The sequence below is a fragment of the Ambystoma mexicanum genome, chromosome 9, assembly GCF_040938575.1.
Source record: "Ambystoma mexicanum isolate Mex_15411 chromosome 9, UKY_AmexF1_1, whole genome shotgun sequence".
NCBI classification, from domain to species: Eukaryota; Metazoa; Chordata; class Amphibia; order Caudata; family Ambystomatidae; genus Ambystoma; species Ambystoma mexicanum.
This window is the reverse complement of record NC_090931.1, coordinates 431,038,742-431,110,830: the sequence shown is the minus strand read 5'-3', so window position 1 is coordinate 431,110,830 and position 72,089 is coordinate 431,038,742.

Here is a 72,089-nt window from a genome sequence, read left to right as displayed (position 1 = left end):
AGCTACTGCTGACCATTTGGCTTTCTGGCATTCTCTGAATACCTTCCTCTTTTAGGTATTCTTTCTGCCTATTCACTTCCTCATTTCTACTGCTTAGCGCCTAGATGCCCTTGGGCGTATGTGCACTGTACAAATACATATAACATAACAACGATGAATATGACACCCGTTGAAATGAATATGACACACATTGAAGTGAATGCATTGGAATGAATATGATACCCATTGAAATGAATATGACACACACTGAAGTGAACATGCATTGAAATTAATATAACAAGGATTGGAATGAATATGAGACCCATGGAAATGAATATGACACACATTGCAGTGAATGAAACATGAGTTGGAATGCATATGACACACATTGAAATGGATATGACACACATTGAAGTGAATTAAAAATGCATTGGAATGCATATAACATGCATTGGAGTGAATAAGACATGAATTGAAATGAAAAGGACATGCATTTGAATGAATATGACGGTGGTCGGTCAAAAGACCGAAAAAAAAATCTCGAAATACAATAATCTCGAATCCAAAATCCCGAAAAAAAAAAAGTCGAATTTTTTATTTATTTAATTATATGCTTTTTTGGGGTCAGGTAAGTAAAAAAAATGGGTTAAAATAAAAAAAAAATAGAAAAAAGGGGGGTTGGGGGGGGAACCCCCCCATTTCGAACAAAAAACGTCATTAAAAAAAAATTCGACTTTTTTTTTTTCGAGATTTTGGATTCGAGATTATTGTATTCGGGATTTTTGTTTTCGGTTTTATTACTATAAACCGAATATGACACCCATTGAAATCAATGAGACACGTTGAAGTGAATATGACACCCCTTGGAATGAATATGACACACATTGAATTGAATGTAGCATATATTGGAATAAACATAACATGCATTGAAATTAATATAACATGCATTGGAATGAATAAGGCATGCACTGAAATGACTATGACATGCATTGGAATAAATATGACACACATTGAAGTGAATAGGTCACACGTTGAAGTGAATAGGACATGCAATAGAATGATTATGAAAACCATTGAAATTAATATGACACATTGAAGTGAATGTAATATGTATTGAAAAGAATAGGACATGCATTGAAATAAATATGACACACGTTGAAGTGAATAGGACACACGTTGAATTGAATAGGACATGCAATAGAATGATTATGAAACCCATTGAAATGAATATGACATACACTGAAGTGAATGTACCATGCATTGAAATTAATATAACATGCATTAGAATGAATAAGACATTACCTCCACATCCCTCTTTTTCGTCGCATTGCTCATCCTTGAATACGTTCCGTGTTCACTGGAACTTTTTATTTTCAAGCTGACTTCCCAACCAACCAGGCCACAGCAGTTCTTTTGTTCCTGGCGGAACTGGTGAATCCTCTCCATGCTGGGTAGAAGGGGCAATGGCTAGCGGCCCTCACTCGGCGACTCCTCTGCGGGCCTTGGGGTTGACCAGGTGTCAGGATGCCAGCCAGGCCCCCTTTGGCGCCCTGGGTTATGGCAGATGGAGTCCTGTAGCCAAGTGCAAGCAGGGTGTCCCCGTCGGCCTCCGGAAGTTGGCCATTCTGATGGCTTAGGCCTGGGGATTCCGAGCATCAGTAATTTGGTGTGAGCTGGTGTGGAGCCTGCGGGTCTCCCGCGTTGGCCACCAAGCTTCCTTACACCTGTCCGGAGTTCAGGTGTACTCTTACTTGGATGATTGGTTGATCAAGGCCGGATCTTGGCTCCAGGTTGGCCCATCTTCGACTTGTCTGTCGGGCCCTGTGCAGGTGGGGTTTCTTGCTCAACCTTCTGAAATCTCACTTGCCCCCAGTGCGTTCTGCACCAGGGCGGAACTGGTTCGGCGCCCACTGGGCAGGGCCTCCTGGGCTTCAGTGTCTGCTGCAGACTGTTTTTGACAGGGATTGGGCTCCGGCAAGGAAATTGTTATGTCTCCAGGGGCACATAGCTTCCTGTGTTTTTTTGTGGTCCCTTGGGGGTGGCTGCATTTGAGACTGTTGGTGCGTCGTCTTCTGTTCCATTGGCAACCGGCATCTCTTCAGTTCAACTGTCTGATCCTAGTAGCGCCTCCCCTCCGGAAAGTCCCTCCGGTGGTGGTTGGTCCAATCCCATCTCCGGAGGAGTGTGGCCTTATCCCCGGGCTTGCTGATAATTCTTAACACCAACGCCAGCAGCAGGGGCTGTGGGGCGACTCTCCTGGACTTCTCTCATCAGGCAAGGTGGTCTCTTGAGGACCAGGAGAGGTCCTTCAATTGGAAGGAGTTGGCGGCCGTTCTAAGGGCTTTGGTGGTCTTCAGGTCATCAATCCAGGGGAAGGATTTTCTGGATCGGACAGACAACAACAGATCCTCCAGGGAGTGGGACTCTGTACCCCCTGATGGTTGATGTAAACCAGAGCTGAGGTGTTGTCTGTCCGATCCAGAAAATCCTTCCCCTTGATTGACATGCAGTAGTACATGAAATAACAATCACATTTTTTCATTCTAACCCACACATATGCATTTTGATTTGTGTTGTGCATATCTTTACGTGCCAAATAGGCACATGTCTATTTTTAAATGTGTGTCTATTTAAAAAGAAAAATTAAACTTTGATAAGGGTAGCTTTTGACTCTTCTCTCTCCTTCGCTATTCCCAACTGGAGTTCTCCTTCCTTCTCCTGTTTCTTTCTTTCGGTACAACGTTGTTACATCAGCAGGTATTTTTTAGCTGAGTTTTTTGCCGAAATATTTGGATGAAAAAACTCACTGTAAAATATGGCGGTGGGAGGTAAGGGTATGTAGGGGGTAGCAGATGAGGGGAAATTAGACTAGATAATAGCAAACGGGGGGGTTTGTGGGAACCCCTCGGATAAAAAAACAAAACAAATCGATGAGTTTTTTCAGCCAAAAATGTTCGGCAAAAAACTCTGTGAAAAAATACCTGGCTATGTAAGAACATGGAATATTTCTTTATTCCTGTTCTCTGCTTTCTTCTTTCCACTTCTCTCTTCCAACCTCCTCTGTCCTCTCTAAATTAGCACCATTACCCTGCCTCTTGTGTTCTACTTTTTCCTCTCTCCACCTCTCTCCTCTAACCTACTCTCTCCCTCCTTATTCAGCAACTTTTCCATTCCTTTGATGTTCCCCTCTTTCTCCTCTCCACCTATTTCCCCCAATCACCTCTATCACTGCTCATGCCTCTTACTGTTTCTCGCTCTTTTCACTGCTCTTTCTTCTTCTCTCAGTCCTCCTGCAAGCTCCCACACAACTGTCATTGTTGGGTCCCTTATGTTTACCAGGGGTCGCAGTGAATTACTCTCATTGCGCCATTGTGTGTGTGTGCACTTGTAGGGTACTATTGCCTGGGTTTTGTGATTGGCCAATCTGCATTCGTCATAACTGATTCATGTTGAATGGCCACTGATCGGTCCGCGTCATGGCACTAGTTCCCTCAGGGGCTCTGGTGTCTCCTCCATGCCCCTTAGAACACTGGTTGCTCGTGGCCTCAGTAGAGATGTTTTCAGTTTTGAGGCAAGGAGTGATTTGTGGCATACTTCCAGGGCATTTGTTAGTTAGATTGTAGTGGTAGAGATTTGTGCACTCTGGTTGCGGTTTCACAATAGACGTGCCCGTGAACCCATGAACAAATCGAGCCTTTACAAGTCTTTCTGAGGGGCATTATCGACTACAAATTCAGAGGGCAGGAAGACAGAAAAGGCTGTGGGGGCCAGGGATGTAATTTTGGGGTCAGAGGGCATGAAGACAGAAAAGGCTGTGGGGGTCAGGGATGTAATTTTGGTGTCACAAAGGGTCGCATCTGTGACCCCTGTGGTCTCCCTTGCTACCCCTGAGGTCTCCCTTGCTACCCCTAACATTTTTTATATACATATATTTTTTTAACAGAAACTCTTGGGATGCGGCCAGCGCCATGCGGCTCTTTGTTTCGGGAGTGGCTGGCTTTCTTGAACAGACCTCTTAAAAAAAATAGGGGGTTCCACAAGTGTAACACTTCGAGCAGAGACCCTAAATAAGAAACAATAGGAATAACAAATAATGTTGATACAATAATTGCTAGACTCATTAAAGGTTTATTTCAGACACACTTCAGGGGGTGAGTCACTGATTGAGTCTGTTCTTAAACACCTCAAATTCACAATGCAGACACAAACTTCCAAAAAACATTCAGAGTAGAATAAGCATCCATTTCGGAATATGTATTGTGCGTTCGCAAGTTGCAGTTATAGTATGTTTTTTTCGGCCATTGTCTCTGTTAAGATCATCACAAGACGTTCCATCTGAGTATCCTCGGTCACTTGACAAAATCCTTGTGCCTAAAAGCTTGTGTCCATTGTAAAAATGTTTGACCATAGCACATAAAGTGGCCATTGATTTCTTTGTGCCACAATTAATGCTTTGCTGTAATGTGTCTATCTGTTCTATCTCCCTGGCATGCTGTTGAGGATGTTTGTTTGCATGTATGATGTAACAAGTTCCCAGAGAACGGCATGCCGTGTGAGTACACTGCTTTACCTGCGCTACTCTGAATTTTTTAATACACATTTATGAACCCTCCCAATGGTATGTATTTTGCCTACCTCTGAAGCCTGAAAAGTAGATCCATGCAGGCTTGACATGTGGCCAACTTTGCACCAGACCTGCTGATGAACCGGCCTGCTGTTAAATCTCAGTTAATAGTTTAATGGTATCCACTACAGAGTGTAATTTGCTTTCTTACTTTGAGAAGATACAGACATGTAATTGCTCATTTTAGTATAGCAGGTAAGATAGCTCTAGCCGGTAAGATAGCTCAGTGGGTTGAGTGCTCACTGCTGCAATGTGTGTGTGATCTGCAGGTTCGAATCCAGGCAAGGTCAACTCATCCTTCTGAGGTTGATAAAGGAGTACCAACACAGGTTGGGTGATATTGTATGTTCTATATAAAGCACCTAAGCGTAAGTGCAATATCATAACACATCATTATCATTTGGCCGTGGACGTCTGCTTACATTCACAGTAATTTTGTAATATGGGCCTATACACAATGATATTAACGATGCATATGTGTACTCGGGAGGATAGCTTAGGGGCAACATGCTCTCCTTGGTAGCAAGACGACACAGAGCAACACAGGTTCGATCCCCGGGTCTGCGCTTAAAAACCTATGGGTATTAAGCACGTTATAAATAACCAATCATATCATATGGTGATCCATTCTTGTATGAAATGTATATCACATTATGGTGATTTCGTAACCATATTTTTCGTAGTGTACTTAGGAACAGTGCTATGTGATGCCACTTCCTGTTTTATCAAGGGGTGAAAGGTCTCGTTCCATCCCTTCACGTGATGTCACTTCGGGGTGTGACCAAATTACATCATTTTCTGTGATGTCATCAGAGGTCAAGGGTTGTGTGATGTCACTTCCGCTATCCCTGGCATTTTTGTGAAATGACATCCCTGGTGGGCAGTCTAAAATATGCCACATCAGTGTGAATCTCATATAGTATGTGGTCCCTCTAAGTCCCAGAATCCTATGTCTTCTTCCTGGATGTAACCATATAACTCAATCACCCCTTCTGTTAATTTATCATCATTGAACCGCAGGAGAATGAGAAACTGCTGTCCCATATGCCTTTGCATCCATCACACATGGATGAAAATGCATTTATTTTTACATTTTTGATTAACAGCAGTAGGGGCATTTCAGAAATACTTCATGTGGTAATTCTGAAATATTGAATTTTTGGCATTCCTTTACTATCCCTAAAGCAGTACACATATAACCCTCATGGACCCTTTAGATTGCCGCAGGAGGTAACGGTAATTAAACACATGTGGTATTCTGATGGGGAATTCCACAAACATTACAATGAAGGCTCTTGTGTTTATAAGAGGCATTTAGTGGTGTATGGAGTTGTTGGAGGCCATCTGCACTCTACTGACCACATTCAACCATACTTCCTAAGTATTTATTATTGACAGTGGAATCTGCTATTACTTTGGATATTTTTCCCCAGTAGAGCAGATTTTCATTTGGCTATATATAAAAAAGAATCCTATTATAAAGATGTGTAATATAATCAAAAACACAAAAAAAGCTACAATAAGGTAACAGATGGCACAAATTGAAAAAATCGGAAAATATGTACATTCAATACAGGAACATTGTGATTCATTTTAAAAACTCTGGTCATAGAAAACATTTGAGATATATTACATTTTCAGTACCTACTAGAAGAGCAATTTCTCACGCCTTCCTCTTCATCTCCATAGTCCAGGCTTAGCTGGGATTCAATGAGCTAGAGTTTAAATGTTTATGAAGGTAATGCAATGTCCAAATAGTTTGAATTCAATTATTATACAGCTTTCTGAATAAGTAATATCATTGAGCACGATATATATTTTTCTCATAGGCCCTGAAGAACCAGACGCTTATGATGTAAATGATCAATTTGAGCGGGAAACGCGTGTTGGGCTAGTGATTTCGTTAATGGTAAAAGATAGTCGATACATTAGTAATGGCAACGTTCTTTGTCTATTTCCATAGAATATAGGTATATTCAAGGTAAACCAAGATGGTGCTGTGTTTGCACATGAACGCTGTAAGCACATGGAAATTGTGCTGCAGATCTTGTCTTTAGAGAAGTGAGTCATTGTTCCACAAATACATTCTTGATATTTCCGAGAATGTTAAAAATGAATGTCTTTTTTAATATCACGTTATTATGACAAAATACAAGCGTTAGCACAGTTGAAGATGTGCTATAAAATGGCCGATACATCAGTAATTGAAAAATCCTTTGTCTATTTCTATAGAATACACATATATTTAAGGTAAACTAAGATATTGCTGTGCACACATACAAACACCAAAAGCATGCAGAAACTGCGCTGTGCTTCCCTCCTTGCTTTGCCGTTTAATTCCTGATACTTCAAAGTTTGTGGAAGCACTCGCCTACACTAAATGTGACTACTAACTTTTGAGAACTTGATCGTCCTCATACATTCCTTTGGACTCAGTTAATCTACTTAAAACACATGGAAGGTAAACAATACAATAAGAGCTAATAAGAGAAGTCAGGAACAACGAATTTAAACAAGAAAACAACTAAGGAATATCTGACAATTTTTGAGGCAATTAAATCCTATTTTGTGCTTATATAATTATTTGACATCATGTGTAAAAGAGTACATTTATTATTAATTTACTGAAATTAATTGTAGTGGTGCAGTTTCCAATACTTTGCCATCTATACAAATGGACCATTAAGGAAAATACTGCAAGGATGTCAAGATTACAGCCAACAGTTTTATGAAGGTACTACCATTTCCAAATATTTTTGATTCAATTATTATAAACCTTTTGGTATATTGTGCATATAGTTTATTAACACTTTTACACATTTATAAAGTATAAAATGTAAACATGAACATTCTTCATACAAAAAATACAATTCATACAAAGAACCCATGAAGTTCATCGAACTATCTACAGGTCCCTTTTTTCTGATGATTCATAGAAGATGAATCATAAACCTTTTCACCTAATATCCGATGAATCAATATTAAAATCCCAGCCAGTGCTATCGGAACTGAAGTGAATTCCCCTGCATCAATTTTTCCCAAAACCTCTCGCCTGTGATTATATTGGGATCCTCTGAGTAATTTGTGAATGCTGTCAATCTTCAAGTCAGAGTACGCACCCAGGTGGTAAACCAATGGTGGAGGGGTTCACTGCAAGAACCAACATCGCACCATCTATATCCTCTTCCAAGGGGTGATAGGCCTCTTAACGGACCCCACCGCTCCAGTGATCCCAGCAAGTCCAATCGAAAATGCAAAGAAATGTTGCGAAAAGTGAAATTCGGAAACCTGACTAAATATATTGGTAGGCTCGATAGCCACATATGCAATTTTCCAAAATTGTGATATAGCTTGTATTTTGTAATTTTATACTGGTCCATTGCCCATTACATGATTTGAATTTTTTTATAAGTTTTACATTGGTTGGCCATTAGGCTGTTCTTGTCAGTGTCTGCCTCACAAATAGATTCAAGGCCTGATCACCTTTAGAAAAAAATATCTCCTGTAGATCTTCAAACAATGAGTCTGCTGGTGGGACTACGATTTTAAAGTAAATTCTGAGTTTGCCAAAATTCACATACGTTTTCCATCCCTAACTCATGTCGTAACATGGCAAATGGCAAAGCTGCAGGGAGGCCTACCAGCTTTTTCCAATACATGCTTTCCAATCTTTCCACCTGCTCCCAGTCAGTCTCCTGCAGTTCGATACCGTACAACAATGATGGAATCACTTTACCTTCATAGAACCGTAAAATGGCTAATACCGAATACCGCCAGAATGTAAACCGAATATTCCTGGATTGAGCATAAAGTAGAGCCAGCTTAGTTTTCAGATGCAAGGTGGTCGCGCCACAACTTGGTTTATATAACATTGCACGCTATTCATTATATTAATTGTTGTGCCATCAATATGCAGTGTCGCCATGGTATTTTCTGCTGGAGCGCTGCGGCCACTCTCTGGTAAGACCTCTGCCTTGCCCAGCTCCATTTGTTATTCAGAGTAGCGGGGGCAGCGGGCGGCAGCCTAGTGGTTTGGAGCCACTGTGTGTGACAGTGTGTGATGGCGCAGGAAGGCGGTTAGGCAAGGGTCTTCCTGGTTTGACATCAGCTGTGGCCGCGGAGTGCTGTGGCTGAGCCAGAGTGGCGGAGCTGGTCGGCCTTTACCATTGAATGTGAGGATGCGTTCCATTTGTGTTGTGCCAGCTGTTCTCCTGCTTGGTCCTGAGAGCTTTTCTCTGGAGGTGACAGACCTGTGGGTGTGCAGGGAAGCACCAAGTTATTTTTGTCATCTAAACATCTACAACACAGGGACAGCCACAGTTCGTTTGTGTGGTGGCATAAAGAGGACACTGATTTTTCATTATTTTTAGACCATACCTTTCTCCCTTACTGTGTTCTTGTTGTTTAGGGGCTGGGTTGTTTGTGACTTCGTCCTGCAATTTAATATTTTTGCCAGACCTTCATTGTTTTCAGTTTTTCTGGATTATCATTATGTTTCTCTACGTGGTTTTCTTCTCCTCTACTTTCTTTTCGGATTTCTTTCTTTGTGTGTTACAATATGTCAGCATTTAAACCTATGTACCATCTCATAAATTATTGTAAAGCGCTCCGGTGCGAAGCGCTATAGAAGCAAAATAAACAAACAAACAAATATGCCATTTAAGCAGCTGTTTTTTTCCTACTTGCCGATGTTATGGTAATGGCTGATTTATCAGCATTGGGTTTTAAGTTGTTTTCCAGAAAGTAGGAACTAGGTTGCGTGAGAGTTCTTTGGAGGCCAATGGGAGCTCTATCCAGGGCAATGATGTAATCAGCAAATAATAAAGCTGGTATTGGCAATTTGCCAATTTTTGACCAATAAAAGCAACACTGCCTAGCGTGACTGATCAAATCGGACAGGTAAAGGTTAAATAAACATGGGGCTAACACAGATCCCTGCCTGAAGCCCACTGTCCCCATGGAATCCAGCCTAATTTGAACACTAGTCCATCCATGCAGCACATTAAAGAAAAAGCAACATCATTGAGCACAATATATATTTTCCTCAGAGACCCTGAAGAAGAAAGTGCTGTGGATGTATTCCCTTTGAGCGCGAAACATTAGATGGCCTTGTAATTTTGTTAATGTTCTAAATAACACAATAAGGGCACATATATTTGAATAAATGAATTCTAAGTGGTATAGGAATAGTATATGGATTATATTTCGAAGTTTTGCACACACATATATCGTTCATCAGATGTGTAACTTGGTATCTATTGTGATCCCAATGATTTGGAAATCCATATAAACAAATGTCACTATTTAGAATGTGTACATGACAATTAAGAAAGTGTAATTCTCAAAAAGTGTGTGTGTGTTAATTAAGAAAAACACTTTTAGATTTTTGGATACGTTCCTTTTAATTAAACTTAAATATCAGCATATTGGTGCCACTCAGGAATACGTTATCGCCCCTTATAAAGTGTAACAAAATGTAAAACAGCAGAAAACTACGTAAGGTAAAGCATGACACACAACAATAAACAGGAAAATATATACTTTGTAAATAGGAAAATGCAGATGAACTATAGGTTCTCTGGACAAATAAAACATTTGAAATCTATCATGTTTTCATTACCTACTAGACAAGCAATACCTCACACCTTCTGCTTCATCGCCTAAGGTCATACTGGGATGGGATTTCAATGAGTTAGACAAGCTTCCATCTTCCTTCTGTACATGCAAGTGTGGTCAAGAGCTCCAGTGACACCCCTTTTCTTCTTGTAAAATGGTACTAAAATGGCCAGCAGCAAAACCAAGCTTTCCTCTTCTATCTCTACAAGCCATGCCGTAGCTTGTGAGGTTAATAGCTCCAGCTAGAACTTCTTCTTTTAGAAAGACTGTTCTAGAATGTCCATGAGTTTCAAACAAGCCTTTCCTTTCCATCTCTATAAGCGAAGGTGCAGCATGTAAACTCCACGTTAGCCACACCTTGCTCTTCATGCTAGCCTCTGTACATTGCTAAAAGGCCATGCTGGAGCAAAGGAGGCTAGTAGCTCCAGACAATCCATCCATGTAATGGGCTAGAATGATGAGAAGCTCAATCAACTGTACACGAAGGTCCTTTGTGGGCAATGGTAGGCCATGTCATCTCAAGTGCTGTTGCGAGTCACTGAATTCAATCTGCCTACCTCAAGAGCTGTGACTCACTAATGTTATGTAGCAATGCATATCCAGCCCTGATTCGGTAAGGCGAATGCTTACTCATGGTCTTCATTCTAGAAACAAAAGAAATTCTGTTCACTACTTTAAAGAAAGTAACTTACAGAGTGATAGCAAGTTGAATGGAAGGTAAAAGGTAGGAGTTGGATCAGGAAAATCTCTAGGATTCGTCTCACTGATAGCTTGATAGAGCAGGGTCTTCAGGGGGCTTAGAATAGAAGCCAAATGCCAAATTGAGTCCACAAGCAATACCAAAAAGCAGGCCAAAGTGAAGAGCCAGGGGGTCCAGAATTTGAGGAGTTCATGGAGGAATCAGGGACAAGGTTAGTGGAAGCGTAAATGAGGCAGCGCACAGATGAAAAGCAATCGAAGTGCCACCAGCACAAAAAATGCTGCATGCCTGAGTTAAGCTGATGACCTTACTTCAGAAGCAGAAAGCAGTGTTCTGTTCTGCCTGAATTACCCTCGACCAAAACAGCATAATATACAACTCTGTGCATGTGTGTGTGCCAGTGAGGGGGGTCTTTCAACATACATCCAGACAACTGCACTTTGTGCTGTGCAACGGCCTAGAAAAAATACTCCATATATATCCACCATGAATTCCACACCTTAACCTGCTGTTTCCCACCTAGCAAGCCACTGGACATGGGCCAAACATTCCTTTCCATTTGGGTAACAACTAAACCTTGTGGACCTCCATTACACCAAATCCTCCACTGCATTTTGGATATTAGCAGAGAAAAAAATCTCCACTCAGGTGGCCTTGCCCGTTAGTAACACAAACAAGGGGTTGTGGTGAACATTTCTGGTCAAATGATAGTAGTCCGTGGTAAGAAGAGAAGTCGGGCCAGGATGAAAGTAGTCGGAGGGCTTAAAAAAACCTGCGCCAATCCCTGACAGGCATGTACATATTTTGGGAAGTGTATAATGGGTCGTTGGACGGGCTCACACATTAGTGTATGAAACAATTTGATAATGCCACAGCTAAATGTTCAAGACTTCAATAATTAAGTATGCAGATGTTACAGCCCTTTCACGCCCTGTCAAAATGTTGCAAGTGCTTTATTGGTTGAATTAATGAGACTTTACCAAACGACACAAACATATATGCTATGACACATTTTGACCTTCTGTAATGAAAGAGAGATCCCACTAAACAGAAGAATATATTGCTGTGCATGGAATATTTGACTGAATAGCAGCAAGTAAAAAGTAAAGTTAGGTCCACTATGTTGGGTTCTGTAAACGTTCCTACTCCAGTTCCTTAAAACAGGACAATGGGGGAGCCTATTTGTGTGGCTACCAGTGTTTTCGGAAAGTGATCTAATAGTTTATTAATTTATGCTACATTTGTTTAAAGATCCTCAATGACCGAATGAAGTGAATGCAGTGCGGAAACCAGGCCAGTCATTTGCCCGGATGAAAATGTGTAAGTCCTGCACAGAGGAAAGTGGAGCTCTGCAAAGAGATGCACCTAATGGATTTTAATTAGGTGTTTTTTGTATGTGGGCCTCATTCCCACAACAGCGAAGATATCACAGAGGCTTGTAAAGGACAACAGTCCTCCAGCTCTGCGTTTCAAATGATGTGTACATTAAGAACTCATGTACTTTTATGGGGAAAGGGTTGCAATGCACGTACATATTTGAAGTGCAGACAGCAGCCTCTGAAAGATACCGATTTATGGTCCATGTACGGTGGAAGTCGTCTTCAGCGTAATTTATCAGTCCTTTATGACCGCATAAGAAGTTGGAAGTCTTTCGAAAATTCTTAACTTATTAACCAATTTCAGCATCCTTTGACTTGCTACACGTTACTGTGATTCACAATAGCAGTTGCAAAGCATAATGTCCGTCTGGCTTTGTGTAGGAAAGGTCCTTTCAAACATCTCTGTTTTTTTTTTCATTTCATGCTCTCTTTTATGAATTATAAGAACATAAACAGAAATAAAAGAAACACGAGATAAATACAAGAAACTTTGATAAAAGCAGCATCTTAACGTGTTCATAAAGTGTATTACCATGTTTGGAACTATTCAGCTTCAACCAAATACTTGAAAGCTTTTCAGCATAAGCCCAATACCAAATATGCTATTTAATATACTCCTATCTTAAAATATATATATTGTAATTAAATAAACACATAATGCAATTTCTTACGATATCTGGATAACCAACAGTTACAAACGTAAAATGGAGCAAACAGTAACGGATAATCATGTGAGGCAAGTCATTTACTAGTGAATGGTAAGATCATTAAAAACCAATATGAATACTTATAAATATCAAAACATTTTCAATTGAGTGCATACAATGGTAAAAGGTTTTGCTGGCATAATTAGAAATAATGATGCAGTAATGTGAATTAAAAGACATTAGCATCCTAGTATAATGCATAGATATACAGTCATAACATTACGGATTAACAGTAGGGAGACACTACATACATAAGAAACAGAAATGGACACAAAAGGGGTAGTTTTGACAAATAGAATGCTATGATTCATGGGGGTCTAGGATCATTCCGACCAGTGTCGAAAATCGTCTTGCCCAGATTAGCTGGATTGGAGTTTAGAAATATAAGAAACAGAGCCTATTTCTGCAGTCGGTTCTGAGATTCATAAATGTTTTGAACAGCACAATGTTTAGCCCTCTGAATAGAAAAAATGCGGTTCCACCATTCATCAATATGTAAAAGATTCACAGCAATTAATATGTTAAGCAAAGTGGAAGATTTGGTGAGTCTAATATGTTTGGTCAGCTTGCCCCTCAGGGCATACCACCTCCATGCTCTTAGCCACTTAACTTTTTTTAAATGTTTGAACTTGGAAGTCTTGCATGAATAGTATGGAATGTAATTTATTGTACTAGTGAAACGAGTCAAAAAGGTTTTAAGAATGTTATATTGATTATATATGGAATACTCAGATTAATCAATTGTATTTTGAAATGTTAGGAATTACTTTAAGATTTGTACGATTTGTATTGTTTTTTTTATTTTTGATATAATGAATTGTTTCCAACACAGGTAGGCTAAATAGGACCATTTTAGATATGCTTTGCAGATGTATTGGCTATTGGTTCTGTTTAATTGTCCAATTATGAGTTTAATTAATTTGGTTAAAATGTGTGATTTTACTCTTAACTTTTTCTTCTTTTTGTTGTAACTAATTATTTTTTTTAAATAATTGTAACACTTTTATATTCTTATTTTGCCTATTGTTTTATTATGAATTGTGTTGATGTTAAAGGTTGAATTTCAATCAAATAACATGAATACAATAAATAATATCAGTATCACCCAATACATTAAATGAACTATTACCAAGGGACAGCACAGCAAAAAAAGTTAAATATGTGTTGTACCACAGCCCAAACATGAAACATGGGACCAAGACACATGCACCTGTTGACGCTAAAAAAATCATATGTTTAGAATTGGGTCCTAACATTAACTCATTAAGAGCATGTATCTATCGTTCAACCCATGTAATGGGGAAGAGAAACCATGGTCATTATACATTTGTATTATTAATAATAACATCTGAAAATCAAATTTCTGTGGGAAAAATAATAAAAATCTGCAGAAATTATCATGAAGTACTCGACTGTTTTTCAATTACAAGACAAAAATAAGCAGAGCTGCTAAATTCAACTGCACTCATTGGGAATGATTCACAAAGAAGATGCAAGGAGTAACTCTAAGTTACTGCTGGAAAAACACTGAGGTACATTTGGAGAAACACTGAGTCACTGTTGGAGAAACACTGAGTTACGGTTGTAGATAGACTTCAGTTAACAAAGAAGTTACTGGCAGTAACTCTGCCAGCATCAATCTGTCTTTTGATATCCCACTTGCATCCCAATCCCAATGGGCCTTTAGCCCTCTGACACATATTACTATTCAGCCCAAATGTGTGTCCTAATGCTGTGATAGCAGGGTTGTTGTTCAGCTCACACAAATCACACCTCAGGTTTCCTTATTGTGTTCTGATTCGAGCAACTGCTTTCATCACATGCTGATCTCTCCCTATCACTTTGTGTGTTCTGATGCAGCATCCCTGCCTCAAACGCATCCCATCTCAACTATCATGCGTGTGTCCTCCTCATGCCGCAAGCTCATTACCTCCATCTTCCTCTTCCATGTCCCAGTTCTTAGAAAATGAGGAACCCAATAATTCATAGGAATTGATTACAAGCTTTTGCTTTAACCACTGCCTGTATGAGACTTATCGCCCTCAAAGATGGTGGTGTATGCTGGGTCTACTCACCACAGGCTTCGCCTGTTTTCTCTTCATGTCTCAATGCAGGATATTGGTTTCTATGGACCCTTGCTGGGATTGGGTCTGAAGTAGCGACCAGCCCTTTATGTTTTCCTATTCTCCTTCAATATCCATGCTAGCCACCCGATGTATGTTGTGAGGGTAACAGGCGGGCAAAGAGGAGGCTTTGCAGTGGTTAGTATGTCTCACACGTAGATTTCTCTTCTCGACACAAGTGGTGATAGTGCTGAACATAGGATACGATGCTGTTGACTGAACCTTGTTTTACACTGAGGACAGGAGTGTCCCCCTGGTTCTGTTTGATAAGTTGTTGCAGGACAATAAGAGAAAAAACAAGACTATATTAGGATTCATAAAGCCAAATGTACGCATACTGCCCTTAAGCATTAAGGCTACAAACTACCTTTATCCCCAAACAGAGTGTATGAGACTGGGCGTCACAGCAGGATGGCTGAGGGTGATGCATACTGGCTCTTTCTACTTACATGTATGCGATTATTTTGAGTTTGGCGGTAGTGGTAAAACATGTGTATTCCAGAATACTGCATGGTTTGCTCCTCTGCCAAACTACGAGTTTCATTACCAAAACTCTACATTTACCCCTGCTCATGAGCGGAGGTGATACCGCAGCACAAAAGCATTACTTTGTGTAATATGATTACTCCTGTGCAGCTGCATGGAAGCAGACTTAATGAGACTTGCGTTTGGCCAAAGCCAAAACTTAGGCTGTCCAAATGATAAAAAGGCTTGTGGTTTGCAAATATTTCCTTTTAGAGTGAGCATTGTGACAAACAGAATTATCAGCAAGCCCAATGTGCATTTTGTGATCAGAAGGTATCATGCTCGGATCACCATTGCATACAAATTTGTGAAATATACAAATCTGTTGTCATTATTATGTTTCATGAACAGTATCCCAACTGGTGGGATACTCCTGTCCCCTGCACTCTATCCAAGACTAAAATCCGAAAACAGTTATTATAGTATTCAAATGGTGACAGGATGTTCAATCCATTTCAGGTTTAAAGATTTAGTGGAAGGATCTTCAGTCTTTGTAGTCTTAATTCAAGTGATTTATTAATAAAAACAATCAGAACCAGCTCAACGCATTTCTGGACTTAAGTGTCCATTCTTCACGAGCAAAGTAAATCAAATCTGTAAAGATAGTCAATAAAAAGAACCATAAGCAGTATACTCTTATTTGGTAAATTATCTCAAAACTAATTAGCGATAAGTAAAGGTGGTTTACCTTATGATTTCTATGAAATTCCTATGACGCTAATTTTCTGTCATGAGATAATATTGTTAAAAAAATAGTGTTCTAGATGTCCGCAATGTTAAAATCTAATACTTCCTGCCCTATTATTTCCAGAAATTAGTGATACTGTAGCTAATGAATCCACTGTTTCTCACAAAAATGCTGGTTGGTTTCTACAATTGATACAGAACATTGTTAACATGTTTTTATATTATAAAATAATTGAGTAAAAGAATGGAGATGAGGCGTGCACTCTGGTTCCCAGTCAGATTTACCTGCTAAAGCAACAGTTAGTCTTCTCCTCCAAACGTTTTCTTGACTCTATCAATCATCAGGGAGGCTGTTTTCCTTTTCAGGTGTGTTTTTATATTATGCCTTTTACATCTAAGCATAAACAGACCCAACGTGTATCAATCGACTTTGAGTTGGGATAGTTTAAACTAACCTGGTTGATTCACCACAGAATTGAAGAGGCCATCCCGATGTACATGTAAAGGAAATGTCCATCTATTGTTGCTCAATAAGAGATTAAAGATATTTACAATCTAGTATGCCTTTGCAACAGAACACACTGTGATGAAATGAATATGAGGACATAGGATGTAGGTCAGTTTACCATTGCCTTCTATTTTCCATCAGAGTACATCCTAGTCCATGAGTGAAATTGCAACTAATGAACTTGAGTTAATTCATGGCAATGCCTATTGTATTTGACAACTGATACATCATTTTCTGCATATGTTTTCATATTTTAAAAAAAAACAATTTATTAGTTTTCCAAAAAAAACCATAGAAACATCAGTAAAAGCAACAATGTCTCACATTAATCAGATAGAACCGGATTTACAGAATATCATAAGCATCATAAATAGGTCATACCATCAAAATGACCAACTCCGTGAAACACTACAAATATACTAACAGGAATACACAAAAGACAACACAAAAGACAACACAAAGGACAACACAAACGGATAGAGAGAGAAAAAGAAAAGAAAAAAAAAAGAAAGGAGGAACCCCACCCACCTTACCATGAATACCATTGCTATCAAAGCAACCCAACTCTCGCATCAATCATAAAGGGCCACAAACGGACCCCATAGCTTCATGTAGTCCTCTTCCCTATCCTTGTTGCGAAATGAAACTTTATCATATTGTGCCAGAATATGCAACTCTGTCAACCAATCCACAACATTAGGCTTTTTTCTTGTTTTCGAAATCCTGAGTATTAGCTTAATCGCTATCATTATGGCCCTATCAATCCTGCAAGAATGTCTCCTAGCACGTCCACACCTATCTTTATGGGAAAGTGAAATTATATTTGCTGCAGATCTTCGCAAAACAATACCGAAAATCAAATCAATCCTATAAATTACTTACTTCCAAAACGCCTGCACACTCGGGCAATCCCACAGTAAATGCCATAAAGTACCTCTATCAACATCACAACACCAGCACAAATCATTTAACCGGAGCCCCAATTTAAACATCTTAACTGGTGTCCAATACAATTTCCCAACAACTTTGTGCCGAATTAAACGGAAACCCATATCAGCTCCCAAATTTAAATTAACCTTCAGAATATCCCTCCAATCCACTTCAGAAATAACTTCCTGAACATCATCCGACCAAGTTTTTCTCAATCTAGACCATGCAAACTGGAGTTTCTCATCAATAAGCATGAATTGCATGTAAGTATGTATGTTTTCATATTTTGCCCTTCAATTTATGTCTAAACTGATCCAACTTGTGTTATTCGATTTTAATCCATATTTAGATAGTTAATGCAATTACTTTACTTTTAACATACATTGGTGAATTAGACTGGTATGGTGGTTTGCCTTATGCTTCAGTGATTTTACACAATCAAATACATTGAGGAGCATTGCACTAGTGATACACCTTGATACCACTAGAACGCCTTATATTCAATATCATTTACAATCATGACAACACCTAAAATGGAGTCCTCCTTTAGGCATGTGATTACATCCTTACGATGCCACGTATGTCACATCCTTATAAATATGGCAGCCATTTTGAACGCCATGGTGGTGTCCTGACTCATCTAGACAGGTAGAGATTTTTGGAGCTTTATTGCTTACCTCATCCAAACCAACTATGGCTTCACATTGAAAGTGTTCTTAGATCTTTTGGGGTAGTAGGTGTCCCACGGGTAGAGAGAAGTTTGAATTGCGTGCACCATATTGGGCACTTGGGTGACAACGATGTTGATGCAATGGTGAAAATCGGCACAAATATAGTGTAGTTAATGTGAATGGGATAAATGCTACTTTTAGTGTTATTTGTTTAAGATGATACATTTTTTGATTTGCACACGCATAGCAATATAATGACAACTTTGTCATAGATACAATGAAAATGCGTGGAGTGCAACTCAGCCTTATTGAGAACCAAGGAGTTAAACATGCATATGCAAGATAGAAAGTTGTGAATGGAGATTGTGATGAGGGGACACAGTAGTCTATAACACACACACATGCATGAACATACATACACAGGAAGCTTTTTGGGATAGTTGGCTGATATGGGGTATATTGTGTATAGATGATTCTGTGTGCTGTGTGTTCCCTTGTTGTGGGGAGTTTGTGTGAATCAATGAAGCTTAGATATGCAAGCTAAAACTCTGAAGGACCAGGAAACTGGTTTTGCAAGATTGAAGGCTGAGGGAGCAGCAGCTGCGGCTCAGTTTCGGGCAGGCCTGCTTTATGGCCTGGTCCTGTTGTGGAGGAGCGATGTAATCTCTGGAAGTACATGGGAGCCTGTTATTCAATGACGGGGCCAGATAATTAACCTGATGCAGGGGTTCCTTGTGGGGAAGGTGTACCAATAGATCATGGGTTTTCAATTACATTGTCAGGGTGTGGGTGGAGTCCATGGGTGCATGGGTGCTGGAATGGTAAGTCTCATAGTTTAGAATGAAACGTGGACACCAACAAGTTTGGGCGGATAAAATCAGCAACAATAGATCAAAAGGAAGTTTGTTTCCCTCCTCTTCACGTTAATGGAATTTCCATAGAATGCCTGGGTGCGTCACAAGTATGGGTAAAGGTTTCTAACCAGATGGAACCTGTGATAATTGAAAACAGTTTGTAGTTGTTTAACTGTGTACCTAAGACATGGGGCTGTGACCAAATATGGAACCACCCCGGAGAGGGGAATATAGTGAATGTGAAACATGCAATTATAAGTTTAAAGGGGATTTAAAGTGCTTAAATGAACATATCCAATGAGAATTGTGGGAACTGAAGGGGATATGATTACATTTTATAAGTTTGACCAATCATTTGGGGGGGCTGACTTTGTACCAAAACCTGTGGGAGTGTTTTAATTTTGTAGAGTGTATAAATGGGTGCTCTTTGTGTGGTTTGAGGAGGCTCCGGTTAGTATGATTCTTTGATGTCATCTAACCCCTTCCGACCATCTGTACAATAAACTTGCTTTACGGACAATCGCGCACTTGCTCTTTAAGTGGTGGACCTACTTTGGGTTATGGTGATCAGAGGCCCACTCTTACATTTGGCATTCTGGGTCGGCCCCAGGCTCCCGAAATGTTGGGGGACTACAGTCCACCCAGCTCGGCTGCAACGCTTCTCTGCGGGGACCAGTGTTTCATGCACAACAAAAAATAGGTCTACAGGCGCCATATTGGTTCACAGTCTATCCCCCTGAGGTGTGGTACTGTGGACCAGCTGCGCAGGACGGTTTAAAGGAGCACCACTTCAGAGTGCTTCGGGTTCATTTTCATGTGTGTGCATCTTTGCCAGTTAAAGCAAGAGGTTAACAGGGGAGAAGAAACAGGTTTTCTTTTGCTCTTGGATAGGGTAAGATATCTGTGTCTGTGGAGTTAGATGAGGTAAAATAGTTTGGAACAGTGAGTGTTCTTGAGGGAGTGGGTGGATTTTTCTATGTCATAAGTTCTTTTTTACCTAGTTTGTTATTTTAGAGGTGTGGACTCCCGCATCTGCACATCCATTGTAAGGATAGCTTTGATACCCTCCAGTTTGCTTTCCTGATTGGCTGGAACTATCATTTTAGGATGATGTGGTATCTTATGGTAAGTCCACCCGTAGATACATTTCTGGAGTATAGCCATGTTAACCCTCTAATTTGTACTGGTTGTGCAGACGTAGCCCGCTCCTCGCTTTTTCTTGGTTAGTTGAAGTAGTGAAGGGTATCTTCCTGTAGTCAGGAAAAGACAGCACTGTAGTCAGGAGTGTTGTACTAGTAAAGAGGAGAGATACAGCAGTGTTGTAGTGGAAAACATTGTGCTCCTTTTATGCTTGAGTGAAGGAAAAAACTTCAGAGGCAAAAAGAAGATTTTTGTCTGGCATGTGCTTTGATAATATGCTGTCTTTTGTGCATTCCTGAGGAGTATATAATTACTGATACAGCTGTGCTGAAAGCTAGTAAAGAGACTGAGTGCAGGAAATTCTTCTTTTTATGGAAAAGGGAAAGGAAAATGGATTGTTTGGGTAGTGCTTTTTTGTACTACAGGCTTGGTTCTTGGGGTTTATCGTGATTTTTGAAAATGTGTTTGAGTTAGATTGCTTTTGAGTATGAAGACTCCTTTGAATCATTTATGGCAGGTGCTCCCCGGATATAAGGTACAGGTTTTTAAATATCATCAAGAATGGTTGAGAGAAATGAAAGGCAAAATGCTTAATTCTTGGCCTAATTAAGGGGTATGTTACAAAACTTGTATACTTTCCCAGTAAGCAAGTATAACGGTTCGAAATTGGAGTTATGGAGGTTGTATGAAAAGTGTGGGAGGGCTAAAGAATGATGATCATTGAGGAGGGGTTGAGAAAGGAGGGTGTAGGAATTTCTTCTGCACCAGCCCCATATGGGTGCTATCTTTTATCGCCAGCAAAAGGATATACCAACCCTGAGTTTGAGCCTCCATATTCTCCGGTAAACACTCTGGTGGTTGCAAGATGAACACGGGTGACACCTCCGTCGGTTCCAATTTTCAAAAGATGGGATGATGAAGAGAGCAGAAGGATAACACCTTCTTTAGTAAAAGTTATTGATGAGTCCCGAATCGAAGGTGGAATGAGAAAAGTTTATTCGACAGTTAGACCAGTACCAAAATTGAAGCTGGAGGAACAAGAGTGATGGAGAACTGTAAGAGGAAGTAGCGATGGAGAGCTAAGAAGGGAGGAGGGGCCTCCCATCACCAGAGTAGAAGATAGACTGCAGATGGCAGTGGAGAGGCAAGAGCAACGGAATTGGGAAGAAGAAGTAAGGGTAGCAGAGAATGAAGTAGCAGGGCTACGACAGAGTAGGAGTGAAGAAAAGGAATAAGAGAACAGGCAAGTGAAAGAGGTTGAGGAAGGGAAATGGAGGCATTGCCAGATCCTTGTTAGGCTAGAAAATCAGTTATAAAGGGAGTCAATGTGGATCTGGAGGAAGTACGTGCCGTCACAAGTATGGAATCAGAACGAGGAGAAAGAGAGGCAGCATGCTATGGCAGTGCCGAATACGCTTCCATTCCCATATAAAGATTAGGGGATACGGTAACAGATACAGAGGAGGAAGAGGATGAATGGGAAACAGATGATAAACCGGGAGGACAAAAGGACAAGATGTACTGGTTACATCTTCCGCTTCAGTAGTAACCAGGGAAAGCACACCATGGGGGCTTCAGACGCACCATGGAGCTCACATGACTGTAGGGAGAGGCCAAGGACAGATGGGGAAGGCCCCAGGAGTGGTAGGGGCAACTCAATTCCCACTACTCCAGAACGTTCAGGGGAAGGTGTTTAAAGTCCCATGGTCACACATGGACCGGTATAAACTAATGAAGATGCTTCCTTCACTCACTGCAGATGCTCACTGCAGACGGAGGGTAGTGGATTGATGCTTTGGAAAAATAATCTGCCGGTATCATGTTAGCGATTGGGGACATGAAAAGCCTTTTCACAGCCATGATGGGGGAATTGGCAGATTAGCTCTAGAGAAAAGTGGGATATCCAGGGATTCAATTGAACACCAACATCCATCATGGAGCAGCCTTCAATAAGTTTAGGGCACAGGTATGGGGGGAATTGAGAATGATGTATCCTGATATGCCCGACACACACTCCATTGTGGCGAAAACAATGAAACTAGATGAGGATCCTGACACTCACATCCAATTTATTCAAGAAATGTGGAGAGAAGAGAAAGAAGATGTTCGAGACAGGAATGTGGCTATCTTCTACCACATGTTAAAGAAGGTACTGCCTAATGAAGTCCAGCATGATCTGGACAAAGTAGTAGGAAAAGAGGCCGAGAGTTGGCCAGAGATTCAAGCACACATTCCTCATTTTTGTGAAAGGCGGCAGGAGAACGAAAGCATGGCGCAAGCACAGAAGGCAAAGCTGGTTCCAAAAAAAGTTGGCAAAGATCTGCTTAGAAGGAGCAATGAAAACCAGCTCCACAGAGGGACAGCAGGGACAATCAGGACAGCAGGGACAAATAGAAACCGAAATGGGACAAGGATAGATGGGTGGGTATGCACCTGGACCGAGACCGATGCAAGGATTTCCACGGAGTAGGGGGGAGGGGATTTTCACAAGGTGGTGGGTCATTTGGCAGGTCAGGAGGGATGGGGCCCTGGTTTCATGAGCTGATGGGAGGAGACTATGGAGGAATGTATGGAGTGCAGTGTTGGGGTGTATGGGAGAATGGCACATGGGGCATGGGACTGTAGAAGCCAGCCACAATATTTCAATGGAAGTCCCCCACAAATGAATCCCCCAATTTTTCATATGCCCCAAGCTCTGTGCCATTGCAGCAAGTCCAGGTTGATCAGAACCCAGGAACTTGAATGGCACAGACCTATGCACCCCCACTGACTTTGTCAGCCTAGGCACCGGTACAGGCTTGGAAAAAAAACTTCTGCCCCACGGGACAATCACCCACTACACCTAAGCAAGTGTGTTCAGAAGAAACCCTTTTTCGCCTCCTGGTGCTCATATGTACCAGGAATAAGACAGCCCACAGAGATCTCTGCTGTGTCCAGTTCTGCCAATTACTACCGATCCAGAAGAGGAACCTCGGATATGAGTAAAGGTAGGTGAACAGACGTTTTCATTCATGGTCGATACAGGGGCCACGAAATCATGTATCAAAGAAGGTGAGTTTCCCCTGTCAGGTAAAACGATGGACACACAGGGGCAGTCATGTTGGTTCTCTACACCGAGGATATGTGGATCAATGTAGGTAAGCACATTTTATCTGCTCCCTTTGTTTATTGTAAGAATACCCCAGCAAATCTTTTGGAAAGAGACCTCCTGATCAAGCTTAATATGTAAATTACTTTATTCGAAAGATGGCAGAGTATTCTCGACTTCAGGATTGTATGCATTGAGAAGCAGTGCTTTTCCCCATATTTTACAGTGACAGTGCAACGAGGGGAGTCTCGGTGCATCCAGCATTTTTTATATATGGGGTGATGATAGTTTTGAGTTGGGTCCCATGAACAAAAGATCGAACATGGTGTCTATCTGTTGAATTTTTATTTTGGTCTGCTAAATCACAGTTACCATTCTGTTAGAAGCAGTGGTTGTCAAGAAGGACAGGATGGTTCTCTCAGGCACCGTTGAGACCTCATCATTAAGAGACATGTCCGATGAGCAATTGTTTGAAGATGCAGAAATCACAGGAGAGATGGTCTTTGAAATTGGGGTGCCTTGCCAGGTAATGGTAGATCAAAGGGAGACATCATAGCTAGGAAAACATTGCCATATCGTAAGGAGGATTTGGAGAAAGTGCCAGACCACTTGTGGACCTGCAATCCTCATGACATGGGGTTGTTGAAAAGTGTAGGAGCAGTACAGATTACATTAAAACCAGGAGCAATATTGCCACAAGTTGGACTTACCCCATGTCTAGGCAGGAAGATGAAGATATTTTTTAAACCATTATGGCATTATTAAAGAAAGGCATTATACAAACATCTATATCCCCATGCAATACGGCCATCTACTGTGTGAAGAAAGCAAAGGGGTCCAGTTGGAGGATGGCCAAGGATTTGCAGCCTCTGAAAAACATTTTTGAAGCAGAGTTTCTAGTGGTACCAAATCCTGCCACCATTCTCTGTAACATCCCTAGTGAGTCGATCCATTTTACAGTAATAGATCTAAAAAATGCCTTTTTCTCAGTCCCCTTCAACCCTGATTCCCCGTGCCTCACAGCATTTATGTATCGTGGGCAGAGATTTGAGCACATGAGGGTGCCCAGGGGTACTGTGAATTTCAGAGTGTTTTTACAGGGTCATTCAAATGGATTTGGGAAATGTACAATTGTCCAGTACCATAATCCAGTACATGGATGAAGTATTAGTCTGTAGTACTTCAGAGAAGCAGTGTTGAGGAGACTCAATCAAGCTCCTAACCCTGATCGCGGAGAAGGGGTACAAAGTGGACAAAGATAAATTGCAGTACTGCTGGGCAGAGTTAGTATATTTGGGACAAGTAATATTGTCTGCATGGAGAAAGGTAATGCCTGAGAGAGCCACTGCAGTCCAGAATATGCCTCAGCCAGTAACAGTAAAACAGATGCAGCAGTTTCAAGGACTCTGTAACTATGGTAGGTCATGGATTTTTTACGACTTTAGTGACATGAGACCCCTACTTCAAGCACTTAAGGAAACACAGAAGGAGAAGGTTAAGATAAAATGGTCAGAGGAAATGAAAACATGTTTCCGGGAACTCAAGACAGAGATCAGTAATGCTCCAGTTTTGGTGACCCCAAATGACTGTTTTTTTCTATTTTCTCATACAGATGGACAGCATTCCTGGCTCAAAAAACATTGCTAGGTCACAAACCATTGGCTTACTACAGCAGACTTTTAAATTCAGTTATACAAGTCCAGTTCCTGTGTGAACAAGCTCTCGCAGCAGCTGCCTTTGCAATTCTAAAGTCTTCAACCATTAGTTTGGGCTACCAGGTGACATTGTATGTGGAGCATGCAGTTTTTGCGATTTTGGAAACGTCTAAGTCAACTTTGATAACCCAAAGAGTATCAGGGTATGAAGTTATTTTGTCAAATGCTTCCATACATCAGGTAAAGTGTCACCTACTCAATCCAGTGACATTTTTAGCCAAACCAGTGAAACCCAACAACATTGTCCACGACTGTGCAACTTAGAAGGGAGAAGAGGAAGAGAGGACGAATGTTAAGGACGATGCTTTGGAAGGGGGTGAGGTTCTCCAGGACATTAATCAACGCAAGTGGTGGATCTAGTGGCAATCATTGCGGTGCAAGAGATGAGTAAGAGGAAGGCAGTCACTATCTACTCTGACTCTGTGTATGTCACTTACACGGTACATTCTGGGTTATCTAGATGGCAGAGAAGAGGGTTTAAAAGGTCTTATGGGACCCTTGTCCAGGATGCAGCACTGCTATCTGCTACTTATTCAAGCACTAAACGTGCCCGTAGAGGTAGGAATAGTGAAGTGTGCGTAGCACACTAACCTATCTGATTTAATAGTGCTTGGTAATGATGCCACAGACAGAGCGGTAAAAGAAGCAGCATATTTTTCCTTTTCAGAACCTTCAGAAATGGATGTGGTGTCCCAACAGGTACAGTTGCCAGCCCATATACTGCAGTCCATTTGCTTCAAATAGTACAAATGCAGGAAAAGCACCCCATGAGGAGAAGGAGCTCTGACAAGGAATGGATATATGCCCTCTCCCACAGATTTGTTGTGGAGACTGGAGCTCATGGGGAAGGTAGTAATGCCTGTAGAGCTGCTTCTTGTGGCTCTAGAGCAACTACCTTACCCATCAAATACCTCTCGACAACCAATAGCAGCAGGGCTCCAGGAGGAACAGTTTATATCAAACATTCACAAACAGGTAAGTAGATTTGTAGGGAATTGTATAGTTTGTAAAGAATTAAATCCTAGTAACACCATGAAGGCAGTGAGATGGGTAATACCCATGCCTTCAGATCCTTTCAAAGAGCTTCATATCGACTTAGTCGATATCATACAGAAGTGCAATAATTTTAGGTACTTGATTGTAGTTGTATGTCAATTTTGCCGACGGCTTGAGGTTGGTCCCTGTGTGCACCCTGATGCAAAATCAGCGTCTACATTTATGGTGAGGGAGGCATTTCCACAGTGGGGAATATGTCAGGTCCTGAGCTGAGACAATGGGGCCCATTTCTTTAATGCATTATTTGCTGAGATTCCATCACTTATGGGGATCAAGCACAGGCTGTGCTTGGTGTATCACCCATGAGCCAATGGAATAGTGAAAAGACTTAATGGTTTGCTTAAAATACAGTTGTCTACACTATGTAGTAAATTGCAAAAAAGTTGGTTGCATTGTCTTCTGTTGGCCATGCTTCACATACAAAATAAGCCAGGGAAAGATCACCACCTCAGCCCTCATGAGGTGTTCACAGGCCATAGATTATATACACCACTCTCACTCACACGCACATGTTCAGAGGCACATAAATCAGCAGAAATTCTTGGAGAAGAGCGTGGGGAGTATCTTAGGGCCTTAACTAAGAGTGTCAGAATTGTGTCTTTGCAGGTTACAGCATCATATCAGCAAGCAATGAGAAAAGACGGCAAGAAATAAGAAGATCGGCAGCAACCATTGCTACTACCCGGGACTCCATATATGTGCATTCCTTTGTACGCCACTGGAATGAACAGCATTTCCATGGGCCACACAATGTGGTTTTTGCTACACCGACTGCAGTCAAAGTGGAGGGCAACAAGAATTTGACCCACGTTCATGACGTGTGAAGAGTCACTGGAGTCCCTCCACTGACACCTGAGGAAGAGAAGTCCTTAAAAAGATAAGTGTGCCCCAGGAAGTCGCAGTTCATGCCAGTGGAAAAGGGTTAATGCACAAAGATCAAGAATTTGTATTCAGACTGTAAAACAAAATAATGGATCTGAGTTATTAAGCACTATGGATACAGCAGAAATATTATTAAGAGCACAACAAAACCTTGAAATAGATTTTGTAAATAATGATGATAAAAATTTAGAAATAGTAAATGATGCACACGGCTTCACAGCAGACAACCTATGGTACCATCATATGAAGAGGGTGAAGAGAGAGAAAGCAACAGAATTGTGTTACATTTGCTCTCTTATCCCCCATGCTTCTGGTGTCCCTAGATTATTTATTCCCGGTGAGGTAGAGGTAGTGGAGGCACAGTGTCTAGTGCACCTAGACTTGTGCAGGGTCCGAGGGCAATTTCAGGGGCAATCTGTAGCAGCTTCTATGCTTCCAGCGGAGGAAGAATGTTCAGTATCAGATTGGGAAGAACAGAAGGATGTCCGTGGGACTCTCCGAAGAAGGGGTGGTACAAATCAACCTAGTATGTGGAAGTGTATGGAAAAAGTACTTGAACTTTTTGACATGCTCGAAGAGTCAGAGAAACCTGTTAAGATCCAGTTACTTACATATTTGTCTCTGTGTTTTAAGGGTGATGGCACATTCCTGTAGGCACAAATCAAAACTGCAGCCGCACGTTTCACATCACTGATCTGGCTAGAGGTACGGCAACACTTCTGGACTGGTTCTGGTCCTGAAGACCTTTTTCCTATAAGCTGTTACCTCCAGCCTGGCAAGGTATTTGCAGTCTCACCACCCTGCACGTGCCTTTCCTTGTGGTTCCCCAGAGCCACTTGACACTTGTCAATACAAAGTCTGAGTACACATTTGTGCCCCCTCGGTCACCGTTTCCCTTGCATCCCTTGTGCCATCAGATACGGACAATCCATTGACTTTACAGACTTTCCGAGAAACGACTCCTTGAAACAATCAAGAAGGTCAAATTATATATCATTGGCATCCATTGAGGCTCTAATGAACATTCCAGAACAATTTTGACTAGCCGGACTGAGATGTTTTTCACTTCCATTTTGGCCCCTGGCATACAGACTTTGGTGAACTCTAAATGATTGCAAATTGTCGGATATGATTTATTGTTTGTGAATTCTTCTGTGTCAGCATTTAGTGCAATTAAAGAGGAACTTGAGGTTTGTAGCGTTGCAGAATCGATATATCCTCGACCTTCTAACGGCTGTGGAGGGCGGGGTTTGTCACAAGATCGGGGGAACGTGTTGTAAATACGTACCTCCCAATGATTTGGACAATGGAACTCGTGTGTATCGCAGAAGCTGACAGTTCGATTTAGAGTGGTCTCCGAGTGGTCTAAATCGGTAATTTCAGAAATCGCTCATTAAAAAGTGATTTCTTCACTTAGTACAGCCTTATGGCCTGGTGCTATTGTGGAGGAGATATGTAATCTCTCTAAGTACATGAAAGCCTGTTATTCAATGACTGGGGAATTTCGGCCACCTGGCAGAGCTGGGTTTAAGAGCAGAACAATTAACCTGATGTGAGGGTTACTTCCGGGGAAGGTGTAACAATAGATCATGGGTTTTCAATTAAGTTTTCAGGGTGTGGGTTGAGACCATGTGTGCTGGAATGGTAAGTTGCATAGTTTAGAATGAAACGTGGACACCAACATGTTTGGATGGATAAAACCAGCAAGAATAGATCAGACAGTTTGTTTCCCTCCTCTTCACATCAATGGAATTTCCATAGAATGGCTGTGTGCGTCAGAAGTAGAGGTAAAGGTTTCCTACCAGATGGAACCTGTAAAAATTGAACATTCTTTGTAGTTGTGTAACTAAGAGATGGGGCTATGACCAAATATGGAAGCACCCCAAAGAGGGGCTTATTGTGAATGTGAAACAGGCAATTATACGTTTAGACAGGATGGTCCTTAAATGAATATATCCAATGAGAAGTGTGGGAACTGAAGGGGATATGATTACATTGTATAAGTTTGACGAATCATGTGTGGGGGTTGATTTTGTAACGAAACCTATGGGAGTGTTTTAACTATTGCGAAGTATATAACATGTGTGCTCTTTTTGTGGTTTCAGGAGACTCTGGTTAGTTTGACTCTTTGATGTCATTTAGCCCCTCCCGGCTGTTTGTGCAATAAACTTGCTTTACGGAAAAAACATACACTTGCTCTTTAAGTGGTGGGCCTACTTTAGGTTAAGTTGATCAGAGGCCCACTCCTACAGATCCTAATGCAGTCCATAACTATACATCGCTTTACTCTCATTTTTTCTCCTAGATCTAATACACTGATACGCATAATGAACAGGCTCATGCAGTTTCAAAGGTAGGATCTGGTGGTATGTCAGAAGGAGGAGTCAGAAACAGGGGTGGCATTCCAAACATACGCTTTTATTTAACAAATGTGAAGAGAACCTAACTCTCCCTATTGCTAGACGGTTTGCCCTACCTAAATGAATAATAACTCTGGGGTGTTAGGTCAAAAAACTGCATGGAGCTGTATTTCTAAATGTTGAACCCCTGCTGCACACGAGTGCGTGCAGGGGCTGACACTGCCAAGTAAGTGTATGTGTTTTAGTGTGTCTGTGTGTGCATGTCTGTGTTTGTGTGTGCATACGTGTGTGTATGCAGGGGGTGTGGCGATGAGCAAATGGGGATTTACCAGACAAAGAAAACCTTGGTCAAGACCTTTTCCTGCTATCTGGGGGCCGCACAAAATCAACCGAAATAAATTGGTCTTTTTTATGTGTGACCTTCAGGGTGGGGAAATTGATATAGAATCTAACTCGGGTGCTCGCCGTCAGTGTGGTTGTCAAATAAAGAGTCCATCCTCTGTCCAACTCTGTCCTATTCTGAACTTACCACTAATCAAAGAGGTTTCAACAAACAGAAATAACACCAGGAGAATGACTCCCTTCTCGTGGTCAACTTGGTCAACCTTCAGGCTGAGTTCTAACAATCTTTTGAAATAGCTTCTGATTCAACAAAAGGTGAGACCAGGAGAATGACTCCCTTCTCCCGGTTAAACTGCATTAGCTTTAGAGGCTGTTTTCAGACAGTCTCTGGTAACAGTCATTAAAAGTCCTTGTAGCTCTTCCCAGGGACTTTTGTTGTTTTGACCAATTGTCCAATAGTTCTTCCTTTTTAACACAATGCAAACGTCCAGGCTTCCCTGGTCTTCTCCTTGAGTAATGAAACAAGGAAGTCCCTCCCAAAGTGTCCTTGGCTTCTTCCACTATGCTTAACAGCACTATTGTTAGAGAGACCACTTTTGTAACTTCCTTGATTCTAAATGTCTGTCTTCTGATTATTGTGATGAGGGGGATTACTCTTAAGGCACTCTTCACCTTTGTGTTCTTTCTTTTGATTTTTCTGATGTGGAAGATTACTCTTGATGCCCTCCTCACACTGCACTGCAACTATGACAAGGGAGATTACTGCTAATGCACTCTTCGCTTAGACTGGCTTCTAAGCCGGGATCAGGATTCAAACCTGTGTTGCCCTACATTGTCTTACTTCTAAGACAAACATGTTGCCCCTGAGCTATCCCCCCACCATGAGGGAGATTACTCTGATGCACTCTTCACCCTTCCCAAGCCCCTACCAAGTCTACTGTAGCTCCTTCATGTTCTGTTTGCTGGGGCCACAAGGCTGGTTCTTCCTGGGTTGTTAGGCTGGCTCGTGCTCTTCGGCCTCTTGCTGTAACTCTCTCTTTGCTCCCTGCTGCTATGCTGCAGCACTGCAGGATCCCTAGTCTCTCAGTATTGGCGTTGTTGAAGGACCACATACTCCACCTCCCTAAGGACACGGCACTGTCAGCCTTTCTCCAGCTACTGCTCAGGTCAGGCCTCCCTGTGACTTTGGAGGAATACTCAGACCTTTCAACTGAGACTTGATCCTTCTTCAGACTTCTACGTTCCCAGGTTTGAACTTCCAAGGGCTGACAGGCTTCACGCCAGCTTCATTGATTTTTATGTCCTGTAGCTGGGTTGTCCTTGTGGAGGATTGTAGTCTTTCATTTGTGTTCATGCCTCCGCGGGGGTCTCCTCTTCCCAGTACTGTCTAGAGCTATAAAGGGAGTATTAGATGAGAAATTGGACACTAGAGGCTGAATCAACTCGTGCAGCACTGGGTGATTAGTTTTGTGATATACGTTGTGTCAAATTTAGATCTGCAGCAAGGTCACGGGAGGGAGAGGTGTTGCTCGCACCTCATGTATTGACTAAAAAGTAATGCAGCCCAAATCACTTGCACTGATACAATATAGTCAGTGATTTAATAATCGTGCCACAATTTTGTCACAAAATTGTTTTTAATTGGTAATTAGAATAGGTCAGCCGACACGTGTTTCAACCCATCAAGGTCTTTTTGAAGGCTATAAGGTTGGAGAACGAGCCACGTTGTTGGGTCGGCTGCATCATTTGGGTCGGTTGGAGTATCAACTATTGGGGGTGGCACATCCAGTGTCTATTGCATTTGATTTAATGCTACCCGGCTGGGCATGTAGCAGCGGTGGCTTTCGGCTGTAGCTTGGAGCGGTTGGTGGTCTTTCGGGTGGGCTACTGTCCTTGAATGGTTCACAAGGGAGTAAAGGGAGTAGTTTGCATAATTCCTTCAATCTTCTTCCTCTCAGTACCTTTAGGTGAGGACTCAATATTACTTTGTATGTTTGTTTCATTCTTCCTCGTCTTGGTGGAGTCAAATCTTAAATGAGGTGAAGGGAGAACATTGTAGTAACAAACAGCAGTGCTATCATGTTGTTTTCCTACAGACCTTAGGGGTTGCATGGTCTCAAGTGTAGGAGGAGTACCACGGAACAGTAGTCCATATCACCATGAGGGGAGTCTCAACCTGTGAGGTTCCACTTTTCACCACCCCTAGGGGGAATATTTGGTAGCAGCCTCACCTCCGTAGCCTCACAGCAAAGGACTCCGCTCTGGAGAGAAGTGACGAGATCCCATGAATCGTCATAATACATTCCGGTGATTTTTGGAATGTGATTATTGGAACATGCTTTCTGATACAATCTTTAATAGTATCCTGATTGGTTCTTTTTTCATATTCTTTAGATTTGAACATTGTGGACATCTAGAAGAATATTGTTTTTTTAACCTACTATCTCATGACAGAAAGTGACTGTCCTAAGAATTTCACATAAATCATAAGGTAAACCACCTTTATTTATCCCTAACTAGTATTGAGAAAATGTACCAAATGAGTACACTGCTTATGGTTCTTTTTCTTGCCTGATTTTTTACAGATTTGATTTACTTTACAATGAAGTCCCAAACGCATTGAGCAGGATCAGATTATTTTTTTATGAATAAATTACTTGAAAGAAGAATACAAAGACTGGACATCCTTCCACTACATTTTTAAACCTGATATAGATTTTCAATGTCATTTCACCATTTGAAAACTATAACTAATTATTTGGCGATTTTAGCCTTGAATAGAGTGCAAGGGAGGGGAGTATCCTACCAGGTGCGATACTGTTCATGTTACGTTTTGTTACAAAATCGTTGTGCCAGGACTGTTTTTCTTTTCTCCCCCGCACCTTGAGTCTAATGTTAATATACTGAATAATCTTTCTCTACATCTCCAGAAATACATGTGTGCAGTGTAAGGCATCTTTCCCTGCATTATAATGTTCCCAAAATACTCTTTGATTTTATTCAAAGCAGCCATAAAACCACTGTGTCCCCTTCTATTTTCTTACCGGTGATTTATTTACATAATATGGGCGATTAACTCACTGCTTGAATTGTTTATATGAGTGAATGATTTATTTACAGGCAGTGATTTGTTTACAAACTGAGCCAGAGAGTTTTATTTGCAATATGTAGAGTAAATGCAAACAAGACGACCTGAAACTATGCTGACTGGCCCAAAATACATTTGCAGGGTCTCGTGATATATTATTTGGATCAGGCTACGACCTCTTTAGGGCCTGTCCAGCACACTTTAGGCCACACCCACTACTTTGGCCATTTCCTCTTGTTAGAGTCCTGCCACCTAAAGCACTGGCGTCCAGTAACTGTAATCACCCCCTTAGTCTTTTTTCACTTGCTGAAGATTTAGTGATACCAGCACCAATTGAACCTGGTTCCAACTCAGAGGTTCTAAATGTTGAAAGATAATGTTGAGTTTGTTGTTTCAAGACCTGCAAACGAGTTTATGCCACAGTTTGAAATGTCTGTTATGCAGTATAGAGAAAGCCTGTTCAAGAGTGCTGACATTGCTATTATTGCCAATGCTTTATGCACTGGAGAAGCCAGTTCGGAAGACAATGTTCAAAATCTGGTCTTGTATGCTCTGTGGTGAATTAGCAGATTCATAGCTTATGCCGCCGGAGCACGTGATTCTTAAGTTCCTAACTTAATTTCACAAACAGCATTGATTGGACAATTGATCTGACTTCAAGGGCCTCAGTTATGGCACGATGCCACATACACTTTTAAGTACGGCAATCTGTTAAGATTCTGAGGCGATAAATGCTGAATTATTCCTTTCTATGGTATTAATTATTTTGTGACTATTGTGAGGCTGTGGATAGAGAAGGTGTGTGGTTTACAGTACTAACAAAACAGTTTGAAGGGCATACGCATAATTAACATACCTCAGACAAGACTGCTTGCCATATTTTTCATCCCACAATGTCACTTATTGAAGGGAGTGGGTTTGCCCATCGACAAGCCTGGTAAGGTTATGCCTCATGGGAAAGGACCCAAGAGACACACCTGCCTGCTCCTGCCTGTTTCATAAACAATGTGTAGGGTTAAGTGGGAGTGAATTAGATTCGGTTCACCCCTGTATGACATATTCCCATCAGAAGCTGATACATCTGGATGTGTTCTCACACATGGTTTCCGGCTGGGATTCTTGAAATCCCCTAGTCTTAGGATACTGATGTAGTGGGGTACTGCAGGGGTCCCAACTCCTCTGATTATGTAGATAATACCCATGCCCAGGGCTTCCAAAAAGAATAAAGGTATGCCCCAATTACTCATTGTACTAAGGGGGAAGTGGAGGATTTGCCTCATCAGGAACTTGGTTATTTCTACTCAGCTTTAGGTCACCAACCCCCCTCAAGAAGTAGGTTTCATTACACTGTTATTGCAAACATATTTACTGCCATGAATTACCGGGTACCTTTGCTTCCAATTCATCAGGGAAATCAGTGGTGTCCATGCTTCCCGGTACTATATCAGTATTTTGCTCTCCCCGGTTCGACTCTTGGATCCCTCACACTGCCTACGTTTCTACTAGATGAGACATGCTTATTGTTTTCAATTTCAGAACTGTGGTAGACTCCCAGTGGCATCTTTCGCCATCCCAAGGTGACTCATTATTTAGTTTTGTGGATTGGCTACCGCAGCATTGTTCCTTGTCCTCTCGGTTCCATCAGAGCCGGTGCCAACTCAGGTCCTGCCTTCCTTGGTGTGCATTTTCATTCTGCATATGGAAAGGTATTAGTTCTGGAGTGTGGGGAGGTATGGCTGTGCTTATCCGTAACTGGTTGAGTGACCGGTGTTGTCTGCAGGGAAGTAACTGAAGTCCTGCTGATAGACTCAGAAATCTTTACAGTTCAGAGGCTCAGGCGTCTCCTGAGATCAGTGTGGATTTTACATACTGCAATGTTAATACATTGGACTGTGCTACTTGAATATAGCAAACTCTGAGGGTCTACAAATTATTTATTTTATTTATTTATATAGCGGCAAAGCCCGTAGGCATCTAGGCGCACAAAAAGTCCAGAGGTAGAACATGAAGCACAGGACAGTAATGCAGGGAACTGCTTTAAGTAGTAATGCTGTAATTATTTAAGCAATCAGGACGGTCTTTAGTTGCTTGTGGAAGCGCAAGAGATTGGTTTCCTGGCGAAGAGTAATTCAGAGCTTGTTCCAGGCCTTAGGTGCTGTCGTAACAAAGGATCATCCATTGCCTTGGGTACGTCTTACCTTAGTACACGTAAGTAATGTAGACGCTGGTGATCTTAGGGCATCTACTATGCTCATATTTGATAAATTTCTCCATCAGATAACATGGTGCAGTGCAATGTATACACTTGTGTGCCAGTGTGAGTATTTTGAACTGTATGTGGGAGGCGACTGGAAGCCAGATATACCAGGTCAGTGGATCCCAGGTGGCAGTATTTAGTTGCCAACTTCCTATATGCTCTGCAACAATCTGGAAGATCCTACAAGGTTACTTCTCAACATCACAAGCCAGTTAGTCCTTGCAACAACCTGAAGGCACTGACCTTTATCACCCCGAGGTGTGTATTGCTCTCAATGTATGGTACAACTGGCTATGAAGCCGGAAGCCTGGTTGGAGATGCTTCTGCTAAGCATGTATGCTTTAATGACACAGGAAAAAAAATGTGTTGCAAAGTTACCATCATCAGGTTGGTGCCCTCTTCAGGTTAATTGTTCCTTTATTGGGACCTATGACCGAACAATGGCAGAGTACTTCCCTGCTCCTTTTTGGACTTACGGGTGTTAAGGGGGTATACACTTTTGCAATGGGCGGTTCCCCTGCTCTGTCTAGTCTGTCTTTCTCAGCAGATTCATTGGCGGCATCATGGATAAGGCTGCCTCTTTTATTCCCCCCTCTTTTCTGATCAAAGGGGTGTTGGCTGGAATATGAATAGTGGGATACTCCATCATCCTAATGGCGAAACATGGGGCAACAAGGAATTGGTGCCCTCTGGGTGCACTGTTAGCAGGAGTGCCTCTGTTACATCTTCTCTTATTGTCGTCCTCCAGACTTTATTGCAAGTGCTTCGGGAACTGTGAGCAATCAAGCGAATATGTCCCTTCTCCGCGAGGGGGACCACCCCCTGTGAGGCTAGTGAGGTGAGCCCGCTCTGCAAGACCGTCCCTAGGGGTCGAGGCAAGGGGGACCTCACCGGGAGAGACTCCCCTTTTGGGGATACGGATTGCAGTTCCCATGAGGAACTCCCTCAGGCTAGATGTACTATGGCCTACTTGGGATGTTTTAAAATATCAGAAAACGTGAAGTGTCAAGACTGGGATGAAGAAACGCCTAAGGGATACCGTTATCTTGTGAAAATAGATCATTTCCCTTTAAATCAGAATGCCCACGCTACTGGGACAAGTATGTTAAAGAGCATACATTCAGAGAGATACGTGAGAGAAGCAGGAGAAGAGGAGAGGATCTTGTACGCAAGCCATAGGAGGCCTCAAGCTGCGTATCAAATGTTGATGAGAACCAGGAAGCCCGCCAGTTTCAAATTAGTAATTGTGACACAGGACACCAGAGTTGCGGTGGACCTGGATACAGAGAGACTAGCAGGTAAGAAGCCAACCAAAGGTGGTGGCAAGACCACAGAGACAAATCCAGGGTGGACAGATGGTCCCCAAAACGTCGCAGATGCCACCAGCATCAGAAATTCACATTGTGTGTCGAGCACCAGGACACCATGAGAAGACACGAGAGAGTGAAGAGACAGGCGCCAGAAAGGAAATGATACTGGCACTCTATGAGCAGAAAGTGAGTCCCCCAAAGAGAAGTCTTCTGAAAACATTCATGTTACAGAACGAATAGCATGGGGCGAACAGGAAGTAAGGGAAGACTCAAAGGAATCATTATACCACACAGCTAACTCATCACAGTAGAAGTTTGGAAACAAAGTCAAATTGTAAGTCAAGTATACATTAAGGTTATGAACCAAGAGAAATGGTTGGTGAAAAGCTGGGCAATGATAGAGGGAAGCAGTGGAGGAAAGTACTGTGGGAAAGAGGGAAAATAACTTGCTATTCTGAACAAGAATAATATACTACTAAAGAGAAAGAAAGACAGGGCCATGAGCCTACACACCTACGCCAGATACAAAACCAATGCATCCAAGAAAATTGGAACAGTTATAACATAAGAATGAAAACCAATCAACATTATAGTCCCTGAAAAGGGCATGCTGAAGTTGATGCTGATAAGAGACATCCAAAAGGGATTACAAGTGAAGAGAGAAAACTGAATATTCCCCTTGGGAAACTAAAGAGAGTGATACAAAAAGTCACAAGAGACTATTTGCAGATTGTCTGTTAAAGGCTGATACTAGAAGTACCCTTATGAGAAGGGAGTCATTCTCCTAACATAAGTTAGTTTTCTTAGTGATAGGGTCAGTTAGGGTATTTTTGGACAGCATACTTATTTATTTGGACACTCACGACTGACAAACAAGCTCCTTAGTAACATAGGAAGGGACCACCCATAGGGAAAGTTAAGCTTTATCTCATTACTTTAATAAAACACAAATGATTTTAGAGGTGGGATTGATACCGGTTATAGGTCAAATGGTCGAATCTAAAAGGTCAACAGGTCAAATGGTCGACACCAAAGGGTCGACAGGTCAAATGATCGAATGTTTTTTTTTTTTTTTTCACTTTTCTTTTTTTTGGGGGGTGTCCCCCCACAACTCCCTTTTTTTTGCTAAAACCCACTTTTTTTCCCTAAACGAAAACCAAAAAAATATATATAATTTAAAAAAAAATCGATCATTTGACCTGTCGACCAAATTGAGTCGACCATTTGACCTGTCGACCTTTTAGATTCGACCATTTGACTAGACACCATTGATACCAGCTGATAAATGTTGAGGACTCATAAAATTCACAAAACTCATTTCCAAAGCCAAAATCCATAGGGTATGACCTGCAAAGTACTGAAGAAATTAAAATCCCACTGGGTGAGGGACTATTTATCCCCACAGGTCTAACGCTAACCCCTCCCAAAGGAACTTTTAATAAGGTGAGCTCAGAAAAAGAAGGGAGTAGTCAGGCTAGCCCCTTCTTTTTTCTTAAAGAAGGGGTTATTTTATAGAGGCAATGTAACACTTGATGTAATACACCAAACACAACTGGTAGTGCCTCAGAGTTATAGGCGAACTGTGTTAGAATTAGCACACTTCCATCTAACTGCAGCTCATCAGGGAATAGGGAAAACACAGAAACAAATAATATGTAGGATCTATTGCCAGTTATATTGTCTTTGCTGACATCAAGAATTTTCTATCAACCTCTGAGATCTGCCAGAAGATGGCCAACACTCCCATTCCACCCGCACCTTTACAACCTTTACCCATAATTGAAGTCCTGTTTTGTGGTACAACCTTTATGGCTCATCTGATGCAAGAGGTAAAAGAGATATTAAAGGTGACAAGGCCCCCAAACCGATGAAGCTCTCCTCTGCCTTCTCGACACCCTTAGCCTCACACAGCACACAAAAGACCCAACGCACGAGAAAGGTCTCATCCTCAACCTAATCATCACTGCACTGCTTTCCCTCCACTACAGCTCTCCTCTCCCACTTGACTAGTCTGATCACCTGGCTGTGCCTTTCAACAACCTGTACACCACCCAGGTTAATCACTCCCAGCAGAAGCCCATCAGACAAACCTTCAGATCCTTCAAAACTTCCCAGTGGAAGCCCTCACAGAAGACCTTATCAACCTCCACCTCACATGGACCAAACACCCCCAACCGAACTGCGACTCTACTGGAAGCACTCAATGCCACCCTCTCAGCCTCCTTCGACAGACATGCGCCTCTGAAACAACACACCTGCAAACCGAAACCTTCAGCACCCTGGTACATTCTAGAACTCAACCTCAACAAAAGAGTCATCAGGAAACAAGAGAAAACGTGGCACCACTCCAGCACCGCATGCGACCTGGCACTCCTCAAGGAACTCCAGGCAACCCGCTGACAACTAATCAACACAACAAGGCCTCCTACTACCAAAACACCATAGCAGATGCTAACAAAAAAAGCACAGCCCTCTTCAAAGCGGTCAAGCACTGCATCAGCCCGCTACCTGACTCTGCTATACCACAATTCATTGAAAAATCCATCAGCACGATCCACCTCAGGTCCCTCATCACAAAATCTCCACACCCTGAACAACATTCAAGACATTCTCTACAGATGACCTGGTACTAAAGAAACCCACCCTGGATCCCAACAACCAGGTAGCTATTGCCCCATCACCCATCTTCCCTTCCTAGATAAAATTATTGAGAAAGCTCTAGCTGTGCAACTTTAGCAACACATTGACACAAACATTTTCCTCCAAACCTAACTATCCGCGTTCAGACCCAGATGCAGCACAGAGACAGCAACTATACATGGTCAACTACACCCTCAACATTCTTGACGACGGTCCCCCCTGCCTCCTGGTTCTACTCAACCTCTCGGCCGCTTTCGACACAGTAGACCACAAGGTGCTCATGGACACCCTATATTGACGCATGGGGATCAGTGACCTTGTCCTATGCTGGTTCAAGTCCTACCACGGCAATCGCCGGTAGTTTGTTTAAACTGACTCCTCCAGAATTCCAATGCTACCCATCCACTGTGGAGTCCCGCAGGTTCCATCCTCTCCCCAGTGATCTTCAATCTATACACAGAACCGCTGGGTGTCCTCCTAGCCATACACAACAATCACATCCACCAATATGCTGATGACACACCTCAAGATCAACACCATCAAGGACATCCACAGGCTCAAAACCTGCCTCTCGCTGATCCAGTCTTGGATGTTCAGTGCATAATTGAAGCTCAGCCCCTCCAAGACCGAATTCCTTCTCTTCACCAGCAACACCAAACACCCAGACATACAGGCCTGGCTATCAACCATGAACCTTGAGGGCTTCACACCTGAGCTCTGCCCCTACGCCAAGTCCATCGGACAAACACCTCTTCTTCGAGACACACATAGCTAAGAAAACTCAGACAGCTTAGTATCAGCTCTCCCTCCTGTGGAAAGTCAAGCCCTTCCAGCTCCCGCACAGCTTTAGATCCCTCGTTCAAGCACTGGTCCTATCCCACATGGATGAAGGCAATGCCCTCCTCAAAAGCCTCCTGTCATCCTCTCTAGTGTCCTACAAGCGGTTGCACGCCTCATCAAGGGTCAACGCAGATATGACCATATCACCTCGGCCCTCATCAACATTCACTGGCTCCCACTGCATGCAAGAAAGTTTTGCTGCATTATCTATAAGGCAGTCACCCTACAGTCACTCTACAACATCGCTGAGAAACTCAGCATCTCCGGTGGACAGAGCACCACCAGGAGCCAGGACATGTGCAGACTTGAAATCTGCAGCTGCAAAAAGTAAAGGACCAGAAAATAAGCCTTCTTCACCTAGACCCCAAGACTATGGAACCTCCTCCCTGTCAGCATCAGACTCGCCCCCTGACTCCTACAATTCAGAAAATAACTCAAGACCCACCTTGCCACTTTGTCAAGGAGTCTCTCCAGCTCAAAAGCTAGGCAATCATATTACCCCACGCACCACCTGATTCACTAGGCACCGTCTGCCTCGCTACTCCCCACCACCCTGCCCCTCTGTTTTCTACCCACGTTGTATATCTGTTCTGTTGTTACCTCTGAAAAGCACTCTGTTATGCATCTGTACTGTTGTATACCTCTGTAAAGTGCTACGTTGTGTATTTGTACTATTGTATACCTCTGTAAAGCGCTCTGTTGCTTCTTGAAGCTAGGGCTGCACTCAATAAATATCATAATAACCCTAATACTAGTAACAATAAATATCAAGACCTTAAGGACCTCATTATATCATCCCCAGACTGACAGTCTCGTAGAATATTTCAACCAAACCTTGATACGAATATTAAGACAATTGGTAGAGACAGATAGGAAGAATTGGGACATGATGTTACCATGGGCACTCTTTGAAGTTAAGAAGACTCCCCAAGCCTGCCTGGGCTATTCTCCCTTTGAATGTCTGCATGGAAGAGAACCCTGTAATGTCTTAGACAAGCTAAAGGAAACTTGGGAGGAGAGAGAAGCCGTATTACCAATTTCTCAAATGGCACAAAAGTTAAAATTGCATATGCAAGCAGTGCAAGAAATTGCAAAGAAACATCTACGCCAGGCAGTGTCACACCACTTACCTGTCCACATGTGCCGCATATGTGCGGGGTCCTGTTTTGGCGCCTGTATCCGCGCTGGTGGTTTTCTCGTGTTGGTGCCCAGCGGGGTTCCATTCCTCTGGGCGCCTCCATTGTGTCCTCACTGTGCATGTGTGGATGCCCGTGTTTGGCGTTTCGCGCATGCGCAGTCTTGAGAGCAATGCGGTTGCTTCTGCTTGCGGTTCCGGCCTCACTTTCACAACATAGCCCTATTTAAGGATCTGAGATGCCTTCCCTAGTGAAACGGTTTTCGGCTTGTTCGTTTGTAGCACTCTCGCTCCTCTGATCCTTTGATCCTTGATCCTTGCCTTGCTACTGGGACCTAGCCTGCCCTGCTCTATCTCTGGTGCCATCCAGTCACCATCCGTTCCTTGTTCCTTCCTGCCTTGCATTCCCCCTGGGTCCCTTCCTTTGGCCAGCTTTCCTCTGTCCTCCTACTCCCTGCCTTCCTCTCCCTGCCTACTCCCTGTTTGGGGACCTTGGTCCTTCCTATCTGCCTGGCCTCCTTATCACAATCTGATCTGCATCATCTGCCTTTGTTTGGAGTCCTTGCTACAAAACTACCTGGACTACCACTTTGCTTGATTCCATCATCTGCCTGGATTTCTGTGGAGCCCTTCTTGGCTGTATGCATCATGTGTTCAGTTCCACCCAGTGACCTTTCCCCAGTACACCATCAGATGCTACGTGGCCTTCCCTGTCAGTGCTTGCACTGTCCCAACATCACGGTAATCAGGGAAGCGCTTTCTCGTGGTGTTCGGAGCTGACCCAGCTCTGGCCCCTGTTTTCAGATCAGGGGAAGCAGTTGGGTTTGTTCTCAGCACTACATCACCACCTCTACAGTTCCATTGACAGTCTGGCTTCAAGGTCAAAACAAGAGGCCCTGCAAACAGGTACGCAGGGCCACCGTGACACTCAGTATAACAGATTGGAAGTCTCGCTCTTGATTCAGACATGGAAAAAATGCAAGAACTCAGGGATCAATTGCAGGCCCTTCATCTAGAAGTTACTACCTTATACCAGAAGAATACCACCCTGCGCCAGATGGTACAGGGTATTGGACCTGACACTCAAGCTGAAAGCACCGTAGCTCATATTGTACCTCTGCGTTTTGATGGAGATGCCAGACGTCTGGCAGAGTTCTACAATCATTGCAAGATACACTTCCTTTTACGAACCCACGCGCTTTGTCTTGGACAAAGCTAAGATTGGCTCTATACTGGGGAACTTAACCAGAGCAGCTCTAGCCTGGGCATCGGCCTTGGTATCCCCTAACAGCCCCATTCTGAATAGCTTTGCTGCATTCGAGAAATCCTTTCTGGACGTCTTCCAGTCCCCTAATCAAGCCTCTGTGTCTCAGAACCAACTGATGAACATCAGGCAGGACAACAGCAACATCATTGCCTATATATGTCGCTTTCAGCAACTAGCCACAGATTCCCTGTGGCCCGAAGTTACACAGAAAACCTTGTTCCGATGGGGACTACACAATGAGTACAAGGACAAACTCTTGCACATTCCTGAAGCTGATACGATCCAGGCATTAATGGATCAGGTACTTCGGGTTGATCATCGGTTAAGCGAAAGAAGGAATGAAAGGCGGAGGACGGACAGAGTAAGTTTCCCTCCACCTGTAATTCCTGGTGCAGTACAAAGACCACACAAAGCTGCCCCAGAACCTATGCAACTGGGGGTAATTCACGGTCCCTTCACAGAAACCAAAAGGAACGGTAGAAGAGCATACCGTTTGTGCTTGTATTGCAGGGCATCCAGGCACTTCATTGGGACGTGCCCTCTACGACCACCCAACAAGTAAAATAACTAGCAGGTCTGTCGTTAGGAAGGCAACGACAAACCCATCCAGCAGAACAAACCTTCCACCTCACGATGTGCTTGCCAAACCTATGAAACCTGTATCCTTGCTGATTTGGTGGATAAGGATCATTGGATGGCAGGAAAGGGTTGAAGAAACATTGGAGTTATTGGATTGTGGGGCTTCAGGGAACTATGTGGATACAGAGTTTGCTGCCACGGTTGGTATTCCTCTTCACGAAAAGGCCAGCCAGACTCGGGTCAAAGTCATTGATGGTACCCCGTTATCCTCAGGGCCCATACATTAACAAACAGGAACACTGCACTTATGGGTGAACGACCACATGGAAAGGATTTGCCTAGACGGATAGAAGTCACCATCTTTTCCAGTTGTGTTGGGTCTGCCATGACTCTTGTTTCATAACCCACATATCAACTGGGAGACAAGAACAGTCATTTTTGCTTGCACTCGCTGCACTATGACTTGTTGCCCACCCAAGTCCATTTTGTCCTTGTCCTTGCATCCAACTCCTCTGGAGGACACTCATTCTCAGCGGGTGTGTACCCTGCAGACCGTACATCCTAAATACCACACCTACTACCATGTCTTCACTGAACCAGCAGGCCGTTCTCTGCCCCCTCACCAGCCTTTTGATTGTTCTGTGGACCTTGTTCCCAATTCCGTCACACCTCATGGCAAGATCTACTCTCTAACAGCCCTAGAGAGAGGGGTTCTGCAACAATACATCAAAGATTGCCTGAACAAAGGTTACATTGTGCCTTCAAAGTCCCCTGCCGGCTTTCCGCTGTTTTTCACACAAACGAAGGAGGGGATGTTGCACCTGTGTATCGATTACCGGCAGTTGGAAGACATCACCCAAAAGGACAGATACCCACTGCCTCTGATCCGAGACATTCCGGAGTCATTACATACAGCCCGCTTTTTTACCAAATAGGAGCTCAGAGGGGCCTACCATCCGGTGAGGATAAAAGAGGAAGATGAATGGAAGACAGCCTTTAAGACCACATGGGGGCATTATGAATACAGAGTTATGCCTTTTGGCCTGTGTAATGCCCCAGCCATCTTCCAACGTTTTATGGACACCATCTTTTCAGACCTAACTGGTTTAACTGTTTGTGTCTATTTGGATGACATTTAGTTTTTTTCTGTTTCCTTACAAGATCATGTCTCACATGTCACAGAAGTGCTGCAAAGAGTAGCCCAAAACCATTTGTTCGCTAAACCCGAGGAATGTCTTTTTCATCAAGAACATTTGGAATTTCTGGGATAGGTTATAAGCCATGATGGTATTCAGATGCACCCCACTAAGGTCCAGGCCATTCAACAATCTCGGCAGGATAGCTCAGGGGCAACATGCTTGCCTTGGAAACAAGATGACACGGAGCAACACAGGTTTGATCCCTGGGTCTGTGGTTAGAAAACTCTGGGTATTAAGCGCGTTATAGATAACCTATCATATCATATCAATGGAAACAACCCCACAATCGCAAGACAATACAGCAGTTTTTGGGATTCTCTAATCTTTATTGCTGCTTCATTCCGCAGTTCTCCCGATAAGCTTCTATTCTGACAGCTCTGACCAGTACCAAGGTGCCTTTCCTGTGGGGAGAAGAAGCCCGGACAGAATTTGAAAACCTGAAAGCTACGATCAAGTCTGCTCACATCTTACGGCATCCCAACGACGACATACCATTCGTTCTGCAAACTGATGCTTCCAATGTTGCCATAGGGGCGGTTTTGCTGCAACGAAAAATTGGAACCAGAATGCAACATCCCGTTCCCTATTATTCACGGAAGCTGACCTCAAGCGAGCAGAACTATTCCGTAATAGAAAAACTTTTGGCCATCAAAGCCACATTCGAGGAGTTTGCGAAAAGACACCAATGCAGGAATAATGAGGTGGTCCCTGGACTTACAACCTTTCTGTTTTTCAGTGGAACACCGAAAAGGACAAGAACTGGGGAACATCAATGTTCTGATCTGCTTTCCCATCAGTCCAGTAGGGGAAGCCACAGAGATAAGGGGAAGAGTATGTGACTAATCAACGGAATTCTTCCCTTTTCCCCAAGGGGTAGCCCCCACTGTGAGGCTAGGGAGGTGAATCCGCTCTGCAATACCCTGCTAGGGGTAGAGGCAAATAGGGCCTCACTGGGAGAGACTCCCCCTTTGGGGACAAGGACTCCTGTTTCTGTGAGGATCTCCCTCAAGCTGGATGTACTATGGCCTAAATGGGATGTTGTAACATACCAGAAAACATGAAGTGTCAAGACCAATGAAACTCATAAGGGATACTGTTATCTTAGGAGAAGAGATCATGCCCCTTTAAATCAGAACACCCACACTACTGGGACGAGTATGTTAAAGAGCGAACATTCAGAGAGAGACGAGATAGAAGCAGGAGAAGAGAGAGAGAGGATCTGTTACACAAGCTAGGGGATGCCCCAAGATGCGTAGCAACTGGTGATGATGAGAACCAGGAAGACTGCGAGTTACAAACCTTTAAGCCATGGCGTGCTCTATTTCAATGCAGTTCCATTTATATTTGACCTTTGCATTGCTCTGAGAAAGGATATTTTTGGATCTCTTGAATGCTTCTCTGGGGATCTGGGAGACAGCCATTATGTTTTGCTTTTGGGAACCTTGGGATAGGGTGATAGCCTAGGATAGGGCCCGGATGTACGGGACTTGAACTTAGGTTTGTATTCAAATATTCTATTTGTTTTACGGACTGCACTCATCTCCATTTGAACCTTGCTTGGTGAATGGTCTTCTGTTTCTTTCTGTAAAGGTGTTTGCATTGAGTATGCATCACTCTGGTGATTAGGGTGGCTGTCCCTACTTGTGTAGGGTAGGTTTCCTTGAGAAAAACCTTAGTAGCCGGTTTTGAGTCCTACACATGCTTTCCTCAGTATGGTTCTCCTTCCACAGGTTTGTAGAGGTCCTCCTTCCGATCTTCATCTCACTTTTATTGGTGGGGATGGATGTGCAATGCACTTATGCATGATTGAAATGGTTGTTCAGTTCTATCTGCATGAAGTGGCTTAGCCTACGCTGTTGGTGGTCCTTTTTTGATTTTGGACCCATTAGGCCAGTGCAGTTTGGGCACTGCATCTTCCTATGCAGTGGATCGAAGACAGTACTTAATTTTCAACAGGGGTACTGTACAGGTATACAAGGAGAGGGCACTATCTTGGGTATCGTTCTTTGGAGTTCTCTTGCCTATCTTGATTAGGCTACTACATGGGCAGTTCCCAATTTGTCCGATAACAGTACAGTTTGGTTCTGCCGTATGTGTTCGGAACATGTTCAGAGGAGGAATGAGGCCCCCGGAGTCGAGAGTTGCCTTTTGTATACTTAGTGTGCGTTGCTTTCTCTTGAGAATCAATTGGATCGTTTTGGTGCCAAAGGAGCAGCTTGGATATTCCTCATTTTGTAAGGATTGGGCTTTTGTAATACTTCATTACTCCTATTCCTACTCTCCCTTCTCCCAGTCCATGCATCCAACCCTCCTCTGTCCACAGGTCGGCTTTGGCTTGTTTGTTACTTGGGAATTTCAGGCGCAGCCTTTGGTGAGTAGGTTTTTTATGTGCACTAAAGCAAAAAGGAGAGGAATCTCACTACAAACAGTGGTTGGGTCAAAAGCTTGAAAGCAATTCCTGTGACAGGTTGGGAACCTCATTTTTAAGGCCTGGGATGAGGAACAATAGGACAAGGAGCAATGAAGATTGCCATATATAATCAGTGCAGTTCCTCCGATACAAGTTTCTCCTCTGTCTCAGTATAATCCCAAGTGTACAGGAATGCACACAGCCCTATACGGGGACATCATTACTCTGAGACCATACTTCACCTCTCAGCGCCTCCTCTTCAAGACTGCCACAATTGGGCTCTACGTCCCAATGTCCTTTATTTTGGAAACAAGAAGCAGGATGGTCCTGGGATCCTAGTGGAGTGACATATGTCACAGCCATTTTATCCTCACATCCAAATCCTGAGAATGTCTAAATTAGTATATATGGTTCATGGTTATAAATGCTATAATGTTATTTTAATGTTAGGGTGGGTGTTGTGAAAAAAAAATGAGCATAGAGCCCAGTGTGCATTATGTACTCAGTGATTTTATATCAGAAAATTAATTATATGCGTGTTTCAGGTTTTGATTTGAATTTATTACATAGGACAATCTAAGGGACCTGCAAAGTTATGCTGCAATGAACACAGATCCAGGGTGGGAGCACGGGAAAAAAACAACAGTCACTCAGAGCCCTTGAATTTCTGAAGCGATAACGGTCTGCACAGGCAGATTAAGTGGATATGGTACATTTCACAATTAGGATACAACAAAGAGGCCTGACGGTGATGCTGCGTTTTTTCAAGTGCACATTAAGTGGTAAGACAAGGAAGGACAGAAAGATCTACAGGCAGAGCTGCAGTGCAAGTGCAGGCAGGACGAGGGAGGGGCAGGGGACCAAGTGTGCCCAGTCAGTAAAGACTGGGGAAGTGCGGAGAGAGACGCACTCAGGAGTGGGCGGGGTGCAGGGCAGAAATCAGAATTCTGTAGTGACAAGACATTTTTAAGCAAGTTGCCAGTGGTTCCTGTGGGGCAGACCCCTAATTATCTCAGCCCAAACCGGGTCCACCACCCGAGGAACAAGTGCATGCTTTATACATAAAGCAAGTTTTATTGTACAATTATCCAGGGAGCAATTGGATGGTGTTGTAGGACCAAACTAATCAAAGTCTCAACAAACCCCATCAGTTGTGAGAAACCTGAAGGAGCCTCCCTGGCTAGTCCCTGGAGATCTGTCATCCAGGTGGCCAGGACACGGCCATCGCTATTGGATCCAGTTCCTGGGGGTGGACCAGTGAGGGAGGATCACGTGGGTGGGAGGGTCCTCGGGGAGTGGAAGTGAGATACCGATGGGTGAGATGCGGTATCCCCCTTCTTATAATACCCTTTCTCCAACCTACCATGTAGGATACACAAACCCTTTACCCCCCATTTCCGATGTGAACACTTTCACATATCAAGAAGAACTATGGACTAAAACTCGAGCCATGTACCTGAAATGTCCCAGCACCAAGGTCAGGCAAAGTCAGGCAATTGACCAGAATCTCACACACCTAATGGCCCTTTCCCTTCCCCACAGGGATAAATGGTAGATCACAAGAGCACAATATGAGCAAGGTAGACCGCACGCCAAAGGAGCGAACTCAGCACAGCAGTTCAAGAAGAGGAGAAAGACAGTGCATGAGGCTGACAAGGAGAGAAGCGGCATTGCCCTTTCTGACCAAGGCACGCAATATCTCCACAGATGAAAGTGTAAGACCGCGAACAATAGCCACTGTATGTTGCAGCAGATGTCATTGGTACACAAGACCCTCTCCGCTGATAACCAAGCCGGGAAAAGATGCTTGTCTCAGTGGTACCAAACTTGACTCCAAAGAGAAAGAAAGCCAAGTGGTTCATCACAAACGGTAAGTCGAGGGGGAACCGATAAGAAACCAAACTGTGTTGAACGAAAAGTAACAAACACGCTAATTGAACTGTGAAAGGTTGAAAAGAGCAATTCATGTTAAAAGGGGGAAAACCAGCAACAGAGGAGTCAGGCAACACATGGGTGCTCATTCAGGAAAATCTGGGTGATTATCCGATTATTGAAACTACCATAACCAGAAGGCCTTAGGAAAGGTTGGAAAGGGGTTAAAGTGGTCATACAGGGGTCTTGTAAAATCCTCTGTACACTCGAAAGTTTTTGACTAACAGATGATCGTGAAGTCAAGGGAAATGAATCCTGCATCGTAAGAGTTGACTGAGAGAGAGACAAGATTGGCAAGAGTGAACCCGAACGAGGTATTCCATTACAGAGGGGACAAGTTCTAAAGTCCCAAAATACAGTGTGTGAACCCGGCCAAGGGTTGTCCACAGTGAACTGTATTTAAAAGAAAGAGATATTCATGAATGTTACAAAGAAGATTGTGTTGAAAGACATAGTGAACCCGGCTGAGGGAGGCTAACGAATGAAAAAGGTCTGAGCCTGGAAGAGGGCGATCCAGGGGTGTAAGACATCACCCAATATATATGTGAAAAGGAACTTTGTTTATTATTTAAATACATCAGGCCTACGGTGGCAAGATACTTTTTTTACCAGGAAAAGGGGCATAACCACCGAACGCCCTGATTGTTGAAAGCGGAACTGTTAGCTCGTGCTGGGAAAGCTCTGCATCCTGACTTATTATTTGTGAACATTTCCCTTTTTCTTAGGAACATTATCCCACACTTCTTTTGTATTTAGAGTAAGGATTTGGCAATAGGTTTCTTAGTATAGGTCAGTTTATTTTGACATAACACCACAAGGACTGCCTTATTATTGTTTAATGGTCGATGTTTGCTCCCATCTTAGATTTAGGTTTAGATTAGGCATTTTTTCCAACCTACCTATACAATTTAATAAACACCCTTGAACCGTGATCACTTGTGTCTGTCTTTACTGTTGCCACCATGAGTTCCTTATACAGTTCACATCTTATGTACATTTTTGCAACAGTTAAAACACTTACAGATACTTTATTACAATCCACCACCACATATGATTGGACAAAAACCTCTTCAAAGAAACTCCATCTTTTCCTAATTCCTATGTTTTCATTGGCCAGCTTTATCTTAATTTTCATCTTCAGATGATATGTAGAACACACCTCTTCTTAGGATTCGTCTGTGCTAGGTCATGAAATCAGCACATGGTTAAACATTGGTATTGAACCATAATTCATTACTAGAAATAACTGGCTTAAGCTATTTATCCTTAACTTTTTTTATTTGCACATGGTTCGCGTAAAGGCTAGGTAAATAATTTCTCTTTGAGTTAGCGATATTATCTCATTCTCCAGGTCACCGTTCCATTGAAACTTAAAAATCTACAAAACGGACACTTGATCGCATAATTGAAACTCCTGGGTAGCCTTGTGCATTGAATTACCCTGTGCTTTACTGCTGACCCAAATAAATAACGAAACCCCTTCTGTCATGCTCTCAGGCACTCAGAGATTACATCTATTATCTACGATACTTATCACACCATAAAACTAATTGCGAGTTTCTTATTCACCCATCACCTGGCTTCTAAAACCTCCCAGAACCAGTTTCAAAGTTCACTTTGCAAAACAGCCCCCCGACTACTGACTACCGTGTTTTTGATTCATTTGTGAAAAGCCCACTATATCGAGATTCATGAATTCCCCATGTATTTGTATTAATGTGCATGTATGTTTTTACATTTGGTGGGTTTGACATTTTATCTTCCTACACGTGCGCAGGCTGATATTTATCAGTACTTGACAACAGTAACACTAAAGTAACATATCTCATTCATAATATAACTACACTTCGATACATATGAAATTGCAACATCGTGCCCCGTTTGCCGCCACTCCCATTTATTAGTAAGGCATGCTTAACATGAGACCCTCGCAATCATGGGGCCTTTACTGATCACCCCAACATTCCTCAGATACGTTTTCAGATTCTGGAGGGTAGAACAACCACACCCAATGAGGATTGCAGAGAAGCATGTTGGATAGGCAGACTGGACTACTTAGCCCCAGGAGGCATGAATGATGAATGTCCTTTATCATGTTTTATATGATATTGACTGTTCACAATGTGTAAATTATTCTATTTACTTTGCTTCACATCTTTAGCCCCCTTTTTACAATTTCTTTAATTCATTAGTATTTTTACTAATTTTTTTCTTATCATTTCGAATTTGTACATTTTTTTTCTTTTTGCATCCCCCCTTTCTTTGCAACACCTCTAATTCTTGTATTTCCAGTCCTTTATACTTTCCATATGTTGACCTGCCTTATTTTACAATATCATTGCTTTCGTTTAAATTCCGCTCCCAGGCGCGAACACGCCTGCGCGCATGTGACCAGCTGGTCTGTGGGGGTTCGTGCCGGGACGAGCAGGTGTGGCAAGGACCGTTAACCAGCTGTCTAGCAGTATGGGCATTTCGGAGGTACTTGCAGCAATTGCAGCTGCCCGAAGTAAGTCGCTTGCCCGTACATTGGTCATGCAAGATAGAGCTCCCCTTTTTCCAGTAACACTTGCTGCTGATTTAACTACACGCTCCGATGTTTCTTCCATATATACAGGAGAAACATTTCCATCTACCATACACTCGCTACCCACGGTGAGCTCTATTTCCCCATTGGACATAGCTGCTAAAACCTGTGAGGAGGTATTCACACCCATTAGGACGATAAGAATCCTTGAAGTAAAGGGGGATAATTTAAAGACTGACTGTGGAAGTACGAATACATCACATGATATTATGTAAGCTGGGTTGGAAGAATGTAAACACAATATTGCGGCCTGCCAACACTTACTGCAAACTAAACCCCCTTTACTGCCCCCAGTTTCACCGTTAATGAATTTAGTACTTTTGAACACCAGATCCCTGATAAAAGCACACATTGGATGTTCAGGATTATATCCTGGAGCACAACATTGACATCATGTGTGTTAAAGAGACCTTGTTATCGGAGGCAAATGGTGGTGGTGTTGCTATTATTTGTAAGGAAGATTTAAAAATGTATGAGATCAAAGATAAAAACACAAAAAATAAAGTGGCTTGGAAGCTCCTGAAAAAAGTCTCCAAAGACAAAATTACGGAAACGAAACTGACCTATTATAATGACCAGATAGAAACGGCAGGAAACAAAACTAAGGAACTCTTTCGTCTTTTTAGGTCATGGGAGAAACCCAGTGTACTAAACCACACCATTACCCCTATTCAGGGTGATTGTGCGAGAACTCAAAGGCTTTCGCAGACAAATTGCTATGTGCCCAAAATAAAATTAGGAATGAGTTGGCGAGTCGGAAATCAGACATAGACTCCCCCATTATAGGGAGTGTAGGCACTAGCAATGTGACTGACTATTCGTAACTTAGGAAAAAAGACCTCAATCTGGAGACACCCTCCAAAGGTTTTTATTTCCCTGAGATATCATTCACAGAAACCATTAATATCATGAAAGCGATGAACCCTACAACCTGCCCGGAGGATCTTATTTCTTCTAAGATAATTCTGAGTCACCAGGACATCTTTGCACCTTTCCTATGTATATTTGTTAATGCGTCGTTTAGTCATTGCACTGTCCCGCAAGCTGTCAAAGCTGTGGCGGTGACACCACTATTAAAGAAAGCAGGTCTGGACCCCAAAGATGCAGCAAACTTCCGACATATTACGAATACCTTGTTGTTCTTAAAATTGATTGATAAGGTGGCTACAACCCACTTGCAACTCTACATGCAAAACTCTGGTCGGCTGCATGGAAGGCAATCGGGTTTACGTTGCTTTCACGGCACGGAGAGTGCCCTGGTTGATCTGCAGACCCATATGTTGACTATAGTGGAGAAAAGTAGATCAGGGCTGCTGATATTACTAGATCTGTCAACAGTCTTTGATCTGCTAGACCATGGGATCATAGTGAAATGGCTGTGAGACACGGGTGGGCGTGCAGATGAGGCAATAAACTGGGTCAAGTCTTTTCTGGAAGACAGAAGATCGAGGGTGTACTGGGGGACTTTTTCTCTGAGGTGGAGACCATTATTTGTGGTGTCCCCCAGGAAGCATGCTTATCACCTCTACTTTTCAACATTTATATAGTGCCCCTATATGGAGAGCTGGAAAGACTCAGATATGTTTTCACAAACTATGCAGATGACTTTCAGTTGTCCCTGGAGCTGTTCGGAAACTACCAGGAGGATCAGGACAAGCTTAGTGAGGTCTATCAAAATATAAAAAATCGGATGACCACAATTGGTTGTGTCTTAATGCGGGAAAGACAGCATTAATGATATATGGGTCAAAGAAGTCAAGGGAGAATTTACCTCTAGTCTTTTCCAGTTTCCTGGTTGAGGGTAGCCAGATAGCGGTAGTTAGTGAGGTAAAAACCTTAGGTATGTATTTGGAAGCCACTTTGAATGCAGGGGCCCAAGTAGATGCTATTGTAAAAAGTACTGAATACTACTTGAGAGTGCTTAGACAGGTGGCTCCTTTAATTTAAAAAAAACAATCGAACCAAGCTGGTCATGGCCGTTATTCTTCCACGCGTGGATTATTGCATTGCCCTATTGGGCAGTGCCAGCAAAGAAGACATCTTTAAATTGCGAAAAATTCAGAACGCGGCCGTCCGTATTGTTTATGGCATGAAAGAAAATATATCTACCACCCATGCCAGGAAGGAATTGCATTGGCTGCCTATATCAGCTAGGATTTCGTTTAAGCTATTGACTTTATGTCACAAGTGCATCTACGGATCTGCACCCAGCTATCTTAAGGAAAGGGTCTCCACATACAAGCCTATGAGGGACCTTCGATCCACCACCGCCCATCTCTTGAAAGTGGATCGGGTCAAGAGAGTGCGTGGAAATGGATGTTCGTTACCAGTCTTGGTGGCATATGCATGGAACAAATTTCCCCAAGAACTCAGAGAAGAAAAGAACCACTTGGCTTTCAGAAAGTCCTTAAAAATGATACTGTTCATGTAAAGCATCTACCCACCAGTCTGTCATTTTTCTGTTTGTAAGTTAGCGACTGGATGCCTTAGGGATTTGGTGCTATACAAGTGTTATAACATAACATGACATAACAACATTGTTTTTGAGATTATTGGTCTCCTTTTCATACCTTTCTGACCCTATCTTGTTTTTATTTTTATTTTGTCCACATTGGCTATTTCCACAAAGTATGTATGTCAGTATGCAGAGCGATTGTATACTTCATTATATATTGTGCAGCACATATTCATAATATTCATATGTGTTATATCATCACACTTGACGTGATGATGTCACTGCACATATGTGTATGTTACTTTCAGTGTTCATTAATATCAGTGACAGCATTTCGCGTTTCATTTAGAGCTACATACAACTTTCATGATGCCAGTTTGGCAGCCTTTTCTTTAGATATGGGTGAGTGGAATTCTTGTATATATTCTCCTACCTTTGCAACTGGACAAGCAAATATGCATCTACTTTTAGTGCTATTTAATTTTACTTTCAGAATGTAGAGACAGCATTAGACAGGTGAAACGGGTATTTGGTATTATGTTTTATTTTGTTTTTATTTGCATACCTATCCTGTTTTCAGTATTTCATTTTGTATGTATAATGTTGGCAGAGATGTGGTCTGCCTTCCATTCTTGGAGTTCAGGAAGGATTTAGATATTGCATATAGTTATTTGCTTTTCTGATTTAATTGTAAATTTTCCAATACCAGGGGATCACCCTACCATTTTTGTTTTCATTCTCTTTTGTTTATAGATTATTTTCCCTGATGAAGGATTTATTCCAAAAACAACTTGCCAATTTTATAAGTCTGCTTCTGTGTCAAACTATATGGAATCTGTGCACTACCAAAGAGTTTGGTCTCTAATTTCTGATGTTTTGAGGTCATCATACATACCATTACCAAAAATACTCTTTAAACTTGATTAGTTACTCATAACCTATTGTGCAAGCACACAGCATCAAAGTCACATACATCAGCGTTTGTTTTTGATTTAATATCACCGCAATTTTGCCATTTTGTAGGCATGCTCATCATTTTTATGATGAAATGGAACACCGAACAGACAAAAAAGCTATAAATCTCTAGGCTTTTACACAGAAAAAGCAGATGCCATTTTGAACTTAATCATGGATACAAATGTTAAATTAACTAAAAGTGATCCCAGTAGAAAAATCAAACTGAGTATTTGATACACAAAGAAATCAATAGAAAGCTACATGCGGTGGCACTAGATCGCTCCTATAAAGCATTGCACATACCAAAGGGGAAAGATTAGTGATATTCAGCAAGGACCAAGTGGATTCATCTATAAGGAAGAATTATGACAAATAATTGCTGACAATAATAAGAAATCAGATTCATATCGCGGTGAACTTGAGCAGAAAAAGAGTAGAAAGTTGAAAAGAGACATTTAGGATTATTTGAACAACAAGGTTTAAACCTGTATGGATAAATTAAGAGCCATCCAAATAGAACTGAATGAGTTCATCAATGCCCTTGAGCTTAGATGCAGACAGTACAACAAACGTCAGGGACTCAAACATGAACAGTACTCAGTCATTAAAAGGTGTCAGATCATTTACATCCATCAGCACAACTGGTCCATCAGCCTCAGTGGGTAACACATTTTTAGTAAGAAGAGGCACAGAAACAGAACCCGCTGTGGATGTAGAGCACAATCGCAATCGCAGAATACAGTCATGACAACAGAACAATAAAATGTAGTGATCAATTTGTCTGCCCGGACTCCCAGTACACATGAGCTCAGCACACTGCTAAAAGGTTTAAGAATTGTTCTTACACATAGCACCACTTTATTTGAGACTAAATGGATTCACACTGATTCATATGCAAATTGAAATTGCATATGTTTAATGAATGCAATATGAATAATGAAGTATCCACTTTGAGTGAAGATTACAAACTACACATAGTTCAGACCTAACAGTACATGTATTCTGTTAATGTCTATACCATCTGTTGATGTTTTTGAGAACTCAGTTCTCAATAATCTTATAAACTAGCTTTTAGACCACACACATACAAGAACCTAAAGAGGAATGATATAGCTTTCATCAAATCTTTACGTAGGGTAGGGATATTACCATACGATGACAAGGGTGGTGCATATGTCATTCGTAATACCAGTAACTATGAAAAGGAGTGCTTTAGGCAAGATGATGATAACGCAACTTAAATGCAATTGAATTATGATCCTACTTTCGATATTCAAGACAATATTAAGTGCCTGCTGGAAATGGAAAAAGATTATGGTTGGATCAAAGAGAAGACAAACACTACCTACTACCTAAAATACATAAATATTTCATTAATTCTGCTGGTGGACCCATTGTATAAGCTACCAATGAGATTCTTCAGCCTTTAAGGGATTTACATTGACCTTGTCCTTCAACCTATTGTATTAAAGACTAACACATACATGAAAGACACTGCCCATTTTCTTAGGATACTTAAAGATATTGAAATGGTGGCAAATGGCATTCTACTCACCATTGATGTTAAAAGTCTCTATAGATGCATACCAAATGATTTAGGACTAAAGGTAATTGAATTAATGTTATTGCATGAAGGAATTTTAGTTGCTTCTAAAGAGTCCATAATGATTCTACTTGAATTCATCTCACAAAACATTTATTTTGTTGTAAAAATCAATTTTACCTTAAGGTAACATGTACTTCAAAGTGGTACACTATGCTACTGCACTACACAAATTGTTTAATGTTTAAATTTGAAATTAATCACATTCTATAACACCTGGAGATACTGTGGGTGTTATATTGATGACAATTTTGGAATTTGGATTGGACCCAAGACAATACTACTTGACTTTGTTGGCTATTTGAACATGATTGATCCCAGAATAGAAATGTGTGTGTAAAGTGGCACACCTGAAATACATTTTCTTGATGTGAAGGGCCCCCTCACCAATACTGGTTTTGAGACTAAAGTTTATTGCAAACCTAGCGATAGGAACAATTTGTTACATTGATACAAAATCTATCCTAATAAGTCTTCATCCCTCTGCGCATGCCCTAAACTACAGAGTAGGATCCAAATGATAGAGCTAACAGGAAAGTATCAACCTAATCTTACAAATCTTTAGCCTCTCGACTAACCTCAGCTAATAACAAAGTTCCAAGGATTGGCCTAAACAAACGTCTACAAGCCTACTCCTCAGAGTCCATCCTATTCTATGAGACAAAATAGGATTGTTACTCTAGGGAGGTTTTGGTATCAAGTACTGTTGGTCTCATTTCCTTTTAGGGCCTCCTGTTTTTATCTTTGCTTCTCCTGACCACTTGTAGGATCCATGTTTCCCAATACCTTATCCTTCAGTCTTTCTACAGTCTGCTCGCAATCACATGTGGCTCTTATCTTTTTTTAGGTTTTCAACAGCTCTCTCGTAGTCCTTTAACATTTCTGTTTGGATGTCAAGTCCCTCCTAGACCAGCAGATTTCTCGTGATTTCCAATGGGACCCTCCTGGACCTTGGTTCAATCAGTAAGTCCTGGGACTTGCCTTCATGCTTCATAACGGGTCTCGCATAGATGTTGGATTTTCAGGTTTTGCCACATGTTTGTAACAAGAACCAGAGTTTTAGGGTTGACAACAGGTCTTTTCTCAGACTTTATGTTTCAAGGATTTAACAACAGGCCCCTATCATAGGCCTTGTGTTCTTAGAGGGGGGGACAATAGAATGATTGCAGCAGCTTATAAGTAGATAGGGTACCCACAACCCAAATCAAATACACATTCTGGTAGCTGGATACTTGAAACTCCAATTTGAACCCATAAAGTAACTTGACGGGTATTGGGAGGATCAAGATGAGGTCAGGGATATCCCAGATCTAGTCTCTGCCTATCCTAAAAGAAAGCAATCCAGCATTAGAACTTCATGGAATGGGGCTTGGGGAATGCAATGGACGATTCATCAATGACCAACCAGCAAGCACCACCCATACTGGACCAAACTCTTCATCACTAATTGATTCTAATAACAGCCAGGAACTGGCTCATGACAAGAGGTTTTAAAGTGTTACAGAGACAGGAAAGTTATAACAAGCCGACAACATTAACTATTAAGTTCACATCAGGATGTGCACCAGGCGGCACCATTAGGGGGAAGAGATTGCAGACTATGGAAGTCGTGGGGCATGATACATGAGCAATTAAATGGGTGAATTTGTCTTGCCAAACATCTGACATATCAGTCCATTCTAGGGAATCTTGAAGATTTATATACACCTGATATAGGGGATCAGGAACTGCATCATGAATTCGATAACTTAGTAACCACACTTCAGAAGCAAGTCACTGCCCCTCTCAGCAGAGTAAAACAATATATATATTTAAAAAAGTGATCTGGCATGATGCAGACGCAAAAGCTGCTAAAGGCCATATTACATCTTACTTGAAATCAGGAACTGCAATAGATAGGTCTGTGCAGAGAAATATGAGATCTAGGTATAAGGCTGTCATTAAAGCCAATAAATAAGCTTTTGTATGGGCAGAGTGGGACAATATACACAGGCCTTAGCCCTAGGCTACTCATGCACCTTCTGGAAACTTGTCAGTGGAAAATGAACTGTCGGGTGATACTCATATGCATTGCTGCATTAAAGAGAAAGTTGGTAATCCTGGTGTGATCCTCAAAGAAAATATAGTAGTCAAAATTGAAAATATTTCAATTTATTCCATGTATTAGTTTCATACATTAATCATCAATTTATTCCATGTATTAGTTCCATACATTAATCATCCTTCTGATTCTGGTTAATTTTCCATTCCATGTATTAGTTTCATACATAGATAATCCTTCTAACATTGGTTAGTCTCCCTCTAGTTCATTTCTCATTCCATATATTAGTTTCATACATTGCTCATCCTTCTGACTTTGGTTAATCTCCTGTTAATCTCCCAACACGTGTTTCCCCATAGCTCTAGCCAGGGTTCTTCAGGAGAGATTTCTAAATGAACAACAAAAAAATCACAATATTTTTTGTATATATTTGTTAAAAGGTATACTCTATTTTTGAATAGCAGTTGCCTTATGATATGATATGATATGATATTTTATTTATATAGCGCTCTTACACAGGTGTTTCAGAGCGCGACCAGGCAAAGGGAGGGGAACAAGGGAGAAACAAAAACAACTATCTTACTAGGCCCAGTGACATTGAGAACGCGCAAGTGCAGGGGGAAGGGAAAAAGGGGTAAAGTGCATGGGGAAGGGAAAAAGGGGGAAAGTGCAGAGCATAGGAGAGAAACAAAATAAATAGTAAGTACATAAATAATTAAATAGAGTGTTAGCAGTGGTAATGCAGCCTGTAAGAGGCAATGGTGCTAGGTTAGTCAGATAGGGAGTATCTGATGAGTGCAGAAGAAGAGTGGGTGGGGAACTGTATGGGTACAGACACAGGCCCCAGTGCAAGGGGTGGCCGGGCGGCAGTGCAGGAGGATGGCAGGGTGAGCAGGTACCTTGGCCCGAAGGGCAGAAGGTGGCCAGGTGCAGAGTGCCTAGGGTAAAAGGCAGATCAGCAGGAGAGAAGCGGGCGAAGGCAGAAGTGAAGAGGAAGGTCTTGAGGAGCTTCCGGAACCATAGATGGTTCTCCTCAAGTTTCAAGGTGGCAGGGAGGCAGTTCCAAAGGGAGGCCCTGGCCGAAGACAGAAATCTACCTCCAGCTCGTTTCTTTGAAAAACGACTGACCCTGAGGGAGTTAGAGGTAGAAAAGCGAAGGGCTCGAGAGAGGAGGTATTTACGGAGGGATAGTTGAAGGTATTTTGGACCCAGGCCCCATAAACCCTTGTGGACAATGCAAAGGGTTTTAAATTTGATCCTTGCATCCACTGGGAGCCAATGAAGGGATTTCAGAGCTGGAGAGATACGATCCCAGGGCTTGAGTCCAAGGACAAGTCTCGCAGTTCTGTTCTGGATTAGTTGTAAAGGGCGGAGAGTAGAGGCAGGTAGATTTAGAAAGAGGCTGTTACAGTAGTCCAACTTAGAGAGAATCAGAGCTTGGGAGACAGTGAGCTTCTGAGGGAAAGTGAGGAAAGGAAGAGTACCTCTAAGGAGGTGCAATAAGAAGTTTAATTTTTTAGAGACATCAGAGATGTGTGGGGAGAAGGAAAGTGTGGAGTCAAAGATGACCCCGAGGTTCTTAGCTTTGCAGGTAGGGGCAGGAGGAGGGCCAAGGGAGGCTGGTCAGAGAGTGAGGGGAAAGGATGGAGAGGGTGTACCAATGAGGAGGATCTCAGTCTTGTTGGCATTTAAACAGAGATCGTTGGCAGCACACTAATTTTGAATGGCGATGAGACAGTCAGAGATGAGGGAAGGAGAGGAGGGGGTTGAAGGAAGCCTGAAAAGGAGTTGGGTGTCATCAGCATAGCACTGGAAATTTGAGCAAAAGATGGAAATGCAGGAGGCGAGAGTTGCCAGGTATTGGTTGAAAAGCCAGAGCGAGAAGTTAGACCCCTGGGGAACACCACAGGTAGAGAGGGAGATAGAAGATAGGAAGGATCCAAGTTGTACCTGGGAGGGTCGATCAGAGAGAAAAGAGGTCAGCCAGGCCAGAGCCTGATCAGTGATACCCAGGTTGTCACAGAGACGATTGAGCAGGGTAGTGTCACGCCACTTCTGGGGAGACTGAGGTCCAGTGCGATCGCTCTCCCTTCTCCTTCCTGGCGGATCTACCCGCGCTTTCGCGTCTGGGGAGCCGCCAGGAGGAGAGCTTCAGGAACCGCTGTTGGTGGGCTGCGGCGCATGCGCGGCAGACCGCTGTCTTGGTTCCGCGCATGCGCCGTAGATTGGGCCTGTACACTGGGAAGGGCTTGCCTTCCAAGCCTCGTTTTGGGTCCGCCGGCGCTCGGGGATGAAACGGCTTGCGTTTCAGGCCTCGCGGGTGCCGGCGGCCCATAAAAGGAAACCGCAACAGAAGCTAATCGCATCTCAACGCGGAAGCTTCGTTCGTGTTGCTCGCTCCTGGTTTCCTGAGATTCCAGCTTCCTATTACCCTGCCTTGCCCTCTGCCTGCCTGGGTACCCTTCCCTACCCTGGGTCCTTTGTTCTACTTGCCCTGCCTTCAGCCTGCCTGGGTATCCTGTTCTACTTGCCCTGCCTTCAGCCTGCCTGGGTATCCTGTTCTACTTGCCCTGCATTCAGCCTGCCTGGGTATCCTGTTCTACTTGCCCTGCATTCAGCCTGCCTGGGTATCCTGTTCTACTTACCCTGCCTTCAGTCTACCGGGGTACCCTGTTCTACCTAGGGTCCTGTTGCCTGCTTACCCTTTTGTCTGCTTGGGAGTCTAGTTAGCTCAGGGTCTTTTGGGTCCCTCTTGTTCTGATTTCAGTCTCCTTGGTTCCTTGTTCTTGCCCTGTGTTTCCCTGGTTCAAGGGATCCCCGCTGATGCCCCTGGGACCTATTGGGCCCTTTCCAGTTTGTTCCCTTCCAATCTGGTTCCCCTTTTTTCAGTCTGATTCCGCCTGGTGCTTGGTGTCCCATCTTCAACCAGCTATCCGAAGTTCGCCTGCAGCTTGGTGCATCGACCTTCGCCTTGGACTTCGCCTTGTTTCAACTCTTCAAACTGACTGTTGCCTCTCCTGTCTGTGCTTGCACAGTCCCACCGTCACGTTAATCAGGAGAGTGCCTTCCGTGACGCTGGGAGTCTGTCCATCCTCCACCCTGTACCATTTGGGTGGTGGAGAGGCGGGTTTCCCGAATCACACACTCATCATTCAGCTGACTGCAGTCTGGCAGCCCCAACAAGATCCACATCAAGGAAAACAGGTACGCAGTCTTCACGAACATCTCAGCTTGACAGATTGAGACGCCTGCCTTCAGACCTTGAGATGGAGGATTCGCAAGAAGTGCGGAATGAGTTACAAGCACTCAGGGCAGAGATGATCGCCTTACGCCAGGAGAACCAAACTCTACGCCAAATGATAACCCAAGGGGTTCCGAGTACCTCACAGGTGGAAGGATCTTTGGCACACACAACGCCAATCAAGTTTGATGGAGATCCACGACGGGTAGCAGAAATCTGTAATCATTGTTGAATCCATTTTCTTTTCAGATCGACACATTTCAATAACGACAAGGCCAAGATTGGTTATATCTTGGGAAATTTGACGGGCAATGCTCTGGCCTGGGCAACTCCGTTTGTGGTTACCAATAGCCCAATTTTGAACGACTTTGCAGCTTTTGAAAAAGCATTCCTTGAGGTTTTTCAGACCCCCAACCTGGCCTCCGCTGCGCAGAACCAGTTGATGGATTTAAAACAGGGGAACGTCGACATAATAACATACATTAGTCGATTCCGTCTACTGGCAACCGATTCCCAATGGTCTGAAATCACACAAAAGACTCTGTTTCGTCGTGGGCTAAGAGAGGAGTTTAAGGATGAGTTACTCCATATACCCGAACCAGAGACTCTTCAACTCCTAATTGAGCAGGTGCTCCGAATTGATCAGAGACTGGCAGAACGGAAGGCTGAGAGACGTCGGTTCGAGAGGGGCAGTTCCAGAACAACCAGTTTACCTGCCGGATCTTTCGGGTCTACTGAATCCGGACCAGAGCCTATGCAACTAGGAGCTATGAGGGGTCCTTTATCAGAGGAAGAGAGAAGACGGAGAAGAAGGTTACGCCTATGTCTCTATTGCGGAGCTGCTGGGCATTTCCTGGGTACGTGCCCTCTACGATCTCAGAAGAAGAAGGCGGAAAACTAGTGGACCTGTCGTGTATTGGGAAGGCAGCGACAGGTCCCCCTCTTTCTTCAGTCCTTTCCACGTTCTGTTCAGTTCTACATCCCATGCAACCTGCGGTACTACAGACTCTGAAGATTCGAATCAAGCTACCTGGCAGAAGTTTGGAGGTGTTTGCTCTGTTGGATAGCGGGGCTTCCGGCAATTATATTGATGAAACATTTGCCTCTGTACATCGGATTCCACTCCTGTCCAGAGCCACTGCTCTGCCCGTGCAAGTCATCGACGGAAATCCTTTGTCCTCTGGGCCTGTCCGACAATCCACAGTGGGTCTATCTCTTCAGATCGCCAACCATCTTGAAGAACTCGCTTTGGACGTCATTAAATCCCCCACCTACAAGGTGGTTTTGGGCTTACCTTGGCTGCAACACCATAATCCAGTAATAGATTGGAGAATGCACACCCTGACCTTTTCCTCTGCAGTTTGTGCTCAGAAGTGCTGTGTGTCTTCGCCAACTCGGGCTCCATCGACCCCCTTGAATCCTAATGGAAGTGGGGTCCGTGTGTGTTCTATCTCTGATGTTCCTCAGGAGTATGCCGAGTTTGAGCACGTGTTCTCTGAACCGGGCGATATACCTCTACCACCACATCGCCCGTTTGATTGTTCAATCGAGTTGTTACCTGACTGCGTGATACCTCATGGGAAACTATACGCTTTAACACGGGATGAGAAACAAGTGCTACAGGATTACTTGTCGGATTGTTTACAGAAAGGTTACATCGTTCCGTCTAAGTCTCCCGCAGGGTTTCCCTTATTTTTTGTGAAGAAAAAAGAAGGCACCTTGAGACCTTGTGTTGATTATCGTGAACTTAATGAAATAACAGCTAAAGACCGATATCCACTTCCATTGATTCGCACTATCCTGGATACTTTACATACTGCCCGGATCTTCACTAAACTGGATTTACGTGGAGCATATCATCTGGTACGCATCAAGAACAGGGACGAATGGAAAACGGCTTTCAAGGCATCATTTGGGCATTTTGAGTATAAAGTCATGCCATTCGGTCTGTGCAATGCCCCAGCCATCTTTCAACGATTTATGGACAACATCTTTAGTGATCTCATTGGTTTGTCAGTCTGGATATATTTGGACGATATCTTGGTTTTTTCCAGATCCATCGAAGAACATGTAGAACATGTTCGTGAGGTCCTTCGACGTTTATCTTCCAATCACCTATTCGCAAAGGCTGAGAAATGCAGATTTCACTTATCCAGTATTGAGTTCTTGGGATTTGTGATCAATCAGGATGGGATAGAGATGGACCCCAAGAAGGTACAAGCCATTCAGGAGTTGAAACAACCCCATGATGTAAAATCTCTACAACGCTTTTTGGGATTCGCAAATTTTTACAGGCGCTTTATTCCACTGTTCTCTCAAATCTCAGCGCCCCTTACCCGTCTGACCAGCAGTAAGATCACTTTCAGGTGGGATTCTCTCGCTTCCCAGGCATTTGACACCTTGAAGTCGGCCTTTATGGCCGCCCCAATTCTGCGCCATCCTCAGGATGATCTACCTTATATCGTAGAAGCGGACGCATCGAACTTTGCTGTGGGTGCAGTACTTCTGCAGAAAGATCCAGAAACATCCGTTGAACATCCGGTGGCCTACTTCTCGCGCAAGCTGAGTCCCAGTGAAAGAAATTATGCTGTTATCGAGTTGGAACTGTTGGCTATAAAAACTGCGTTTGAGGAATGGAGGCATCATCTACTTGGAGCCCATTTTTCGGTGGAAGTACGTACCGATCATCGGAACTTGCAGTATCTACGCTCCTTGCAATGCCGAACACCCCGACAGGCTAGGTGGGCCTTCTTTTTCTCCCCTTTTGTATTTCACGTCACATACATTCCGGGAACAGCTAACTCGAAAGCAGATGCTCTCTCTCGATCCCTGGAGAAAGGGGAAGAAACACCTAGTTTGGATCAGCCTCTGATTTCCCCCCAACATTTCTTATTGACTTTGTCTTCTCATCTACAATCAATTGCTGACGCCACCTGGACGGATCCCGAAAGACCGGCCCTTCTTCAGCGCAAGTCCGTATCGGAACATGATGGACTCCTGTTTTTCCGGAAGAGGCTTTACATTCCCGAGGGTAAGATTCGTGAAGGCATATTGCATGGGTTTCATGATTCACCCATTGGTGGGCATCGAGGGATGAGAGCTACACGTGAACTGATATCTCGACAATTCTGGTGGCCTAGGTGGACTACCGATGTTCAGAGAGTCATCGAGAGTTGTCCCGTCTGTGCTCAATGTAAAGTCCCAAGGAGACGACCTCTGGGATTACTGGTACCTACTGAATTGGCACCATACCCGTGGCATACTATCGCCACTGATTTTGTGGTTGATCTACCTCCCTCCGACGGGTACACTTGCATCATGGTTGTGGTCGACAGTTTCACTAAATATGCTCACTTCATTCCATTCCACAAGATCCCTACAGCTGCTCAGATGGCTTCCGTCTTTCTCCACGAAATCTATCGATTACATGGTCTTCCAGAAAAGATAATCTCGGATCGTGGTTCTCAATATCTTTCTGCCTTTTGGAACAAGGTGTGTAATCATCTGGGTATACGTAGAGCGTTGAGTTCTGGTTATCATCCGCAGACCAACGGACTTACTGAAAGGACCAATCAGACCTTGGAGAAGTACCTCCGTTGTTTTTCCAACGCCACCCAGTCCAACTGGAAGGCATGCTTAGATCTCGCTGAAGTATCCTACAACAACACTATTCATGCTTCCATTGGAATCAGTCCATTTTTTTGCTCTACTGGTCAACATCCCAAATTGGTGCCGTTCCATCCTGTGCCCACCAGTACCGTTCCATCTGCTGATGCCCTGGTCTCTAATATTCAACGACAACAAGAATTGGCATGTAATATCTTGAAGAGAGCTAAGGAACGGATGAAGGCCCAGGCTGACAGGAAAAGGAGTTTGGAACCAGATTTTCAAGTAGGGAATAAGGTGTGGCTGTCCTCCAAGAATCTGCCACTGCGCAATTTACCGGTTAAACTGGCTCCCCGGTACTTTGGTCCGTTCACGATAACCGAACGGCTATCCTCTGTGGCCTTTCGTCTCCAGTTGCCTCCCTCTTGGCATGTACACCCTGTTTTCCATGTCTCCCTTTTGAAACCCTATGTGGCAGATCCCTATGGTCGGTCCTGTCCTCGCCCTGCCTCTGTCCTAGTCCAAGGGGTCCCAGAATTTGAGGTACAAGAGATTTGCGATGCCCGCTATCGTAGGGGGGTGCTCCATTTTTTGGTGGATTGGAAAGGGTATCCGGCTTGTGATCGTACTTGGGAACCTCATCGGCATGTGCATGCCCCCCGCTTGGTGCGGAAGTTCTATGATCGGTTTCCTTGGAAACCCGGGGCTCCGGGTCTTCCTGTGAGGGGACATAGTGTCACGCCACTTCTGGGGAGACCGAGGTCCAGTGCGATCGCTCTCCCTTCTCCTTCCTGGCGGATCTACCCGCGCTTTCGCGTCTGGGGAGCCGCCAGGAGGAGAGCTTCAGGAACCGCTGTTGGTGGGCTGCGGCGCATGCGTGGCAGACCGCTGTCTCGGTTCCGCGCATGCGCCGTAGATTGGGCCTGTACACTGGGAAGGGCTTGCCTTCCAAGCCTCGTTTTGGGTCCGCCGGCGCTCGGGGATGAAACGGCTTGCGTTTCAGGCCTCGCGGGTGCCGGCGGCCCATAAAAGGAAACCCCAACAGAAGCTAATCGCGTCTCAACGCGGAAGCTTCGTTCGTGTTGCTCGCTCCTGGTTTCCTGAGATTCCAGCTTCCTATTACCCTGCCTTGCCCTCTGCCTGCCTGGGTACCCTTCCCTACCCTGGGTCCTTTGTTCTACTTGCCCTGCCTTCAGCCTGCCTGGGTATCCTGTTCTACTTGCCCTGCCTTCAGCCTGCCTGGGTATCCTGTTCTACTTGCCCTGCATTCAGCCTGCCTGGGTATCCTGTTCTACTTGCCCTGCATTCAGCCTGCCTGGGTATCCTGTTCTACTTACCCTGCCTTCAGTCTACCGGGGTACCCTGTTCTACCTAGGGTCCTGTTGCCTTCTTACCCTTTTGTCTGCTTGGGAGTCTAGTTAGCTCAGGGTCTTTTGGGTCCCTCTTGTTCTGATTTCAGTCTCCTTGGTTCCTTGTTCTTGCCCTGTGTTTCCCTGGTTCAAGGGTTCCCCGCTGATGCCCCTGGGACCTATTGGGCCCTTTCCAGTTTGTTCCCTTCCAATCTGGTTCCCCTTTTTTCAGTCTGATTCCGCCTGGTGCTTGGTGTCCCATCTTCAACCAGCTATCCGAAGTTCGCCTGCAGCTTGGTGCATCGACCTTCGCCTTGGACTTCGCCTTGTTTCAACTCTTCAAACTGACTGTTGCCTCTCCTGTCTGTGCTTGCACAGTCCCACCGTCACATTAATCAGGAGAGTGCCTTCCGTGACGCTGGGAGTCTGTCCATCCTCCACCCTGTACCATTTGGGTGGTGGAGAGGCGGGTTTCCCGAATCACACACTCATCATTCAGCTGACTGCAGTCTGGCGGCCCCAACAAGATCCACATCAAGGAAAACAGGTACGCAGTCTTCACGAACATCTCAGCTTGACAGGTGGTATGGTTGACTGTGTCGAAAGCAGAGGAGAGATCAAGTAGGATGAGGACAGAGGGAATGTTAGAGTCAAGGTTGGAGAGCAGGTCTTCACGGATGTTCAGGAGAGCAGTTTCCGTGCTTCTGGCTGATCTGAAGCCAGATTGGTGGTCGTGGAGAGAGCCAACAGAGCCAACAGAGTCAGAATGAAGGTTAAGCTGAGAGATGGCAAGCTTTTCCAGGAGCTTACCCAAAAAGGGAGTTATGGAAATTGTGCGATAGTTAGCCGGGCAAGAAGGATCAGCTGTGGGTTTCTTGAGGAGAGGATGTGCAAGGGAGTGCTTCAGAGGGGAAAGACCCAGAGGCAAAGGAGAGGTTGCAGAAATCAGCAAGGCCGGAGCAAGGGTATCGATGTGGTCCTTAATGGTTTTAGAAGAACTGGGATGGACCTGTTTTGATGAGGCTTTCATGGATCGGACTTGTCTTGCGACCTCATCGGGGGAGAAGAGAGGAAAGGAGGAGAAAGAGGGAGGGTGGTTTGCTGAACGTGGGTCAGCAAGCAGAGAAGAAGGGAGAGGAGGAGAGAGTGGACAAGATGTCCTGGGTTTTCTAGATAAAGTGTGCAGCCAGGGCATTACAAAGAGCCTGAGAGGCGAGAGGAGGGGTGGCTACTGCATCAGGGTTGGCCAGCTCCTTGCAGATTTTAAAGAGTTCGGCCGAGTTGTTAGATGCCGCAGAGACACGGGCTTGAATGTGGACTCAGAGGATGAGCAAGAAGCCCTCCATTTCCTTTCAGCCGCCCTACACTTACATTTAAGTGTAGCTAGGTCGGAGTCATACCAAGAATTGCACTTGACTTTGGGCTTCAAACGGATCCTCATGACAGGGGCAAGAACATCAAGAGTGGCAGAGAGGAGTAGAGCAGAGACAGTGCTGTGTCAGGGTGTGAATCAGCCTGGGGTGAAGGAGGGGGTGAGAAGGTAGCAGCGAAAGCCTCGACTGACACACGCTTCATGGGCCTGATGTCCGAGAAGGTGGGTGGCAATCTTGGGGTGGGATTGGCTTGCGGGGAGGAGATGGAAAGATGAGAGGAGAGGAGGTAGTGATCACTCCAGGAGAGAGGAGTGGTGAGGGGAGTAGATAGGGGGAGGCCAGAGGAGATCAGGACATCAAGTATGTGTCCAGCAGAGTGAGTCAGGCCGGAGGGGAGGATGGAGAGGGAGAGTGAATCGCAGAGGTCGCAAAAAAGCAAAGATGAGGAACAGGGAGAATCAAGATGGATGTTGAGGTCACCAAGGAGGAGGAGTTGAGAAGTAGATGCCAGGAGGGCGGAGGAGAGGTCTGCCCACTCAGAGAGAAAAGAGGTGATTTGACCAGGGGGCCGGTAGAGCGTAACAACAATAAGAGAGTAACTAGGAGAGAGACAGAGCCTACAGACAAGGCATTCAAAAGAGGAGTAGGTCTGAGTGGGGATGATAGAGGCAGCAATCCACTCAGGGAAGATCAAGGCTACACCACCACCGGGCCGGGTGGATCTGGGGGCAGAGAGGATCTTGTAGCCGTCAGGGAGGAGAGTGTCAAAGCTTGTGACAGAGCTGGCCGTGAACCATGTCTCGGTAAGACCAAGGACATCAAGGTCAAGTTCTTCTAGGAGGTGCCAGATGTCAGAGGAATGTTTGACAGCAGAGCGGGAGTTGTGGGTGGCAAGATGAAGAAGGTTGCCAGCCTAAAGACCTTCCGGGGAGAGTAACAAATCAGAGGTACACCCTGCGGAGGAGTGGAGGGAGCATGAGATTGGGAGGGTGAGGAAGGGGAAAAGGGCAGGGTAGCCAAGGGAGGGGAGTAGGGTACAGCTGGAGATGAGAGGAAGTCGATGAGGTGAGGGAATCACCTATCAAAGAGAAGGCGATTGGCCTGAGGACCTTGCACCATGACAGTGCCATTTAGGTAGACATTAATGATGACTCTGGAGGAGTCAAAGGCATCCATACAAACTTCCCAGTGGGTGCCACCATTAATGGGAGAGGAAGAGATAGGACAGAGCACAGAAAACATATGGGGGGTCCAGAGATCAGGAGAAGGAACGACAAAGAGGATATCAGTGAGGGTTTGTCTGGCAGAAGCGCTGGAATAGGTATCAGCAATGGGGAGACCTGGGTTGGAGGCCAGGATATCCCTTTTAAATTTCTTTTTATCAGACTTAGTGAGAAGCCAAGGATAGTTGGTAGTAAAGCAGTTTGAGTAGATAGGAGAAACAGATAGCGCCATGGGCAGGTAGAGAGAGAGAGGGGGCAGTGGGAAAGATAAGCAAATGCAGCGGTATGGTATAGTCACTGGGCCATTAGGTTACAATTGAGGGCCAAGTGCAATGAAAAAACTCGCCTAAATTTGACTTTCCAAAACACACCCAAATTTGACTTTGCAAAACACACCCAAATTTGACTTTCCAAAACACACCCAAATTTGACTTTCCAAAACACACCCAAATTTGACTTTGCAAAACACACTCAAATTTGACTTTCCAAAACACACCCAAATTTGACTTTGCAAAACACACCCAAATTTGACTTTCCAAAACACACCCAAATTTGACTTTGCAAAACACACCCAAATTTGACTTTCCAAAACACGCCCAAATTTGACTTTCCAAAACACACCCAAATTTGACTTTCCAAAATACACCCAAATTTGACTTTGCAAAACACACCCAAATTTGACTTTTCGGTTTAAAACAGGTAGGAGGAGAGTGAAGGTTCAAGAAGGGGAGAGAAAGGGTAAAAGAAGGAGGGATCTAAACCCAAGGAGAGGAGGGTGAGGGAGTCTTGGTAGGCTGGTTACATGGCTGAGTGAGCTGGCAGCTCTAAGGTGGGTCCAGAGGGTCAGGTTGTTGTAGAGGCGTCATGAAGCGTCCCGGTAAAGCAGATAGGGAAGCTGTCAGGGACCTTAGAAGTGGGCCTTGGGTGAGGGGGCCGGCTACAGCCTTTCGGTTCCTCGTTGAACAAAAAGAGGCACAAACCCAGCCAATCACTGGCCAAGTTGTAACAGAGGCAGGAAGCAAGCACTGCCTTAGGTGTTGAGGAGGCCCAGGTGGCCATCTTGAAGGCACCAGATGGTGCCTTAAACAGCAATACCACATGTGTCATATCTATATGTAAGAGGACAACTCACCCTTATCGATATTTTCTTCCTTCCACAATTTGGTTTAAATTCCTTGGTTGTTTGTGTTATCCTTTATTTACCGAAAAGTTCAGATTATCAATCAGAAATCTGAAAAAATGAGTGCACAGTATTTTTTTTAATGTGATCATTTTTGGTTCCGGTTATTTTCTATTAAATAGCTAGAAATAACTTCATTTCCATGCGAGTATAATAAGCACAGAGCTTTTTTTCATTTAATTATTTTTCTAAAACTCTATTTTGCTGGGCTTCATAGCATTTTAGTGCTTCAGATTATATACAACAATTGTTTAGATTAAAATGAAAGATACAATTTGCCAAGTTTAACAAAGTCTAGGATATGCTATCCATTAGTATTTGGAAATAATTAAGGCATCTACAGTCAAAGTTTTACCTTTTGTTTTAGGTTAGTGCAGATCCATCAACAAGGTGCGATTGCCTTGTTTGATCCACAATGCTGGATGGATCGAGCACTGTCTGATCCTTACATTTAAGTGCCGTTCTGCGTCGCGTGTAATGACGTCATCACGTTAGCATGCCGGGATGACATCATACGCGTAGGAACGTGCGGCTGCCATTTTTTAATGTGATTTGTTTCATTTTACACACTGTATATGTATTATTACTTTGTTCTTGTATGCTGCATTACACTGGAAGCCGGGCACATGCACTTTGAGGATCTTTATGGGGTAGATCTTGATTGGGATGCAGATATTTCACTGGCAGAGAGTACAACAGATTGCAGCTCTGGGCCACCAGTTAGTGGACAGTTGCTTTGGCTTAGTCTCAGCAAAGTAAAAAAAGCTATATTATTCTAAAAAGGAGGAAAGGCGCCTAGCTCCTACAATATACCTGTTGATATAGTCAAGGAGGAGGTCACAATATGGGCACTAGTCCTGTCAAAGATTATTTAATACAGCTACTAGCTTAAATGCATTCCCTCATCCTGACAGTTGGCTGTAATTGTCCCCATCTACAAGAAAGGTAGAATGGAGAAGCCTGGCAACTACAGGCTGATATCCTTACTAGACAGTACAGGGAAGGATTTTGCAAAAATGATATAGAAATATCTGCAGTAATGGGTAGATAACTGCGGAATCATTGATCATTTGCAAGTGGGCTTCCAATCGAAGAAGAGCACTGTTGACCAATGCTTATGTCTGCCCCGCCTGGTACGGAAATATACAATACTTAGGAAAATGTAACTGTACAGTACTTTTTTTACCTCATCACAGGCATCGGCCCATTTGCTATCCATCATTCAGCAACTGTACTCGAGAAACCGGGCCACTGTACACTGGGGAGAAAATACCGAAATGTTTGACATGGCAAAAGGAGTGAGACAAGGGGCCTCATTACGACCCTGGCGGTCCCGTAATGAAGGGTGCCGGTACGGGACCGGCACCCTTCATTACGGGAGCGCCTATTACGAGGTTCCCTTTGCGGGACCCAGAACAGACGTCTGGTAAAACCAGACGTCCTTTCCGGGTCCTGCGAGGGAAAGAGGGAGCTAATAAAGGGCCGTTAGTAACGTGCCCGTTATTACCTCCCTGCCCATTGAGCCCTATGGGGGCTCAAATGGGAATGGGGAATGGTTCTTTCAAGGAGGAATTACCAGGTCCTCCAAGGTCGGAATGACCCGGTTATTCCTCATTGAAGCAACCCGGTATGGAGGCCGAAGGTTACGTTCTCTCCCTATTATTGTTCTGTATTTACATCAACAAACTAATAGTGGATTTGACTTTGAACTGTTTGGATCAGCCAACATTAGGGAATGATTCATTCCCTGATCTATTTTTTGCAGATGTCGTGGTCATCTTGGCTACTTCCCCTATGGTTTTAAAACAAAAAGGTTTCCTCAATAAGTGCAAAGATTTAAAATTGGGGATGCATACTGGAAAGACCAAATCTATTTTGCTTAGGCCAAAGTTTTCTAAACCCCAGAAGATTACCATGACTATAAACGATATTTA